General features: G+C 35.3%; 2 protein-coding genes across 3 annotated transcripts in view; one reads left to right on the top strand and one right to left on the bottom strand.

Annotated features, from left to right (window-relative positions):
• The window catches only part of LOC125498721 (uncharacterized), a 3,654-nt gene extending 1,604 nt beyond the window's left edge, over positions 1-2,050 (top strand). The window contains exons 4-6 of the mRNA XM_048646984.1: positions 601-694; positions 795-1,021; positions 1,164-2,050. Of these exons, the coding sequence (XP_048502941.1) occupies positions 601-694; positions 795-1,021; positions 1,164-2,050 (1,208 nt within the window). The remainder of the gene's footprint in view (positions 1-600; positions 695-794; positions 1,022-1,163) is intronic.
• Positions 2,051-39,308: 37,258 nt separating this feature from the next.
• On the bottom strand, positions 39,309-42,924 carry LOC104896441 (MYB-like transcription factor EOBI). 2 transcript variants are annotated; one of them, XM_048647273.2, is made up of 3 exons: positions 42,513-42,924; positions 42,271-42,385; positions 39,309-40,236 (listed from the first exon to the last, which is right to left on the bottom strand). In XM_048647273.2, exons 1-3 carry the CDS (start codon positions 42,673-42,675, stop codon positions 39,648-39,650), a joined length of 867 nt encoding a protein of 288 aa, XP_048503230.1. In that variant the 5' UTR covers positions 42,676-42,924; the 3' UTR covers positions 39,309-39,647. The 2 variants fall into 2 exon arrangements, with proteins under 2 accessions (XP_048503230.1, XP_010681493.2); XM_010683191.4 differs by having other exon boundaries at positions 42,271-42,400; positions 42,513-42,922.
• Positions 42,925-72,089: the final 29,165 nt, after the last annotated feature.

The raw sequence follows: 72,089 nt of genomic DNA, 5'->3' as shown, positions 1-72,089 counted from the left end.
GGCTTTTAATGAGGTGGAGATTGTTGCATTTACTGAGGAACGCAGTGCCTTTTTACAAAATAAGTCTCCACCAAAATTAAAAGAACCTGGTAGTTTCTCTATTCCCTGTCACATTGGTAGACTATTCATTAATAAAGCATTATGTGATTTTGGTGCTAGTGTGAGTGTATGTCATTATATGTTTCATCGAAATTAAACATGGGAAGTTTGAAAGTCACTAACATTACTCTGCAAATGGCTGACCGATCTGTTAAATACCCCCTCAATATTCTAGAAGATGTGCCTGTTAGGGTAGGAAAATTCTTTATTCCCGTTGATTTTGTTGTGCTTGATATGGAGGAAGACACACAAATTTCGATTATATTAGGTAGGCCCTTCCTCCATACCACAGGTGCAGTAATTGATGTGAAAAATGTAAACTTACACTATCGGTAGGAGATGGTGCTGTCACTTTTAACCTGAGCACCGCTTTAAAAAGTCCTATGCTAGAGGAAAAATGTTATAGTATTAATGTGGTTGATGTAATTTGTCATGATTACATGCCCTAAGCTTTCTCCGGAGATCCCTTGGAGGCGGTACTCTGTCTTGATTTTTTCTCAGGTGAAGGCAGTATTTGGAGTAATGAGATCGCTGCTATTGAGGAGGCCCTGGCAAGTGAATTAGTTGACCTTAGTGAGTGCCATAAGTTAAAGAGGTTAGTTCAATCCGCGTGCAATTTACCGAACTTAAACCTCTCCCTTCACATTTGAAGTATGCGTTTTTAGATGAACATGAGTTAAATCCTGTAACTACAGTGCTACACTTAATAACGGCCAACTCTCCCAACTTTTGACTGTTTTAAAAACTCATAAGAAGGCTATTGGGTACAGTATCGATGACTTGAAGGGTATAAGCCCCGATTTTTGTATGCACAGGATACACCTCGAGGATGATCATAAACCTTGCATTCAACCACAACGGAGATTGAATCCCAACATGCAAGAAGTGGTTAATAAAGAAGTGATGAAACTACTAGATGCAGGTATTATCTATCCTATTGTTGACTCTAAGTGGGTAAGTCCTGCACAAGTAGTATCGAAAAAGGGGTGGTATGACTGTTGTGAAAAATGAAAAAAATGAGTTAATTCCCACTCGAACCGTGACTGTATGGCGTATGTGTATAGACTATAGGAGACTCAATATGGCCACTAAAAAGGACCACTTCCCTCTACCTTTTATTGACCAAATGCTTGAACGGTTGGCATTTCACAAATATTTCTGTTACTTGGATGAGTATTCCGGTTTTTTTCGAATTCCCATTGATCCTGATGATCAAGAAAAGAGAACTTTTAACTGTCCTTATGGCACTTTTGCATATCGTAGAATGCCCTTTGGTTTGTGTAATGCCCCTGCTACCTTTCAACGTTGCATGATGAGTATCTTTTCAGAGTTCATAGAGTCTATTATGGAAGTCTTTATGGATGATTTTAGTGTGTATGGCTCCACGTTTGATACGTGCTTAGTTAATATCACTAAAGTCATGAAAAGATGTGAAGAATGTAATTTGGTTTTAAACTGGAAAAAATGGCATTTTATGGTGACTGAAGGCGTTGTTTTAGGCCATATTGTTTCTGGTAAAGGCATCCAAGTGGATCGTGCTAAAGTCCAAGTGATTGAGCAATTACCCCCACCTAATAATGTTAAAGGAGTCCGCAGTTTCCTTGGTCATGCGGGGTTTTATCGCCGTTTCAATAAGGATTTTTCAAAAATCGCTAAACCACTCACACAACTCCTTCTTATAGATGCTCCCTTTGATTTTACTGATGAGTGTCTTGAGTCATTTGACAGGATCAAGAAAGCTTTGATAACTGCACCTATTATCCGTTTTCCTGATTGGGAACTCCCTTTCGAGATAATGTGTGATGCGAGTGATTATGCAGTTGGGGCCGTACTCAGTCAACGCCAGGATAAGGTCTTACATGCTATCTATTACGCCAGCAAGACGTTGGATGAGGCACAAGTTAACTATGCTACCACAGAAAATGAACTTTTGGCTATTGTTGAACCTTAGTTTTGATGATGACAAAGGAACAAAGATGCAAACTAAGTAGTGGACTAACGAGTTATTTAAGTCCATGAATTTCAAGGTATCATTGAAAGGAACAAAGAGAATACTAAGTCAAAAAAGAAATCAAGTTTGGATTTTGAAGACTAAGTGAAGATGTTTCCCTATCTGATACTGGAGCAGCATTGGAGCAAGAAGAATAAAGCGAGGCGTTTTATTTCTAGTTCCATTGTAAAGGAACGAGTAAAGATGGTAAGGAACTGTGACAATTTTTATTTGAGAATGATAGTTTGTTCCTTGATAAGGAACAGACGAATTGGCACTAAACTAATGAGTTAAAGGAACTAACAAATAAAAAGAACTAGACTTAGGTTGAAGCATTAAAACGGTACATTGATGGCAGTTGAGAAAAGAATGCCTAGAATATAGCTAACCGTTTTATTCAAGGAAAAATATGATTTTATGGAAAATCTTTTTAAGGAAAATATTTTGTTTTTCAAAAGATAATAAAAATATTATTCGATTTTTACGGAAGTTATTTGAAGATAATATTTTTATTAAAATGATTTAATTTCAGATTTAATAATTAATATGCATTTAGATTAAATCAGATTTTCGAGTAATGCTCAAAGTGGTTACTATAATTGAGGATCAGTAACTAAAAATACTCCCGCGTCTAACGGTGATCATGGGATGTTTTGAGGAACGTGTTCCTTGGGGTAAGGAACATCATGGGATAATGATTTTTCACAAATACATGTTTTAATTCCCACGTTCTAAATTACTACCACTATAAATATTAATGTCTAATTAAGTTCCATAGTGTGTCTGACTAAGTGTTTTAGTGAGTTTAACTAATTAAAGTCAGTGCCTTCATTCTCTCATAATAGCCATTTGTTCTTTGCTTTCTTACTCTAATTCCACTAAGCTTAATTATTTCGATCAATTGTATTTTGGTTTTTGGGGTAAGGGGACTTTGAGTGAAGTTTGTAAGAGAGAAGCTTTGAGTAAAGCAAGAAAGAGTGAGAAAACTTCGAGTGAAGTTGAGAGGAACTGCTGTTAAGGGAACAGTGGCTCAGGAACTTGAGTTTAGGAACTCAAGGTGTGGCTCGTAAGTAGAATTAGGTTGTAACAAAGTTGTTTGGCCTAATTAGTGAAAGAGTTGAGTTTAAAATCCCTAGTGGTCGAGGTTGTTTCTTCTTGTTGGGCCCAAGAAATTTTTCCTCGTGAAAATACCTTGTGTTCCTTTAGCTTGTTTATTTGTTTAAGTTTGAATTTCCGCAAAAAGTTACGTTTATTTCTACACATACAATTCACCCCCCCTCCTGTAGTGTTCCTAGTGAAATAACAATTGGTATCAGAGCTAGAACTCACGAAAGATAGGAAACCCTATTGAGAAAAAGATCCAAGGAACAATGAATACCACGAGAAACTTGAGGAAGGTTACTCTACGCAAAGGCCTCCCATGTTCAATGGCAAGTTCTACTCCTACTGGAAGAACAAAATGGAGATGTTCATCAAGGCTGAAAACTACCAGGTATGGAGAGTCATTGAAGTTGGTGATTTCGAGGTCACAACTAGTAATGACAAAAATGAGGTAATTCTGACACCCTTCTCTAAATATGACAAAGCTGATTTTGAAAAAATGGAAGTAAATGCCATGGCTATTAAATTGTTGAATTGCGGACTCGGACCCTATGAACATAAAAGGATCATGGGATGCAAATCCGCAAAGCAAATATGGGACTTATGAATCAAGTTCAACATGACTCAATAGTCAAAAGATCTAAAATTGATTTACTAATGAATCAATATGAACTATTCTCCATGAAGACTAAGGAAAGTATTCAAGAGATGTTTACTCATTTCACTAACATTATTAATGAGTTAGCTTCTCTTGGAAAGTTTATTTCATTGAGGAACAGGTTCGAAAGGTTCTTAGGAGTCTTCCTAAGGACAGATGGATGGCTAAGGTCACTGCTTACAAGAAACAAAAGATTCACTAAGTTCAATTGAACAGCTGGCTGGTCACTTATGACTCATGAGCTTCACCTTGACACTGAGTATGGTGAAAGCTCCAAATCAAATCCATTGCTCTCAAAGCAGATGATGAAGATGACTCTGACTCAGAAGAAGAGGAACAACGTCTCATGGTTCGAAAATTTCGAAAGATGTACATGGAACATGAAGAACGGGAACTTCAAAGGTAAACTAAAAAGTTTTCTAACAAAGCTGCTTGTCATAAATGTGGGAGTACAGATCACTTCATCAAGGAATGTCCACTTTGGGAAAATGATAAAACCAAAGAAAGGAACAAGGAACGCTTTGCTGAAAGGAACAAGGAATCAAAGGCACCTTTCTCTAAGGCAAACGTTCGAAAGGCAATGATAGCTGCTTGGGGAGATTCAGAGACGGAAGAGGAAGAAGAACAACAAACTGAAGAAACTGCAAATCTTTGCCTCATGGCAAACATTGATGAAAAAGAAGATGAAGAAAATGTTGAGGTAAGCCAACATGGACTTGAGTCAGACTTAGATTGCAAAACTAGGCCTGAAATATATGATCTTCTTTATGATGCAATTCTTGAATGTAGAGATGAACGTGAAAAACGTGAACAAACTGAACAAGCTCTTAAAGTCTGCAAAGAACAATAGAATGGCTTAAGAAAATGAGAACAAAACTATATTCTTTGATTTGTTTGACAAAAACTTAAAAATAAAGAATATTATGAAAGTGTGAAAAATGAAAATTATCAAAATTTAGAAATTTCACACTTAAAGAATTTTGTATTTATGATCAAAGACCCCTTTGAAAGGATACAGATCTGAGATCGAAAATTTGAATAAAGAAAAAATATTTTGAAGGAACAGATCTGTAATCTTAAGAAGGAACTGGTTGTTGCAAGGAACAGAGGCAAAACAATGGCTGTTCATAAGTGAATTGAGAAACCACAGACTAAAAGAAAAGAAGGTCTTGGTTTTGAAAACTACAAGATCGAAAAGGAACAAGACTGAGATATATGTTGACCTACCTAGATAAATTCTGTATGTATTGTGGAAAGGTAGGTCATTACATAAACAATGTCAACTAAAAACTGAGATGATTGGCAAGAATGTGAAGATAAGTAACAAAAAATGGGTTGTCAAATCAAGTCCTAGTCAAGAACAGGAACCCACGAAAGAAGGGGTTCCTACAACTAACAATTAGTTGATTTTTGCAGGTTGGAGTGAGGGGGAACAACACATGGTATCTTGATAGTAGTTGTTCCAAACATATGACAGGAGACAAAAGTAAGTTTCTCTCACTCTCAACCTACGAAGGTGGAAGTGTGACATTTGGTGACAATAAGAAAGGTAACATAGTTGCCATGGGCAAGGTTGGTAAGTCACCATCACACTCCATTGAGAATGTATTTTTAGTTGAAGGTCTAAAACATAATCTATTGAGTATTTCCCAATTCTTGACAAGGGAAATGTTGTCGAATTTAATAACGAAAAATGCTTGATCATTAACATTAAAACTAAGAAAGTTATCTTGGAAGGAACAAGGAAAGGGAACACATATATTGTGGATCTTGATCTCATTCCTAAAATCAACTTAATGTATCTTAGTGTAATTGAAGATGATTCACTCCTTTGGCATAAGCGTCTAGGACATGCAAATATCTCGTCTTGGGATTACCATCTATAAAATTGCATATTGATCAAGTTTGTGATGCATGTGCTCGAGGAAAACATGTTAGATCCTCTTTCAAATCTAAAACTATAGCAAGCACCACTAAACCATTAGAGCTAATTCATATGGATTTATGTGGACCTATGAGAATTCAAAGTAGAAGTGGAAAGAGGTATGTATTAGTTATTGTCGATGATTACTCTAGGTATACATGGGTTATTTTTCTCTCTAGTAAAATGAGACTTATGATGAGTTCCTTGTCTTTGCTAAAAGAGTTCAACATTGAGTGGTCATAAAATAATGCATATTAGATCCGATCATGGTAAAGAATTTGAAAATTATAAATTTGATGACTTAAGCAGAGATAATGGCCTGGATCATAATTTTTCTGCCCCTAGGATACCACAACAAAATGGTGCTGTAGAAAGGAAAAATAAAACTTTGGAAGAAATGTCTAGAACCATGTTATTGCTAGTGAACTTCCAAGAAACTTTTGGGCTGAAGCTGTTAACACTTCTTGTCACATAATTAATCGTGCCATGATGAGACCTATCATAAACAAAACTCCTTATGAGCTTTACTTTGGAAAGAAACCCAATATCACTTATTTTAGAACATTTGGCTGCAAATGTTTTATTCATAAAAATGGGAAAGATAATCTTGGAAAATTTGATGCAAGGAGTGATGAAGCAATATTCTTAGGATACTCATCACATAGTAAAGCTTATAGAGTCTACAATAAAAGAACTATGTGTGTCGAAGAGAGTATTCACATAATCTTTGATGAATCTGACAAATACAATCCAAGCATATAGGTTGATGACTATGATATTGGGTTGGTACAACCAAGTGAGAAAAATGCAGATTCAAATGAAGAAGAAGTAAAAGAGGAAAGGAACGAAGAAAATGAAAATAATCACAACAATGATGTTTCTGTTCCTCAAGGTGAAGGAGTTGTTCCTGTTCCTCAAGATGAAGGAACTGAGTCTACTATGGCTAATATAGGAACAACAGATCATAGCTCCTCATCTACTCAAGGAACTCACAAGGAACAACCTGTTCCCATAAGAGAGTTTCAACCAAAACCTTGGAGACAACAAAAGTCACATCCAATGTAACTCATAATCAATGACATATCAAAAGGTATGCAAACTAGATCTCAGTTAAGAAATTTTTGTGCATTGCATGCGTTCCTATCAATGATGGAACCACGAAATCATGAAGAAGCCCTAACTGACTTTGATTGGATCACTGCCAGCAAGCTTAATAATAATGAGTTCGAAAGAAACAAGGTATGGCATCTAGTTCTTTTTCTAAACAACAAAAGGTAATTGGCTTAAAATGGGTGTTTAGAAATAAACTAGATGACCATTTTCAGGAACAAAGCTAGACTTGTAGTAAAAGGTTATAATCAACAAGAAGGAATAAACTATGAAGAAACTTTTGCTCTTGTAGCTAGATTAGAATCCATTAGAATTCTAATTGCATTTGCTGCTTATATGGGATTTAAATTATATCAAATGGATGTTAAGTGTGCATTTCTAAATGGTTATTTAAATGAAGATGTATATATTGAACAACCTCCTGGATTTGAAAACAATAATCTTCCAAATCATGTCTACAAGCTTGACAAGGCTCTATATGGGTTAAAGCAAGCACCTAGATCATGGTATGAGAGATTATCTAAGTTCCTTTTAGAAAACAACTTTAAAAGAGGAAAAGTGGATAAAACCTTGTTCCTAAAATCGAAAGGAACTGACATTTTACTTGTTCAAATATATGTTGATGACATCATATTCGGAGCAAGAAATGAACCATTATGCAAAGAATGCTCAAATCTCATGAGTAATGAATTTGAAATGAGTATGATGGGTGAGGTAAATTTCTTTCTTGGGTTACAAATTAAGCAAACTGAAAAGGGAATAATTGTTCACCAACAAATATACATAAAGGAACTGTTAAAGAAATATGGCCTCGAAAACTCAAAGATAAATCATACTCCTATGGGAACTTCAACTAGATTAGATGAAGACTCCATAGGAACAAGTGTTGATCAAAAAAATATAGAGGAATGATTGGTTCACTTTTGTATCTAACTGCTAGTCGTCCAGACATAGCTTTCAGTGTTGGTTTGTGTGCTAGATTTCAAGATAATCCCAAGGAATCTCATCTAACCGCCGTGAAGAGAATTCTTAGATATCTTAAAGGAACAGATGATCTTGGACTCTACTATCCAAGAAGTGACACATTTGAGTTAAAAGGATATGCTGATGCTGATTATGCTGGAGATCTTGTAAATAGGAAAAGCACCTCAGGTATGGTTCAATTTCTTAGTCATAGTTTAGTTTCTTGGAGCACCAAGAAACAAAACACAGTCGCTTTATCCAGTGCTGAAGCAGAATATGTAGCTGCTGCTGCATGTTGCTCTCAAATGCTTTGGATAAAACAACAACTATGTGACTATAGAAGAATTTATTGTGTTCCTATTTATTGTGATAATACTAGTGCCATTAGTATTTCAAAAGATCCAGTGCATCATTCAAGAGTTAAGCATATACATATCAGACATCACTTTTTAAAAGAAAATGTGGAAAAAGGATTGATTAAGCTTGAGTTTTGTCAAACTGAAAATCAAATTGCTGATATACTAACTAAGCCTCTACAAAGAGATAGATATGAAAAATTAAGGCTTGAGTTAGGTTTAATAAAACTTAAGTAGTTGTTCCTATTCCAATCCCCCATGTTTGAATTAATTTGACTTACTCTATGTGATATGAAGTGATTGTGATTGATTGCCTAAGACCATTGCAAATTAAGATGTTAAAAACATGAACATGAATTCAAAGGAATAAAATAACTCACAAATGTGACATAATACTCCCCTTATTGTTCCTAAGTTAAAGAAACATGGATAATATGAAGAATGTTGATATGTAGCATAAGTTGTTCCTATAGCACAAGTTCCTTAGCTTTTATTTTCTTTCCAAAATTAAAAATCCATAAAAATTCAAAAAGATCCGAAAATCCCAAAAATATAGAAATCATATTTAATCAAATCATGATTCTCATTTATCTGTTTTTCGCTTATTTTTTATTTTTATCTATTTTTCCGCGTGTAACTCTTCACCTACTGTTACATGCATCTCTTCTCTTTCTTTATATCGTCCCAAAACTGTGTTCCTTAGTCGCTTCATCTTCACCATTGTTTATCCTCTTCACACCTCTTCACACACCATAAAATCCCAAATTCACTTCACAAAATGGCAAAAACCTTACGCAATTCACCTTTTCCAAACACAAAATCTCCCAAAACCTCTAAAATGGAAAACCCCTCTTCTCCAACCAAAACCCTAGAAACCGAACAAATTCAAGAAACACCCATGGTAGAAGAAGAACAAAAATTAGAATCACCAAGAAGAAGTGTGAGAAGGCGAAAATTGATTGGGGAGGATGATGAAGAAGAATCCCCGGAACAATCTAAGGGGGAAGAAGAAGTTACCCCTGTTCCTTCCAAAGGAACTGCTACTTCTTCCTCCAAGAAACGAGTAGAAAGAAGTGAATCAAGGTATGTTTAAGGTTTTTTTGACGATTTAGAATGGGCAAAAGAGGTACAATTCAATGAATTAACCGATATTCTAAAGGAACAGGGTATGGAATACCTGTTTGAATATGCATTTAACAATGCCTTAGTTCCTTTAGCCACGGATGAATTTTGTGCACATTTCGCCAACACTGATGGAATTTGTACTACTAAAGTAATGGGGAAGAAATTAAAATTTTCTAAAGAAACCTTGGCAAAGATTTGGGAAGTTCCTTGCAAAGGAACTGATGTGTACTTTAAACGGAAAGGAACTATTTCCTTTCCCAATTTTCCCCAAGACAAGATTGTTGAATCTTTTTGGGGAACTGCTGGCTAAAACAAAAGCAACCATAACCTACTTTCTCTTATCCACAAAATTCTGTTTAACTTGGTTTGGAGAGCACTCTCATTTGTGGAACTGAAAAGAGGAATGAAGTGGGTCTCTTGGACATGTGTTATATGTTTTCCCTTGACCACCACATCCAAATAAACTTTCCTTCTCTCTTCGTCCAACATCTTACTCATTGCATTGAAAACAATTGTGTAGTTGGCTATGGAGCTTTAATTACTTCTCTACTTCATCACTTTAAATTAAAAATAACCGGATGACCTACATTAGGAATTAAGCAAGGAAATATTCTAAATGAGAAAACACTGCATAGTTTGGATCTCTCAGTGCAAGAGGGAGTGTTAACTCAAGGGAGAACTGCTCCCAGTTCCTCTAGCAAGAGCAAACTGCATAGTGCAGCAGAAGAGGAACTGGCTGACGTCATTTTGGAGGAACAAGTTCCTGCTCCCACAGAACAAAAGGAACAGAAACCTCAGAGGCGCAAAACAATAGCTAGAAAGCCTACCCCTCATGTTCCTAAAAGAGTTAGGCAGAGCTCTAGACTGAAAATTGCTCAAACCACCCCTATTTCTTCCAACAAGGACTCTCCATTAGTACTATCTGATGCGGAGGAACAGGAACATAACTCTCCTAAGGAACAAACTCCTCCATCCTCACCAAAAATCTCTGTTCCCCACACTAAAGTCTCTTCCATCTCTTCCTCATCCTTCTCTGTTCCTTCTAGCTTTGAACAGTTAAAGGATGAAATGACTGGTCCCAATCCCTTTTTCACCACCTCTACTGATCTTCCACCACCTCCTCTTTTTCTTCCTCCCATTTATACCACCACTTCTCCATCTGTTTCTACTCCAGGAACAATTGGTCCTTTACAAGACACCACCCTAGTTCCTTCACCAAAACCACCTACTGCCTCTGGTTCTAAGGGAGAGGAACAAATTCCTGCACAACACATGATTAAATTTTATAATCACCTTCACTGGACTTTAGATGCCAAAACTGATAAGATGCTGGGTTTGATGAAAGTTCTTAGTGATACGGTGATTGATCAACAGAAGAAGATGGAGACAATGGCCCAAGCCATTGAGAGTTTGAAGCAGCGACTTGGTGAACATCATGGAGAGGTGATGAAGAAATTGGAGAATGTGGTTGAAGAAGAAGTTGTTGAGGAACACCATTCCCCTTCCCTTCCTAGTTCTTAGTTCTTGTTTCTCTTCGAGGAACAAGACTACTTAGCTTTATTTCTTTTTCTTTTTCTTTCTTTGTCTCTTTTTGTACTTAAAGGAACAAGTGCTATATATATATGACTTTTGATATTTTTCTCTTCGTTTGTGGTTTTTCTGCATAATTTCTTACTTGGAATGGCTAGTATTCTGTGATTGATGTTTGAGCTAGTCTACCCTTTGCATATTCTACCTTAACCATTTCTATAGTGCTTGTTCATGGTCTCAAGGTCTTGATCACTATTCATGAAATCACGCAGAGTTTGATATTTTTGACGATGACAAAGGGGGAAAAGATTAAGGAACAAATTAAATAAAAAAATTTAAAAAAAAAAAAAAATAAAGGTAAATGAAAAATCAAGATTAAGATACTTAATCCTGTTTTATTTTTCATTTCCTGTTTTATTATTTTGTCTTTTTCATTCGCTTATATTATTTGTTATTTCCTTAGTTTGTACCTTTGTTGTCATCATCAAAAAGGGGGAAATTATTGAACCCTAGTTTTGATGATGACAAAGGAACAAAGATGCAAACTAAGTAGTGGACTAACGAGTTATTTAAGTGCATGAATTTCAAGTTATCATTGAAAGGAACAAAGAGAATACTAAGTCAAGGAAGAAATCAAGTTTGGATTTTGAAGACTAAGTGAAGATGTTTCCCTATTTGATACTGGAGCAGCATTGGAGCAAGAAGAATAAAGCGAGGCGTTTTATTTCTAGTTCCATTGTAAGGGAATGAGTAAAGATGGTAAGGAACTGTGGCAGTTTTTATTTGAGAATGATGGTTTGTTCCTTGATAAGGAACAGACGAATTGGCACTAAACTAATGAGTTAAAGGAACTAACAAATAAAAAGAACTAGACTTAGGTTGAAGCATTACAACAGTACATTGATAGCAGTTGAGAAAATAATGCCTAGAATATAGGTAACCGTTTTATTTAAGGAAAAATCTGATTTTATGGAAAATCTTTTTAAGGAAAAGATTTTGTTTTTCAAAAGATAATAAAAATATTATTCGGTTTTTACGGAACTTATTTGAAGATAATAATTTTATTAAAATGATTTTATATCATATTTAATAATTAATATGTTTTTAAATTAAATCAGATTTTCGAGTAATGCTCAAAGTGGTTACTATAATTGAGGAGCAGTAACTAACACTCCCATGTCTAACAGTGATCATGGGATCATGGGATCATGGGATGTTTTGTGGAACGTGTTCCTTGGGGTAAGGAACATCATGGGATAATGGTTTTTTCACAAATACATGTTTTAATTCCCACGTTCTAAATTACTACCACTATAAATATTAATGTCTAATTAAGTTCCAAAGTGTGTCTGAGTAAGTGTTTTTAGTGAGTTTAACTAATTAATGTGTCAGTGCCGCCTTCATTCTCTCATAATAGCCATTTGTTCTTTGCTTTCTTACTCTAATTCCCCTAAGCTTATTTCGATCAATTGTATTTTGGTTTTTGGGGTAAGGGGACTTTGAGTGAAGTTCTGTAAGAGAGAAGCTTTGAGTAAAGCAAGAAAGAGTGAGAAAACTTCGAGTAAAGTTGAGAGGAACTGTTGTTAAGGGAACAGTGGCTCAGGAACTTGAGTATAGGAACTCAAGGTGTGGCTCGTAAGTAGAATTAGGTTGTAACAGAGTTGTTTGGCCTAATTAGTGAAAGAGTTAAGTTTTAAATCCTTAGTGGTCGATGTTGTTTCTTCTTGTTGGGCCCAAGAAGTTTTTCCTCGTAAAAATCCCTTGTGTTCCTTTAGCATGTTTATTTGTTTAAGTTTGAATTTCCGCAAAAAGTTACGTTTATTACTACACATACAATTCACCCCCCCCCCCCTCTTGTAATGTTCCTAGTGAAATAACAGCTGTTGTCTATGCTTTAGACAAATTCAGATCTTATCTGATTGGCTCTAAAGTCATTATACATACTGATCACGCAGCCCTGAAGTACCTTCTCTCCAAGAAGGAGGCCAAGCCTAGGCTCATTCGCTAGATTCTCTTACTCCAAGAGTTCGACATTGAAATTCGTGATAAGAAAGGAGCTGAGAACGTAGTTGCAGACCATATGTCCAGGATTCGGCATGCGGATGCTATTAACTCCACTCCAATTGATGATTCTTTTCCTAGATGATCATTTGTATGTAGTCACCTCACAGATCCCTTGGTTTGCAGACTATGCCAATTACTTGGTAGGTGGTATCCTACCCCCTGATTTGTCCTACCAACAGAATAAAAGGTTCCTCCATGATGTTGAATTCTACTTTTGGGATGACCCTTCTTGTTTCGTGAATGTTCAGATGGTCTTTTTCGAAAATGTGTTCCCGAGTAGGAGGTCTCTGGAATTCTGAACCGCTGTCACAACTCGCCTTATGGAGGTCATCATGGTCCTTCACCCACTGTCGCAAAGCTCCATGAGTCGGGTTTCTTTTGGCCTAGAATGTTCAAGGACGCTCAATCTTTTATCATAGCATGTGACGCTTCGCAGAGGACCGGCAACATTTTGAGACGGCATGAGATGCCCCAAATAGGTATTCTTGATGTTGAAATTTTTGATGATTGGGTATTGACTTTATGGGACCGTTCCCCCCTTCCAATGGCAATTATTACATCTTAGTTGCGGTCGATTATGTCTCTAAGTGGGTAGAAGCTGTGGCATCCCCTACCAATGATTCTAAGGTAGTCCTAGCTTTATTCAAGAAAATCATATTCCCACGGTTTGGGGTCCCACGAGCTGTAATTAGTGATGGAGGCTCTCATTTTAATGAACGATATTTGGATACTCTTTTGAAAAAATATGGAGTTTACCATCGTACTGGATTGGCCTATCACCCTCAGACAAGTGGGCAAGTAGAGGTTTCATATCGCAAAATTAAGTCCATTCTTGAGAAGGTAGTTGCAAGGTCTAAGAAGGATTGGAGTACGAAGCTAGATGACACACTTTGGGCTTACAGAACTGCATTTAAAACACTGATTGGTGCTTCCCCCTATAGACTTGTGTATGAAAAATAAGGCTTTCTGGGCCATGAAGGAGCTTAATATGGATCAAAAGCTTGCAGGGGAAAAACGACTTTTTCAACTCAATGAGCTTGATGAATTTCGATTGTTGGCTTATGATAGCGCGCAAGTATATAAGGAGAAAAAGAAAAGATGGCATGACAAAAAGATCCTACCAAGGGAGTTCACACTGGGCGATAAGGTTTTATTGTACAATTCTAGGCTCAAACTTTTTCTAGGGAAGTTAAAGTCTAGATGGTCCGGCCCCTTCACGGTTACTAGAGTGAACAAATTTGGATATGTAGAGATTATGAATGAGAAAGGTGAAGTGTTCAAAGTTAATGGTCAACGCCTGAAGTTGTACCACGACGGAGCTCATGTGGGTCTAGTTGAGGTTCCCTACCTCTCCACACCATCACCATTGGACAGATGAGGGAGGTCAACGATCGTGCGGGACCTTTATAAACCAGCGCTGTTCAGGGGACAACCTGAATCTTCCCTTTAGTGTAGCTTTGATTTTTTATTTTTTTTTTATTTTATTCTTTTTGGAGTGAGAATTCTTCATATATTGAAACACCATTGCAGGCACATGTGCAAAGGGGTCAAACTTTGATGAATCGAAGAATAGCCCTCACTGGGAACCGCCCGGGTAAGTCGGGCGAATTCCGCCCGGGCGGAACCGTGAGTGAATTTTCGTGGCTCGCCAATAAAAAGGGAAAAAATGACAGGTGAAAGAAAAAAAAATTCCGCCCGGGTAGGTCTGGCGAAATCCTCCCGGTCGGGCCCGCAAGCACTTCAGCTGGGCAAAGATTCACAAAATTAAAAACATCTAAGGAAAAACTTCTGCCCGGGTAGGTCGGGCGAAATCCGCCCGATCGGGCTAGACGCAGCAAACACGATTTTATAACCCCGAAATTCTTTTTCCTTCTTTTCATCCTCTTTCAAACTCTCACAACACCTTCATCTTCTTTCTCTCTCTCTCCTAACCCTAACCCCGACTTCATCCATTCTCACCATCTACACTCCAAAATTTCTCCACAATTCTTAATCTTCCACTCATCTTTCACAATTTCCCCATCCCAATTATACTTTTCTTCCCCCTCACTCTCTCTCCTCTTCCTTTTTCTTCTCACTCTTCCTTCTTGGGTTTATTGAGTCAAGGTTTGAATTTTGTGATAATTCTTGTTAGTTTAACCTTGCAAATTGTGTTTTTACACTTCATGGTACCCTATGTGATGATTTTACTCAAGTTTTTGTGAAGTTCTCACTTTGTCCACCATTGCTCTCTGTTTTGCAGGTTTATCACCATCTTCAATGGCGGTCCGACATGGTGTACGTGGGACTAACACTCCTGAAATTGAGGTAGATCCTACATTCCCTCATATAATTTTGAAGGACGAAGACCAAAAGGTACATTTTCAAAAACTAAAACATCGTCTGATTGCACCCACTCGCTTTGTTAATCGGGACCTTTTGCATGCTTTTGGTATCACTCAAATCACCCGCACCTTATTCGATGGAGTTGGTATTGAGTCATTTTTTACAATGCACCATGGAACTTATGTTCATATCACCCTTGAACTCCTAAGTTCCCTCGATAACCGTAAGCATTCCCAATATGATCATGTCATGTACTTTATATTAGGTTTGCTAATGTGGATCGAAAATTGACCATTCGACAATTTGCCCAATTGTTTGGCATGACTGTTAGGGGGGATAGGAAGAAATCCACCACCATGTTGTTGGGCCTCCTTTGGCAAGGTTTAACTGGCGTTAGACCACCCAATTGCCAACACTTGCAAATTAAGTCCGTCCATATTCCAAGTATTCGCTTCCTCTTAAACTTTTTTGGCGGTACGATTTTTGGAAGGTGGGAACCCAACACCGCCCGGACTGAGGAGCTAAGCGCTCTTGGCACTTACTTATGGCCTGCTACCATGAACACGCAGTTCGACATTGCATATGCTTTTATGCATCATTTGCATAAAATCTCCACGACTTACCCCACCTTTGAGGAGGACGACAATGTTCGCTCCTTTGTGCCTATTGTTATTGGGGTATTAGTCACCCATATCGCCTGTCACTTTGGTTATGTTAAGAATCGGAACAATGTTGTTCCAGAGGCCACTTACCTTGACCTTGATTACTTTCTTTCCGCCCGGTACTTTGTCCCTAGTGGTAGGCACTATAGGTGGATGATTGCCGATCGGCAATCTATACTCCACCCTAATCCTGACCTGGTCCAAATACCCATAGGAGATGACTATTCCGAGAATGCTGAACCACCTACCTACCTTCTCCCTGTTGGAGATAAGGCACACCCCCCCTTGAGACTGGTCCAGTCCTGAGCTATACCATAGGTGTGGGCCCGCCCCTTCCATCCCCTCCTCTTCTTCACAACCCCTTCCCCCTACTGCTGATTTTGAGGGTATGATGAGTGTTTTGTAGCGTATGGAACTGAATATGGCTACTAACACTCAAGCTATTGAGCACCGGGTGGACACCATATACACTGACCAGCGTCTAGCTATGTTTCCTATGTATGATGACAATTGCAGGCTTGGTACAATAGCTCAGACTGGTCCCCACCCTAGTTGGTATACTTGGAACCCCACATATGGTGGTGCTGGGGGAAGTGACGCAGGCACTGGTACTCAGGATGTGGATGAGACTGCTAATGGTGCTACTGACTTTATGGCCGACTGAGGCCCGTGTTCCTTTCCTTCTCCTTGATGCAATGCGGACATTGCTAAGTTCAGCTTGGGGGAGGATCTCTACTTTACATATGGTATCTTCTCTCACTCTTTAGTTAGTTTAAGGCTTTTGTAGTTCAGATTAGCATAAGTTTTCTTTTTTGTGGGCCTTTCCTTTCTTTTTCTCTTTTTCTTTTGGTTGGTTTTTGTTTTCGTTGTGTGTGTGGTGTGTGAAGTTTACTGAAGATCAAAGTCAAGTTGCATAGTGGTTTCCTTGTGCCCCATACTATCACAGTGGTGTTTTGACTTTGGATTGTTGATGGCTGGCAATGAAACTATGATCACAGGCCATGGAATATTTTGTACTTAGATCTATGATAAGAATCAAGATTGTGGCACTCTATATGTCCTACAAGCATGTTTAGGCTTAACTGTGAGCTTATGTGCCTTAACATTGTGTTTTCTTGTGTGTATGCCCATTTTGATGAGGGATGCTAGAACTTGTGTTTCCTCTCCATTGATGCATTAGCTATATAATGTCTAAACAAAAATGATTATGACTCTCGTAGGAAATCGCATCACAAGACCAAATAGCCTTCATTGCATTCATTTCCCCTAGTTAACCACTCTGAGCTGAGCCTATTTCTTTTGACAACCACATTATGAGCAACTCATTTCCAAAAATACGTCCCCCTACCATTGGCAGTGAAGTATTTAGGAATTCTTGGTTTGTTAACGTTTAATAGATGAAATTGGTTGTTGGTGTGAATGAAAATTGGAAGAAAAAGAGAAAAAAAAACTTATTTCATGTACATGAACAAAAGAAAAGTGCTCTGCATGATTATTTTTGAGTCCAAATTTTAATTCTCCTCTATCCTCATTAGCTAGTAGCTACAATAGAAAACTTTTAAAAATGAGACAAGTAAGGCTTCCAAGGAAAAGAAAAAAAAATTTAAGAGAAAAAAGATCTCATTGTGAAAAATGTCACATTGGAAGTCCTTACTTGGATTATATGAAAGGAGAAAGGAGATGAAATGAAAGAGAAATTGGTTATAGTTATGTTGCAATCCAATATATCGCGTGGGGTGTTTCATGCAAAGTTGTAGTAATACTTCACTCCCTTGAGCACCACATTCCCAAATATTTGCCACACCTAGTACCCTAAGCCCCATTACAACCTTTAATGAGTCATATGATTTATTTGCATGTATAACTACCTGATGTGGAGAGATGATACAAGCCTATGGACTAACTTGGTGAAGTGGAGCAATTGAATGTTATAGATCACCCTTCAAACACATGAGTGTGAGAGATGAGACGGGTACTTGGGGGTGGATAGAAGCAGTCATTTTAACTGCTTGGAGAGTGCTTTACAAATGAGTGAAGAGTCCCCTAGTGAGATCTTTCTCATTGATTTGTAGCGCATATCTAGTGGCCTCTCTTGATTCTTATCCCTGATTGGTACTTCTTGATGGGCTTTACAGATTATGATTTGTGGTGTGTTTGGATTCAATCTATCGTCATCTAAGTATTCCCTTTTGCAAAAATTCTATGATGGCGAGAAACCACTATTACTTCCTTGAACTCTTGGTTTTCAAACAGGTTTTGCTTATAGACAAGCAAAAGTCTAGCCTGGGGAAGTTTGATATGTCCATTTTATATAGAGTTTTTACCCCCGTCCCTCATGATTTATTGGTCTTAATTGCACTCTTCAGAGCCCTTTTTAGTACTAATGTGCTCCTGCTTGTAGTGTGTTTGTTTTCTCAAATTGATTATTATAGGAATTAGCATATTTTGGCGCATTTCCTATTATTTTATACCACTACAAGAGACGGTGCATTTTTGGGAGCACGATCACTTTGCATGAGTTGGATTCTATGGTTCAAGAGCTTTCAAAGGAGTGGTCATTTGCTTAATTCCGACAATTATCGCAGAAGTTATGATATTGTGAAGATCGAATTTTGGGCGTCAAAAGCTGATGACTGCCCAACCAGGCTAAATCCGCCCGGGTTGGTCGGGCGACTTGACTTAGCCAAATTTAGAGACTTCAAAGAGCTAGAGAATTCTACTCGCGGGCCCGACCGGGCGAAATCCGCCCGGGTTGGTTGGGCGAGGCGAGAGCAAGTGATTGAAGAAGTTGGGCGCGACGAAGAAACTGAGCACCTGATGACCGCCCGGTCAGGCGAAATCCGCCCGGTCGGGCGAAATCCGCCCGGATTGGTCAAACGGGACTTTTTAAAGCAATTTTTGAGCGCGTGTTACGCCAGTTTTTGATGGATATATAAATACTTATCTTTTCAGAATTAAAAGACTAAGTTGTATTATTAGAGTTTCGACTTTTAGTTTCTAAGCACTTTTTATTTACCTAAGAATCCTAGTATTACTTTTTATCATTTTTCATTGAACTTTCAATAAAAGTGTGGTTTTCTCAAGATTATTTCTACAATTGGTATTCTTTCTCTTCCCTTATTATTCTTGTTTAGTTCTTGATTGTGTTTCATCATGTTTACTCATTCACCATGAGCATGTTTGTTTCAAATATGATTGAGTAGTTTATTTATAGGGTTTAGGGGATCCATGATCAATTATGAAGGGATGTTTATAAAGTATTGATATTTGATGATGTTTGTTAATTCCTATTGGATGTATTATCTCTATTCAATCTAATTTGACCAGATTTGATTGTTATAGTATTGCAATATTAAGTTATGCGTCGAGAGGTATAAAGTTGATATTAAGGCTAGTTTCAATAGGTAGTTTTGGTATCAATAAATTGCGAGAGCCTGTTAATATCATTCTATGGTTGATTTCGATTCGAGAGAACAAACCAACCTGTTTAACTGCATTATTAATGATAAATTGTTGTGTTTCATCCTAGAATTATTGTTCATTGGTGAACCCATACCCTAGACTTTTTAGTATTGATATTCTTGATTTAGTTATTGTCCAGTTTAGCTCAGTAACCAACAACACTTGTTCCCTATAATCTAGATTTGATTGACAATTAGGAAAAGAACACTGTTTTTCCCTGTGGATTCGACCATACTTCCCTGACTACTGCTTGTTAGAGGACTTTAGGAGTACTTTTGATTAGGTGATACGACTTTAGCCTGTCAGTTACCTTGGGCTGAACTTTCCTACAACACTTCACCACATGTTTCTACTAACATGACCCCATTTATGGCCTTATATGGCGACCCCCCACTTTTGAATAGGGAGAGGGCAAACACCGGTGGATTCTCTCGATGAACAATTACAAGAAAGAGATGCGATACGTGATGAGTTGAGGATGCATATTTTAAGGGCTCAATAGAGGCAAAAAAGGTTGCCAGATTTAAAGAGAATATAGGAAAGTTTTGTGGAGGGGGAATTGGTATGATTGAAGCTACAACCCTATCGACAACAACCATTGGCTAGAAGGGTGTTCGAGAAATTATCACCACAATTTTATGGGCCCTACAAGGTTATACAGAAGGTGGGACTTGTGGCATATAAGTTAGAACTCCCTCCATAGAAGATCCATCTGGTATTCCATGTATCATATTTGAAATGCATTAAAGGCGACATTCCTAAACCTACTCAGTTGCCCTTAGAACTCACTACTGATTTGGAATTACAGAGCACCCCGGAGGCCGTGTTGGAAGTAGGCGGGTCTGCAGTCAGGGAAGTCCTAATCCACTAACGAAGAATAGGAAAAACAAAAATCCAAGTAAAAAATCGGGATGAACATTAACAACACAACAAGTATAAGTGAGAAAAGATGCTTACTACCCAACTAATTGGGGAAAAGAGTCAAATATATTCAAAATCATGTCATAATGCTTCACGAAGGCGAATATGAACCAATATGGAGTGATGCCTAATTGAGAAAATCCTATAACAACAATGATAAAAAAAAAATAACTTAAATTTCATTGGAAAAAAGGTAATAAAAAATCAATAAGAAAGAAAAAAAAATTAGATGAATACAAACTAAAAAAAAGAAAAAGGAGAAAGAAGAACGAAAGAAAAGTTGGGGAAAGGTGCGGTTGTGGTGCGTCGGATTTGATGGTGGTGCGGAGCAGCGACAAGAAACCGCAAGGGGTGAAGCTGCTTGATGGTGGTGAAGCGCAGGTGCGGTGGACATAATGGGGGGGGGGGTAGTTCGAAGGACCAGGCGTGGGTAGAGAAGAGAAAGGCGGAGAAAGGAGGGAGAGTAGTAGACGCGAAGAGGAGGAGAAGGGGCGGTTGTACGATGGCAGTGACGCGCTGGTGGATGAGGGTGGTGCGTTGTAGGGTTGTGCGCTGATGAGGTGGCGAAAGAAGGAAAGACAAGAATGCGAAAATGAGTAGGGGCTACTAGTGGTGCGAGCACCAAGACGGGGGTCGCTAGGGGTTCGGTGTGCGGAATCAATGGTGGTCCGCTGGTGCCGAATGACTTATGAGGTAATGGTGGTGGTGCACAGGAGGTGACCGGCGTTGGTTTTTGTGGCGAGATGGAATGGGGAGCCACGGGCCAAGCGTGGCGTGGGGATGAAGCACACAACCTGGCCGTGGTGTCTATTGCTTGCTGGGCGCTGCTACAGACTATAGTGCTAATGCTCGTTCTTTTTTTTTTTTTTCTTTAATATCCTTTTCAATTCCAATTTCGACCTACAATCACAAAAACCAACAAAAACACACCAAAAATCACATAAAAAGAATGAAAAAGAGATAAAAATAAAAAGTAAAGAAAAGGAAAAAAAAAATCAAAACTTGGGTTGCATCCCGATAAGTGCAAATTCAAGGTCTTGCATGACCGTTTAAGATTAGTAGGCTACTCATAATAGTTCAATGCTCTAAGAAGCGTATCATATGTTGTTGAAAACCTCTCAAAGCATATTATATAAAAGTGGAAAGGAAAAATAAAATAAGTTAGTTCTAAAAAATTAGTAAAACTAAAAAATCAAAAATCAAAGGAAAAATTTAATTTACAAGAAGAAGAAATAGAAAAATCTTTAGTCTTTTTGCAACACTCAACAGAAGTTAACGAAACAAAATGTACATTATTTACATTATCATGTGAGTTATTCAAAGGGGGAGAAAGAAGGAACGATGGATTTTTTAAATAGGAGAAGAAGGAATAAGGTCAAGTGTTTGTGAAAAGGGAACATGAGACTCAAAAATAGTATGTGGTGCTGATAAAGACTCATAAATCACCTCACTCTCAACTTGACATTCCTTCAAAGAGGAAATTTCAACCATGATGTCTTCCTCTTACAAAATATCCATCACATTAGCGCTTCTCTCTGTGTTATCATCATACAAATAACTCTCACTAAATATGCACCCCTCTTCATCATCATAAATAAACGTTTTCAAGCTAGAATTTTGAGCAGATTGGCATTCATAATGGAAAGAGGCGTCAAAGCTATTTAATAATCTCACATCACACGAAGAAAAATCATGACAAATAGACTGACAATTAAAACAATAAGGGGGTGGTGTCATGTAAGTTTCGGGTGAAAGAGCATATGAAGACACCACTCGTAAGTATCCCTAGCAAACCACACAATTAAATACCAACAATAATCAGGTACTTGAAATAGAATTCCTCCATTACACATAGATTCAACCACGATCCTAGTTTCTTTATTTAACCCTTCATAAACCACTAGGCACATATCCCACAATTCAAGTCCATGATTAGGACCAATAAAATCATCAAGCCTATGACAGTACTTCCAAAACACTTCATTCTCATACTGAGGAAAAGAAAAAATTACTCTAGGATTACTAACATGTACTTGGGCCGGGAACTCATGCAAAAATTGGGAGGATTTTGATATGATGCATTAAATATGTAAACATGAGAATTCCAATAATTATTACCATGTTTCCTAACAAAAGAATTATCCCCATCATCAAAATAACATGATTCCATGATACAAAAAAATTAAAAAAGTTATATAAAAATATAAATATTCCTAAAAGGGGAAATATATATATATATATTTAGAATTGAGTTACAAAACATTACCGTAGATTTAAAAGTACGCGTTTACAACGTATTTAGAAATTAAATTCATAGACAACAATCGGTAATGAAGGAAGCAAACTTGTCTCGAACTTCATTGATCTCCTCAACAGTAAATGACTGCTCCCTTTGTTTGTTGTAAACCTAATAATTAAGATCAAATAAATACAATTCTATATATATACCATAGCATGAAATTTTAGGTCACATTCTATTCTATATGTTGTTTAAGAACTACTAGGACGACTACAAGTCTGATTTGATCGTTCTAGTCATGTTTCTGCAAGTAAAGGCCATTTCAAAGCCGTTTTGGGTCAAATTCATCCATTTCATACCATAGCAAGTAATTTTAGGTTACATTTGATCTAATACGTTGTTTAAGGAGTATTAGGACGATTACAACTCTAATTTGATCGTTCTAGTCAAGTTTGTGCAAGTAAACGTCGTTTCAAGGCCGTTTTAGGCCATTTTGGGTCAAATTAGTCCATTTCATACCATAGCAAGTAATTTTAGGTTACATTCTGGTCTAATACGTTGTTTAAGGAGCATTAGGACGATTACAATTCTAATTTGATTGTTCTAGTCAAGTTTGTGCAAGTAAAGGCCGTTTTGGGTTAAATTCATGCATTTCATACCACAACATGTAATTTTACGTTACATTCTGGTATAATATGTTGTTTAAGGAGAAGTAGGACGATTACAATTCCAATTTGACCGTTCTAGTCAACATTGTGCAAGTAATGGCTGTTCTAGGTTGTTTTGGGTCAGATTCATCCATTTCATACCATAGCATGTAATTTTAGGTTACATTCAGGTCTAATATGTTGTTTAAGGAGTATTAGGACTATTACAATTCTAATTTGATCGTTCTAGTCAAGTTTGTGGAAGTAAAGGCCGTTTCAAGGTCGCTTTAGGCCGTTTTGGGTCAATTTCATCCATTTCATACCATAGCAAGTAATTTTAGGTTACATTATGGTCTAGTAGGTTGTTTAAGGAGCATTAGGACGATTACAATTCTAGTTTGATCGTTCTAGTCAAGTTTGTGCAAGTAGGCCGTTCTGGGTCAAATTCAGCCATTTCATACCATAGCAAGTAATTTTAGGTTACATTCATGTCTAATATGTTGTTTGAGTATTAGGATGATTATAATTATAATTTGATCGTTCTAGTCAAGTTTGTGCAAATAAAGGCCATTTCAAGGTCGTTTTGGGTCAAATTCATCCATTTCATACCATAGCAAGTAATATTAGGTTACATTTGATCTAATACGTTGTTTTAGAGTATTAGGACAATTACAACTATAATTTGATCGTTCTAGTCAAGTTTGTGCAAGTAAAGGCCGTTTCAAGGCCGTTTTAGGCCGTTTTGGGTCTAATATGTTGTTTAAGGAGTAGTAGGACGATTATAATTCTAATTTGATCGTTCTAGTCAAGTTTGGCAGTAAACGTCGTTCTAGGTTGTTTTGGGTCAAATTCATCCATTTCATACCATAACATGTAGGTTACATTCTGGACACGAGAATGTTTCCCTAACTAATCCTCGACATGCTTGTCTTCAATCAATAAGACATAGATATTGGAGAACAAAGACACCTTCAATATAAGACTACAATAGGGCCAAACACTCAACTGAAACCATAATAGATATAACCACTATAGAAAACAAGAATCCCAATAATCTCGAATAAAGCCACATAGCATATCAAGTATCGCAATCGACTCTAAAGCCATACGACAAACCATCTAACCCCAACTCGGTTTAACCAAATCTAACATAACTCACCATGGTCATATGCACTCAAATTTGTCTGTCTTTAAGGGATAATAAATGACACTCAACCTAAATCAAACCGACTCATATGAAGCATATACTCTTTAACTATGGCCTTTTGACTCACTTTCTATTCAATAATATAACACATAAATATCAAGAGGACATTAATGGTTGTCATAGGGCTTAGGTTAAAGGTATGCAAAATAATTTGGGAATCGTGGTGTAAAAACCAAGAAGCGGGAGCATCAAGTAACTGAGAACGTGACCAAGAAAGGTCACAACAACTATATGCAACAACCAAAAATCTCCAAATATAACGAACACATTTTTCATTCAAGAAATTCAAAAAGTCCCCTTTCTCTTTCACTTTATTTAAAGCTCTTTTTTCGCATTTGTTTTTTGTTTCATTTTTTACAAACTTTATTTTAATAACTATTCGTTTATTTTTTTCAAACTTTCAGTTCAGTTTCCAAGCTAACTAAACATCTTTTCATCCAACTAAACCATAAATCGAGTTTTATCATTCAATAAAAAGGTGGGTAATGAACACAGAGTGTGCCAAACTGTATTTACACTTCCACCACAACCAAGAGCACGTCACGAAAACAGACGTTAGCAAAGTTAGTCATAAAGTAGAAATAAAGATAACAACTAAAGGTTAGAAACGGGTAGCCTCTCGAAAAGCGCAGGTTTTTAGGCTCCCTACGACCGAGATACTTTTTACATTGTGAAGAATCGAATGTATTCAACAACTTATCAAATTCCCCTGCAAACATGTTATGAAACTCGATATGGCTTAAATACAAGCATATTTATGTTCAATAATAGAGGGTTAGAAGTATCAAAAGAATAAGAATCATAAATATCCACTTGGTCAAGATTATCATGCAATAATAGCTCTTTAAGAAAACGAGGATATAAAACATGAGATGAAGGTACAAGATCAAGCTTTCGTTAAAACGGGACATGAGGGTTACACTGGTTAGGCTCATTATCAAATTTCTGTATGCTTTCAGCATATTCAAACTCTTTATCTAAAACTTCACTTTCATCAATAAGCTTGTCGATAAAGGAGTTTTCATTCATAAGTTCAATAACCAATGGTTTTTCAATCACTAATTCTACAACTAATGATTGTTCCTCCTCAAGAACATTTATTGTTTCCATCTTTTCCTTATTTACCATTAACATCCAAATGATAAGCTTCTTCTAATGAACTAGCACTCTCAACCAACACATCATCATAATGCAAATGTTTCTCAACAGGTTAGCTTAGCTACTAGATTTTTGTCTAGATGTTATTGATCTTCGACTTATTGCAATTTTTGCTAGTTATGTAATCCTCTTGAACCAGCTCATAATCCTCCTAAACCTTATTTAATTCATTCATGAAATCGTAAACAAATTCTTTGATAGCATTAAATTAAGATGGAGTATTTGACAAATTAAACTCATGGATAGGGCTATTGACATGCATATATGACTCATAATGTGGACAAAGAGAAATTCATGATCATAGGAGTGACAACAAGAAAAAAAAAATCAGACGGAGAGGTAAGAGTTTGAGAATCAATGACATATCAATTTTCTAGAGCTGAAGTAACATACCTTATCATCTACCACTCAAAGGTTTCCCTAGCTAATCGTTCAAATAAATTACAACCCACTCTAGGTGTCATATCCATGAATTTATCATCACTCATGGAATCTACAATCACACCCATATTATTATTCAAACCGTTATAGATCACTAAACTAATTTCCCATTGTTCAAATAAATGCTCGGGATCAAGAAAGTTTTCAAATCTAAGCTTGTATCTACAAAACACTTCCTGCTAAAATAGGGAAAAAAAGATAAATGTTATTAAAAAAAGAGATAAATGAAAAAATATTTACAAATAAAGTAAATACAATTAGTCTAATATTAATAGTTCAGATAGAGTAGTAATAAGTCATCTCCTCGTTAATGGCGCCAAAATTTGACAAGCTAAAGTTGTATCACCTAATCAAAAGAAACCTAAGGTCCAATAACTAATATTCAGGGAAGTCAGGATCGAATCCACATGAACATAGTTATACTATTGTATTTGAACTCTAATATTATACTAACTAAATCCTATGAAAAGGGTTGGTAAACTTAATTAAGAAAATAATACAATCACAAATATCAAATAAGGGAGAGAAGAGGAAACGATTGACCATGTATGCAATTCTGGCTATCAAGAATAATTAAAGACACTCAATGAAATAATATAGGTAGGGCACATGTAACTTCGCTAGCACATCACCTGCCTCAAAGCTCACTAAGCCACTCTCGTGTGGTCATAGATCGCTAAACCTTCTATTGAGAGCCTATACAAAATCCTATATGTCGGTCTATAACTTTGTAATGCAACAATAATCAACATAGTTTGCCAAATTTGTATAATAATTAAACAACTCAATAACATTAATCAAACAAATTAAATAATTAAATAATCATTCAATCAATCCCTCATATGAATACATAGATCCTCAATTCCTAGAAAATAAACCGCTCACATATAGTTAGGGAAAACATAATCACAGTTAAATAGGAAAGGAACATGATGGAATAGCAGATAAGAATTGAAAAGAGAATAGTAAAGGATGGTAAACAATATCAATTGAATAACGAATATTGCAAACAATTACTCTATTGAATCTTCAATAAGCGTTCAAAGTAGAGTAACCTAGGGTTCTTCAGAGAATAAAAGTACTTAGAAAACTAATGACGAAAATAATAATATTAAACCGTAGTTTTTCTACTTTAGAAGGACAAGTATTTATATTAAAATAATAATCAGCACAACACGCGCTTCAAAGAGCCTGAAATTCACCCCACTCAGGTTTCCAGGGTGGTTTTCGCCCAGCCAGGCGGTTTTCAGGTCATAATCCGTAGGAAAAGTGAAATAGTGGTCTGCCATAGTCATTTTAAAAACTTCCCAACTTTCTCGTCTCTCATTGAAATTTAGCGTGTGACTAGTCGCTCATAAGTTCTTCATGTCCAGCTTCTAACCCAGTTGGAATCGCTCCATTATCTTTTGTATATCAAAACTTATGAGTGAAAGAGTGTACAAGAGTCAATATTCACTTTACTTGTAATGATGATTCGATTCATTCAAGCCCAAATTCGTTCCAAATAGATGTTTTAAGATCCTCCAGCCATCTAACTTCTTTATTCATATTTGTTTTGATCTAGCCAACTATAGTCTATTTGCATTCAAATTACCTTAAATTCATCAAAACAAGTAAACAGCGTGCAGTAGAGCAAAATTTAAGTAAATCATGCAAATATGCACCTAAATGCTTTAATATGAACTAGAAATGCAACCTAAATGCACCTAAAATCAACGGATTTTTCACCATATACCCCTGACTAATTTTTTTTTTTGCACCGTATACCCTTGCAAGTTTCCAAATTCACCATATACCCCTCACGTTTCAAAAAATACATCAACATACCCTTATGACTAACGGTGTTAGACTTCCGTTAGTCATTATGCCCTAATCCCCCTAACCTAATTAACAAACCCTAAACCTAAGCTAAACCCTAACCCCCTTATTAACAAACCCCCTAATATAATAACCCTAACCATCCTAACCACTACCCCTCCCCAACCCCTTACCCCTAGTCACCCATTGCCCCACCACCTAGCCCCCCTCCCTTCCCCTCCCCTCCCCTTCCCTTCCCTTTTACGGCCAGTCGCGCCACCTCCCTCCCCTTCCACGGCCAGTCGTGCCGCCCCCTCTCCCCTACCCTTCCCCGTATGTCGCTTCGGCCCCCTCCCCTCCCCTTCCCCTTCCCCCGCAACCGCCGCCAACCCCACTCCCCCCTTCCCCTGCAACAGCCACGCATAGCGCATAATTGGTTCTGGCTTTTCGAATTCTAGGCATTTTTTATTTTTTTTTCATTTGAGGGGAGGGGGGTCGGAGGTTGCGGGGAAAGGGTGGGGGAGGGGTTGCGCGGCGGTTGCGGGGAAAGGGAGGGGAGGGGGGTTACCGGCGGTGGCGAAGGAAGGGGAGGGGAGGGGGTTGGGCGACTGCAGGGGAGGGGGAGGGCGGCTGTAATAGCCCTAGTTTTTAAGAGTGTTTATTTGAACGTTAAATATATTTATTAAGTTAATTACGTTTCGGATATTCTTATTATATTTGAGATATGGAATGTGAATTATATTATCATGTTTGTAATATATTTATTTATTTAATTTAATGAAGTTATTATTATTATTGGTAATTTATATTTTGGGTTTTGTGCAACTAGTTGAGTTGTATTTTGCTCTAAATAGAAACCCAATCCCAAATTACTTATGTCGGTTATTTTTCAAAGAAACATAACCAAACCCTTATCAAATTTGTTTTAGCGGTGAAGAGTATCAAACCCCCAAACCGTGAAAAAGAAACTCAAAACCCCAAACCTCACTCTCTCTCCTCTCTCGGTGAAACCCCGATACCCCCTCTCACCCTCGCTCGCTCACCCGCGCGCCTCACCGGCGTCTCATCGGAGCTTGACGAACATCGCAGCAAACCCTTCTCTTTCCTTCTCCTCGCAGTTGGATTCCTCTCTCCTGTTCGTCCCTGCTCGACGCTGCTATCGCATCACCCGCGTCGCTGGTGCTGCTGTTGTGTTGTCGTTTTTTTGTTGTTCCGGTGGCTACTGTTGATGGTGGTGTTGTGGTTGCCATTATCGTCGCCTCTTGTGCCCTGTTCTCTCTCCTCTGTTCTGGTGTTGTTGTTGCTGCCGCTGTTGTCGGTTGTCGTCGTTGCGGTTGTGGTGCTATTGGCCGCCGTGGGTCGATGCTGCCAACACCTTGCTGTTGGTGGTTGAGGCAAAGTACATAAGGTACTTTCCCTTGTGTTGAGAATTGTAGTTGGTTTTTATTGTTATGATAATCTTGTTGATATTAATAAGTTGTTGTTCTTATGTTATGCTGTTGTGAAGTTGCTATGTTATTGTTGTTGTTATGGTTAAGATTATTTTGCAAGCTTAATCAGATTTTACCTCATATTAGTTAATCTACAAATAATATCATGTGAAGAATTAGGTTGCTCTTACTATACTTATTTAGGTTGCTAATCTGCAAGTATTAATTAATAATTAGCTATCGTCTTAGCTGATGCAGGATTTTGTGAGTTCCACTCATAGTATTCAATTAGAATTCGGTTTATAATTTTCGGAAGTTTATTGAGTTTAAGAATGGATATCATTTATGTAGTTCAGTTAAGTATTATCAGAACAAGGTGAAATAGTTTCCATAGTAATGAGTCAATCAAGTTAAATTTCTTTATTTGATATTATGGTAATTTAGTATTATTGTTGTAGAGGGATTATATGGAGTTATAGTTTGAATTATAATTACTTTATACTTTATGTGAGGGTTGTTAGTGGTTATAGATAAGTTGAATATCGAATATATTAATGTACGATATTGATCAAGTTCCTATCTTTGCTTCTCAAATTCGTGGAATCTGGTTATGTGTTGTTAATGATGATTTACCTATAACTATAATGGTTTTTTACTATTGATTTCGTGAAGTTCTAAGAAGAGGTTCATTTTGGTGAAAGTGTATTTTAAGATGTATTAAAGGATTAAAAGAATTAGTTTTGGAAATAGCAGAGAGTTTCTGATTAGAAGTGTTCAATAGTGTCCGGAAGAATAACTATATGAGTAGACTTTAAAAGTAGATTGACTTAATTAGTAATATCACATGAAGTTAGAGAGAGCTTTAACTAATTACTAGTAATAGTATAAAGAGTATTGAAGTTAGCTTACCTAGTAATGTATCAAGGATGCGTTTTATAAAGAATTTCCGTTTAATGACTATAGATGGAGTAAAGTAATAAAGTTGGATTATCAGATTAGTATCTACTAGTTAATGTTAGTGCTTGAGTTCAACTACGTAGTAACTATAAGTTATGAAATACCTTAAAGAGGCCTCGAATATATGTTTGAGTAGTACACTAAGGACATGAAATGGACTTGGCACTTTGTGATTGTGAGTACACTATTGTGAGTGGATTTATCGTTGATTTTGTAATTAGTGTTTAACTAATAGTAACTATTTCATATCAATATTGTCTCAAGAACCTCAAGTTTGGATGTTTAAGTTAACTCTCCCTAGTTAATTCTAGGTGAGAGACCTATTGCTAGTATGGTTGATGCTTGATAATCATTATTGAGATGAGTCTACATAGATATCGGTGAAGTGAAAAAGAATATGAACTATTTATATGCAAAAGTATGTGATGTGTGGAATCGGGTTAGTAACTCTCGCTACTTAATTCTAGCTGAGAGACCTATTGTCACTACGGTTGGGTATTTTACAGAATATGATTGGTTACTTGTGTGGTAAGTATGTTTTGTAATTGTAATTGAGTTGAATCGAAATGCATAACTATATTGGCCTCGAAATACTTAAGCGATTATAACTCTCTAAGAAGAAGCCTTGCTTGTTGTTCAATGATTATCAAGGATTACTATAACTATGGAATAGTTCTAAGAATGGCGATTGAGTTATGAACGATAATCGAAAGGAATCTAAAAGGGGAAAGTAGCCTCGTCTGAGTCGACGGATGAGGTGACATGAACAGTGCCCCATGGACTGTGAACCTTGGGGGCCTCACAGGGAAATTTGCCCATTGCTCTGTGAGGTGATAATCGGGCGATATATCAGGTAATGTGAAACCTGTGGATGGCTGATGAATTCAGCGGAAAAATGTACTCCGGACTAGTCGCGGTTATTGGCCAAACGTAAAGTGAATGGTTGGGTGACGACCCCCATTGTCGGAGTGTAAGCTTTGTCTCCTCCGCCGCGTTCTCTTTCCCCCCTGGTTGAAAAGAATGTCATCGCAAAGTATGAAAGTTATATCGATAAGGGATTCCGGATAAGGAATCGTATTGTGGTAAATTGTTTCGATATCGGATTCCCGATAAGGAATCATATCAGGTAAGTAGTGAATGTTTATTCAGTATATGAATATGAATATCGATATTGGTTTCCTGATAAGGAGGCATATCATGGTAAGTGATACTAACGTTAGATTCCTGATAAGGAATCATATCTTGTTATGTGGATTCCTGATAAGGAATCGTATCTCGTTATTGAATTCCCGATAAGGAATCGTTATGATAGGGAAAGTTATTATGTTATTTGTTGCCTCATAAAGGTTTGTGTAGGACAGTTTAAAGGATAGATTAATAGAGTATGAAAGCATAAGTTTGGATTCTGATAAGAAATCAATTAAAGGAAGTAAAGTATATTGCTTATATCAAAGTTGGTAACCCAGATTCCTCATAAGGGATCGTGATATGTTAAAAAGGTTAACTAATCAGTTTCTATATAAGATATATCAGTTACAAGATTGTTTGAAGTTACGTTGTTGGGTTTACTTTTATGTGAATGACGATGTAGTAGAAAAGGAACAATCAGATAAAGATGTATAAGTATGTTGTCAACATGAGTTGATGTGATGCATGTTATGACAATGTGATTATGTTGACTGCTGAGTCGTTTTCAAGTAAAAGCCACCAAAGCATGTGTTACACTTGTTTATGGGTTAGTACTCAGCTTTGCTGATGTGTGTACGTTGTTTTGTCATTTCTGTGGCCTGTCACTTGGTGGGTGGCAGTATCTTATATGTTTCAGGTTGAAGTCGTGAGTTATTCTTTTGCAAGCTGAAGCGGATACGAGATGGTGCAGTATTATATTTGTTATTGAAGTGAGGACGCTCCACTTGTAATAGTTAAATCGTTTATTTTCTATAATGTATTTTCTTCATTTAAGAACCGTTAGCTAGTGCTCCTGATTCTCTGTTGGTTGTTGCTCCGCGACAGCGTTGAGGTTGTTGAGCTTTGAGATTTTGAAATATCTTATAAATTGAATTTGCAAACAGGGTTGAATCATTTTTCCCTTTAGCGTTGTCCTATTTTCAAAGGAAACTCTATCGAATTTTCTGTAGATATTTATGGGAATAAAGTCCGAGAATCAGAGTGTAGTTGCAATAGTTAATTAATTTGAATAGTTGGGAATTGAGTTCCACACTCTCCGATGTAGTTCGGTGAGTGTGATGGTAATAGTTCGGGTTATCTCGACTAGAGTCTCTTTCGCTGTGCTTAATCCTTTGTAAGCTGGTCGGGAAAATTCGGGCTGTTACAGCGGCTGTAGGGGAGGGGGTTGCGGGGGGTGGCGGAAGTGGGAGGGGGGAGGGATAGTGGGTGGGTGGTGGGGGAAAGGGTGGGGTGGGGAGGGGTAAATGGGTGGGGGAGGGGTGGGAGGAGGAGGGGTGGGTAGGTGGCTAGAGTTAGGGTTAGGGTATTAGATTAGAGTTAGGGTTAGAGTTAGGTTTATTTTAGGTTAGTTAATTAGGCTTAAAGTTAGGTTTAGCTTAGGTTAGTTAATTAGGGTTAGAGGGGGATTAGAGCTTAATGACTAACGGTGTTAGACTTTCGTTAGTCATAAGAACATGTTGATGTATTTTTTTAAACGTGGGGGTATGTGGTGAATTTGGAAACTTGCGAGGGTATACGGTGCAAAAAAAAATTTGTCAGGGGTATATGGTGAAAAGATCGTAAAATCTATGTATAAATGTGGCACATCAAGTATTATAAATGTTATTATTGTGAATATCCATTATACCCTTGTCCTATAATCTGTGTGTGTGTTGGGGGTGGGGGGGGGGTTGTTATATATACCATATGTTGTTGTAAAAAGAAACTGACTTTTAATAATATATAATATCTCTAAGAATCATGTGCGAGCTTATTGGTTGGAGTTCCCAGCTCCCAATCTCATGGTCTTGAGTTCGACTGTTATCAACCCCGTATTTAGGGTGTTTGTGTTTATATTTGTTTTTGGGTATAAATCTTCAATTTTCAGTCTTTAAAAGTTTACTTATGGGTTAGAATCCCCTTCTTACTCTAACTCATAAAAGTTGAGCATGCTTGGAATAATTTAAAAAAATATACAATTTCTCATTTCTTCTTCCTTTTCCTCTCTCTTCAGAATAAAGTCATATTTTTGTTTTTTTTTGGAGGGCATAAAACGGTCATCTCAAAACAACTATTGAAAGTTGAAACCACTAGCCAGTATTGTGGGAGGCCGTGATATACGGAAGTCCTTTCTTTGACAATTAACAAGGACATTTGCTATGTTGAAATTTCTAATGCAAATTCCTAAGATAATTTAGTTAAGCTTAGATAATCATAATATCAAAAACTATTTCTATAAAGAAAAACTACCTTATATGTGGAAACCTGCCTTATATGATATTTCAATAAGATTTTGTGCATCACATGCAATAAATTGATTGTGAGACAAGTTCAATTTTAGCATAATGGGCCACTCTAAAGTAAAAATGGATTGATTTAAGGAGTTCCCTTTTGAAATAAAGGGTAGTTTTTAACCCTAAATGTATTGTTTTTTTATATACATAAAAGTGACTTATTTAAGGTATGAAGTTATTCATGTATGATAGGTAACTTTATATCCTAACGGAGTCACTTCTATATAAGTAATACATTTAAGGTAAAAAGCTACTTCTGCCCCGTCTCACATTTATTTATTGTACACTCGCTCATTCAATAATTTGTAATGACATTTTTAGTGCACAAGCTGAGGCTACCACTCAAAATATTATAGTGGGTTGAGCAACTTTTTCGATAGTGACCAACACGTGCCAAGTAATGATATTCTTTCCCGATTTTGTTCCTTTTTCCTGTGACTTTTTAATGTATTGGTGATTTTCATATGAGATTTATTAACTTTATTGATGTATCGAGAGTGTATTCTCCTCAATTTAATTTTTCTTTTCTGATCGAATTTATTTTTATCTTTTCATAAGCTTTCCGAATTTTTTCGTAACATTTTAAACCTTGTTCTTTTGAACTTTTTTTATTATTTTTTACGAACTTTTCAAACTACTCCATACTACAGATGATAATGAATCTTGGACCCATACCATATCCATGAATCTAGATCCATTTTATCGGATATGGATCTTTGAAAGTTTTGGATCTAGAGGACCTAGGTCAATTAGGGTATAATGGGTCAAATTTGGATCTAAGTATCATTTTTTAAATCAATATTGGATGAAGTTCAGATCCGTGATTCAATTTCCTATTGTGAATTATATCAACATGTTTATAGTTAAGTGATGATATTATTTTATGCTGATTAAAATAACCTCGTTAATGTTGTGTTGTGAAATGTTAAATTAACTAAATGACTGACATTCTTTGCGAAAACATGGGGCCCAATAGCTTGACCCGAATTCATGTGACATTCAAGTATCTCCCTATTAGTCTCATACCGCTCAATTCGGGCCGAAATTTTAAACACGGCCCGCAGGTCTTGCATGATCGTATAAGCATCCTTGGTTTTGAACCTCTTTTGGAGGTTCGGCTCCATGGCTGCTATCATCCAGCAAGTGATTGGTATAGACTTATCATTAGCCTCTTTAGCACGACGTTTGCCTGCATCAGATGACATCAGTCACAACAGAAAGTGGGGTATCTAGGACGTCCTCTCGACCCTCAAACCTCAGAACAAGTCTTGAGGTCCTTTCTCAAATAAGGAAATTTTCATCATTCAGTCTGTCCTTTTCCATAAAAGGACGAATGTTGAAAACAGAGTTGTTGTTGTTATTAGACATGGTATCTACAGATAGAAAAATAAAGCAAAGTTCAATTTTATGTTTATAAAGCAACCTAAAACATGTAACAGATTTCTAGGTTGACCATTTATTCAAAATTAAAAGTCGCCTATGAAAAAGTGATTTACAAGATCCTATCAGCATGCAACACTAAGCAGACGGAGGCCTTATCTTAACATTACATTATCAAGCTAAGTAAACTCTTTTACTAATTATAACAATTTATAACTCTTATTTAGATGGATAAACATCGCATGCTTAACTATCTCTTGCTTCAAAATTCAAAACGCTTTTGATAATTTTGTTAAGGACAACCAAACTAAGTTGTAAATTTTGATAATTTTACCTTATATCCCAGAATTAATGATAACACCCTACGGAGGCATGACCTATTACTATTAATTAAGGGTTTGATAAGTACTTTATGTTTGGAAAAGCAAACCTTAATATTTACGGACCTAAGTTTATTATGTTATTATAGAAAAACAATCAACACACAATAAACTTATAAGCATTTTAAAGAATAATACAATGTGAAAATTAAAATGATCTAGTATGGCCCCTAATCCTAAGAACTAAGCATCATTGGCACCTTCTTGGACTCTTCATGGATCTCCATCCACCTTAGCCATGGGCCTTCTCTTGATGTGCTCGTCTTTGGATTACATAAGTATCAAAATTATTTAAATAATAATTAAATTAAATAAATTACAAAAATACTTAACGATACGCAGATCGTATTTAAAATTACAAGAATACATCACGGTACGCATATCGTATTCTCTAACTTAATTTGGGCTGTATATCAAACTATAAAAGCCACATAAAAATATCACATATTATACTTGCCAAAGATTAAAATATCAAATATTCTTAATTAAAGAAAGAGGATAAAAACTTTTTTTTAATAAAATTGCTGCTGGGCAGCAGCAAAACGTGGCTAGCAAGCCATGCTGCTGCTGCTGTAGCTACCTGCAGCAGCAGGTCTGCTGCCACGCATCCCAAATCCGCCGACCAGATCACCGAGCAGTCACCATGGCCCACCAGCAGGTGGTGGCGCCTCCCAGCCTTGACTGTTCCTCTTCCACTATATATATATATATTGTTTTTCTGTGGAATTAAATTAAATTACAACCTTTTGTAAAATAATTTAGTGATCAAAATAAATTAAACATAAACTCCTGTATGCCTTATTCTTAAAATTATTTAAAAAGTTCGTTTTAATTAATTTTAGGTTTATTAATGTCAATTAACCTAAAAACATATAAAACTCTTTTTATATGATTAATTTGTCATAAATAAACGATTTAAATATGAAAAATTCACATTAATTACATGATTTAAATTCTCAAAATTTTAACAAAATCTCTATTTTATGTAATTTTATTATCATTCACATAAATTTAATCTCTTATTCACATAAAACATTTTTCAAATGAATTAATTTTCATACATAAACAATTTAAAACATGAAAATTAGATTAATAATGAATAAAAACTCCAATTTTCGGAAAAAAGTGAGATATAAAATTACACAATTTCGAAAATCAAACTTTTTAAAATTTTAGAAAATTCGGCCACCTTAATGAATTTTCAGAAAATTAATTTAGGTTGAATTTGTGAAATTTTCGGCTCTTGGTAAAAAAAAAATTAAGCAAATTAAATCTCTATTTAATTAATCCAATTAAATAAAACAATCCATAATTTCAATTCCTCCCCTTGATCTAATTAAAATAGTCATACAAAACTAAACTTTATGACGAAAAATCTATATGCAAGAGGCTAAAACTGATACCACTATAGGATTCTATAAGTATTATAAGCGGAATTTCATGAATCTAATTCATAAGCACTTAAAATAGGATCACATGCATATACAATCAAGGATCACATAAAAGTTTAGAATTAACCTTTGTAACTTAAATTCCACTAAGCTTGATATAACCCGGAGCAAGAACCGCAACTGTGATTCCTCTACTTGGTCCACCAACCCGGATCAACTCTCCACCAATGCTAGTTGGAAGGAAGAAATTCTTCTTCTACTTTAATGGAGTTTTTGTGACTTTAGGAAAGAATATGAGAGAGAAGAATAATAAGAGATATCTTGTATTTTCTTTTTATATGTATGTATAATCTAACTCTAAATTCAAGGCAATTGCATTATTTAAGATTTTTTCATTGAAGAAATTATAGTTATGAATAATAGTAATGTTTAGATATTTCTACTACATATGCTTTTCATATGATTATTAAAAGAATAGTAATTATTATATTATAGAAGATTTTTCTATTAAAAAAATGAGTCGAAAAGAAAGTCGGGTCGGATGGGAGTCGGATTTCAGATGTTAGGATTTTAAGTCGTATCGGACTCGGAATATTCGGAGTCGGAGTCGAAGTTGGAAATCATACTTAAAATCCAACTTTTTGTACGGACGAAATCGAATTATTCATAATTCGGACCAAGTTCGACCCATTGTCATCCCTGCAAAGGGGTATTAAGATCCTATTCATTTCTTTTAATCAATATTTTATTTGTCCACAAAAACATTTCTTGACTACTGATTTAGGAGACGAACATCCATTTCCTCTAGAAAATGGAGAAGAATACGACTCGAGTTTGGGGACTCTATGATGGTTTCATTTTTTTCCGTTCTCTCTATTTAAGTCATTCTCTATTATTTTTCTTTTTCCCTCATTTTATAATTCGTTAATTTGATTTTCTTTCCTTTTTATTACTCTTTTAATTTTATGTTGTATATATACCCTTACTCTCATTATTTAGAAAATAGTTATTACTCAAAATTTCATTTTTACAACAGCTTTTAGGATTTTAAAGAGGGTTAACCTCAATAATTTAATTTAGAGAGAAAGGTGAAGAAATAGATAAAAAATGGATGATTAATCAATTGCACTTTTTTTTTGGTGCAATTGCACTTATTTATGTTTTAGTATTTTATTGCTCAGCTTGGATGAATTGGACTTATTTTTTGGTGCAATGAAAAAGTTAGGATTTTCTTCTCTCAAGGCAAATATCCAAAGAATTAAAAAAGATAAACTGATATAGTGTAGGCACAACACCAACACCAACACCAACACCAACACCAACACCAACCTCTAATAAAGTTGTAGAAATAGATTGACCTTTGTTTGAGAGATAATTAACTACTCTATTAGCCTAACGAAAGATATAAATAATGGAATAACAATCCGTCTTGTGTGGACCCGGTTCACATTAAAAATAGTGTGGACCAGGCCTAAACACGTGGCCTACTACAAACTAGTCACTCCCGCTTTCCAAAATCCGCGTGATTTTCTCTCTCTTCAATAAGATTCTCTCGCCCTAAAATTTTAACAAAAACAGTTGTTCACAACAAAGATACACTATATCATTTTAAAATACACTATATCATGTCAAAATAACTATCATGTCAAAATACACTATGACACTATAACTATCGATTATGATAATTTGTGTAATATACAAATAAATTACACTATAACATTTTAAAATACACTATATTATGTCAAAACACACTATATCATGCAACACTATCATGTCAAAAAACAGAGCAAAACACTATCATGTCAAAATACACTATTTTGCCAAAAAAAACTCAGCAAAACACTATGAGTTTAAAATACACTATATCATTTAAAAATACACTATAACATGCAACACTGAACGCGGCAAAAACGAAAAGTTGTAATCATTAAAACTCACGTGAGATGGATAAGGTGTACACTAAGTTAGTATGCACCGGGTTCATATTAGTTTTAATGGAATAAATATTGAGGCGCCAAAGGACAAAAATAAATATCATCAATAAGGGTTTCAACCGATCATAGAGAAAAATAAAGCCGCTGAAAAACACGAATAACCACTCGACTGTTACCTTTTAATAATTGGACTTGTGAGATATCTTCGAGCATGTACAAGTTCAACAATAATAGATTGAGCCATGTAAGACAAACAAATACAAAGGCGGCTGCATAGAAATTTTTCGATTACTAATTTGCTAGTTTGTTAAACACCTTCTTGCCAGTTGCCATGCGTCCAGTACTAAACGATCCACTTGTATAGCTAACTTACAATAGAAATTAACGGCCCCCCTCTCTCTTATGTGATCTATTTAGTACAATGTCATTTTCCTATAAATCAATAATTTCATCATTGACCATACCTTTTATCATCAAGCATGTCATTATCTAGTCATTTCTTCTATCAACTGACTACTCCTTCGATCTTATACTTACAATGTGGTCCATTTGCAAATCATTTCATTATGCTGTAGATAATGCTCCCAAGTCCATCATGAACAGCATAATAGAAAGTATATATACCATATAAAATTAAATTAAATCAAATAAGATTAAAACAGCACCTATTTACTTCACTTAAATTGTGTTTCTGCACCCAGAAAACCAAAATTCTAGCATTACATGGTACAGTACTATGCAACTTCATACATATACTTTTTCTGTACTACTTACATTCATACTATATACATAACCTGGATTACTACTATACTAGTAACATAGTAATATAGGTACACTTTAGATTCTTATCAAAAGCCTGTCAAAAAAAATGGGCTGCGATCATCTTAGAAGTGGGATCCACTCTCTCATAACCTAGATGCTCATACATCATTGTCCTACTTCCTAAACTGCCACAATTCATCCATATCCCACATGGCATCTCCTGCCATGTCGTTCCCAAACCAATCATTTTCCTCCACATGGCATTCGGCGAATGGATTCTTAGATGCCGTCATAGAAATCAGGTCCATGTCATAGTTGTTACAGCTGCTATTAATTGTACAGTGAGTATTATTATTTAGTAAAACGGAGTTTTCTTTACTTTTTACAGCTTTATCATAGGCAAGGGAAGTACTACTAGTGGGCAGATCTTGAAACTCTGGGATACTGGAATAGCTGGTGTTTGAGCTTGAAGTATTTTTGGTACTTTCAGAGTTGATGTGCTCCAATTTGGTTGATGAGGATGCCATGTAAGAATGCGAAACGGGAGCAATCTGATCAGTGTTCAGCGATGTAAGATCAGCCGAATTCTGCTCAATTTTTTGAACCAATCTAGGCATGTAATAACACCTAATTGCCTCTATGAAACTTTGGCTATTGCACTCCATATTAAGTTGTTTCGCTTGCTTTTGCACTCTTGTTCGCCAATAGTTTTTTATCTCATTGTCTGTTCTTCCTGGTAGGTGTGCTGCTATTTTTGACCATCTGTGAAATTATAGGTGTATACACAAAATAAATTTTTAGTATCCACAAAAGGCCATTATTCAAACTCGAGTGGCTTTTATTAAAAATAAAAAAAGGTCTAACTCTAGGCTACACCAAGCTATACTACAGCTACAGAAGATAAGGCAGAAACAAGGGTCACAAGAGCACCATGAAGCGTTTTGATATTATGATTTGCGGACATTATTGGGAGGTTGTGTACTTGTGTATATCTAGAATTCTAGATAGTCGAAAATCAACGATTTGGACCCTGGCGCGTCACTTCATGCTTTTGATTGGAGATTGTTTGGCATGAAAAGCAAACTCGATCAAAAGTTATTGAGTTCCAAAAATGTTAATTACTCCATTTTTATTTAATGGCTATATTATTGTATGCACAACAGCATCATCACTTTCAAGAATTTGGAAACATACTTTTTAACCTAATTAGTGGGAAAAGTGAAAAGTAGTACTTTTGGGTGGAAAAACAGAAAAACAAATAGTTTTTGAGATAATACTTTTTGATCCATTTAATGTAAAATAATAGTGAAAAATGAAAAATAGTACTTTGGGTAGAAAAAAAGAAAAATAATAGTAATACTTTGTGGTGGGCCAAGTACTTCAAATAAGGAAAAATTGAACAATGTAGCAACTAAAAAGAAACACCATATATGAAAAATGTAGCAATTAAATAAAAACGAAGAGTCTTGATTGTTAGTAATCATGGAAATTAAAGTAAAAAAGACTGAATAAAGAAACTATATTATTATTAGGAAAAATTGACTATAGAGGTTTGAACTTTGGACTATAATTTTTAAAAGGTTTGAACTATTGATGATTAACCTGTGTAGGTTCCAACTTTATGGGGTCTTAACTTTTAGCGAGTCTCGGTGACTTAAAACTGACGATTTTTTTTTAAAATCTCACCTAGTTTATTATTATTATCATTGTTATTAAGAGCTTGTTTGGTTAACTTTCAAATGCATGTGAAATTAGAATTCATAGGAAGTAAATATATGTGTTGTTGTTTGGTTGCCAAAAACATGGGAAGTAGAACTTCCTAGGAAGTTCTATTTCCAACAAAATAGAGGAAATAACTTACCTAGGACCCCTAGGTAAGTGGAAATTCCCGTGGAAATAGAATTTCCCTTGTTCAACTAGATAAAAAAATGCTCTTATTAAGAAATAACATTTCATCGGCAAAAAAATGCACTTACCAACTTCAACTAAACGAGTCCTAATATTACTTCATCCATTCTGTTCCAAATGAAACATTTGCTTTTTCATGCAACTCAATGCGCTTCTTCAATCGTTAATATTTTTAGTTTTTCACACGTAAAAAATATAGAAGTTATAATTTGATAGTATGCATCTAGACGAATCAAACAAGATCCCACTTGACTATGTTTTTCTTTGAATAATGGTAATAAATTGAAGTCAAAATTGATCAATGAATAGTGTCGTTCCAACCAATGTTCCATTTGAAACAAAAGGAAGGAAGTATAATTTTTGACGGGACTATATTATCGTCATGTTAGGGATGTTATTAACACGTTTTTTTTGTCCGTCTTAAATATTCGAATAATCTTTCCATCAAGATGGTACCTTATTCTCTTAAGAAACATTGAATATGAGAAATATATATAATCATTATAATTTTTTTCCCCAGAGTTTTAGAGTGTAAGCCACATCCTTATTCCTCCATTCTTCTAAGATTTGGATTTGTGTCATACATCATTTGGAATGAAGTAAGTGCAGAAAAGACCTTAAACATTCTCTGTGGCAAATAAAAGGAGGAATAATTATAATGTATATGTTATCCATATAAATTGGTAAATTAAATTAAATTAGTATTTTTCACACAGCAAAGTGACAGATGATCGGACATTTTTATCAATTTCAATTAGAAGCAAATCATTCCTCCTATTGGGAAGTATTTCCATATGTGCAAAAAATCAGATGCATGTCGTGATATATGAGAGATTCATACGGATTGCAATACGAAACATTGATTTAAATTGCAAAAGTTGAATTTACCTGTTACCCCACTTAGAGTGAAGCTCAAGGATCATTAACTGTTCTTGTGGACTAAGGTTACCGCGCTTAATATCTGGTTTTAAGTAGTTAAGCCATCTTAGTCTGCAACTTTTTCCTGTTCTTTTCAATCCTTAAAACAACATTTTAAACAATTGTAAGTACCTAATTAATAGTAGATAATAGAGTTAAGCATAATCTATAGCATAAAAACCAGAAACGATAATAATAATAATGTAATTTACCTGCAGATTTAGCCAATAAATTCCAACGACCTTCACCATGACAATGAATATAATGGATAAGTGAGGTGTCTTCTTCAAGTGTCCATGGTCCTCTCCTCAGCTCTTCCGTTTCTTGTTGGTTTTGATCAGATTCATTTTTAGAAATTGGATTCTCTGTTTTCATGGGGTGGAATTTATTTACTGTTTGGTTATGTCTTTTTGTATTTATTTCATGTGATTGAAGGTGGGAAAGAGAGGATGGCTGAGTTCAGTTAGAGAAGTGGTAGCTTTATGAGACTTTATGAGACAGACAAACCATTTATAATAGAGAGGGAAGAGAAGAAAAATATTCTAATGAGGCTGTAGCTTGGAAAAAACAGAATTTGTACAAGTTTGTGTCATTTGCTTTTTGCCTTGTTCCTTGTTTTGAAATTACCTTATTCAAAAGACGAGAGCATAGTATTTTTTACGAATTGTACGTGATATCTTTGGTTTTTTAACCGGTTATCCGAGGATCATAGAGGTTTTTTATTGATGTGCTAGAAATTAACGAATTGTGTATGGTACAACGTCTTTTAAAAAAAAAATGTAGGGATATTCCATTTGGTACCATTGTATTTTTGGCTTTTTTATTTGGTACCACTATTTTTTAGATATTCTACATGGTATCACTATAATTTGATTTTATTCTCTATTGTAGCATGCTACTAAGTAAAATGTTAATTTAAGTTAGAATAGGCTAGAGTTCTACTTCGATTTACATGTTTTAATTTGCGTTAAGGTTTTAGTAATCGTTTTAGTCGTTAAGGTCAAAGTTGAGGTCATATTTGACAATAAAAAGACATAGAATATTATGATCATTTTTATGAAAATTTTGACTGAAAATTAGAGCTTTAAGGGTTAAAACGACACCCTAAAATCTTAATTTATTAAATATTTGCAATTACAAATAGAAACATGCAAACCCAAACAAAATCGTATTCTTGTTCAACCATTAACTAACATTTTGCTTAAAAAATGGTATGATAAAGATTAATATTAAATTAGAGTGATATCTTGTGGAATTTTAAAATAACAGTGGTACCCAATGGAAAAACCAAAAATTCAATGGTACCAAATGGAATATCCCAAAAATGTGTAAGTCACATTTAAATTAATTTTTGCTTCTTTATTAATTTGAAACTCTTCTTTTTAGTACATTTTTCTTATTTAGATAATTTCAAATGATAATGAGAAAAAAAAAACAAAGAATTTTGGGTATACCATATTCATGGTACACTCTGGTATTTGATAAAATTTGTACTAAAAGTTTTTATCTATAGTTAACTTTGGGTGTACCATACTCTTGAGTCCCACTTTTTTGTAACATAATATATCACTCAATATTATTGGTTGACATGCTTAGATTCAATTAAACTTCTTATTTCAACAAAGAAATTGGGTAAAGAATAATGAACATTCATTGAGTGGCAAATGTATGGTAGAAATAAGTCTGATAGAATTTCTTTTCTCAAACTCTCATACCCGTCCGACCACACTTAGAATTTCACGTGTGGCCGACACATATGTGAGGCTCAGGCGGATATAATACTTCAAAACCTCCTCCTTCCTTTTCTCCCACTTATTCCCACATCCCCGTACAACAATTTGTACGCTTCAAACCTGTTAACAACAATGGCATTCTCATGCCACACTTTCTCTCTCCTCCATTTTTACCATTACCTTGAGACCATAACTTTAATGGAAGTCTTTTAAATTTGTCAATAAGAATAAACCCCACTCGAAATCTCCTCATATTTTCAACAATAAATTTATGGTATTAGGTTTCGCCATTGATAAAAGTTACAAACTTAAACAATCACCAACAGGCTAAAGGGAGAATTCAGCCACTCTAAATGTGTTCATACATGAATTTTGATCATCTATTTTGATGGAATTTGAAATTTAAGAAATTTATTTTGTTTAATCTTATGAGTAACCTTGTTAACCACATTTATTTATACGAATCACCTCATTTAATCATGAGTAACCTTAATTATTCACATAAGTAACGCCCTATTTATTAATACGAGTAACCTCATTCGTTTATAAAGAGTAATCCTATTTATTGATACTAGTAACCCTATTTAATCATATGAGTAACCTCAATTTGTTCACATAAATAACCCCATTTTATTCGCATCAGTAACCTCAATTGTTCATACAAGAACCTCCACTTATTAATACGAGTTACCTCATTCGTTCATAAGGAGTAACCCATTTCTTCATACTAATAACCCCATTTAATCATATGAGTAACCTCATTTTGTTCACATAAGTAACCCCATTTTATTCGTATCAGTAACCCCAATTGTTCATACAAGTAACTACCACTTATTAATACGAGTAACCCCATTCGTTCATGAGGAGTAACCCAATTTATTCAGTAAACTCATTTAATCATATGAGTAACCCTATTTGATCACATAGGTAAACCCATTTTGCTTATAAAAGTAACCACATTTCTTTATATGAGTGAAACCTTTTTATTGTTAAAAGTAACCACATACTCATACAAGTAACTCCATTTGATAATAAGATTAACTCCATCTGTTCATAAAAGTAACTTCATTCGTTCATAAGGGTTTGTGCACAAGGCTCAACTTCAAAAGGTCATATCTTTTTTTTTCTTTTTTGCTAAGCAAGTAAGATATTAGATGTATGACGCAACAATTTACAACCAAAACCCATCAAAGGGGAGGCAAACCAACTAGGTTGGACTCCCTCACCCTAAGACAAGTATAAACCAGCCAGGAAACACACTTCCAAGCACACCAGTCAATTATAGACTATGAAACCAGTTGCTATCTTATCTCGAATTTTTTTGAGATAAAACAACCTTAACTCTTGCTTTAACTATTTGTTCTACTTGCTTGCAACTGATAGGAATAGTAGGAACACATTGTTCCCAATACACCTCATTTCTACTATGCCATATCACATAGACCATGGCTGCTGCTCCTGCTAGTAATACTTGTTTCTGGAATTTTGTTCTCTTGTTGTGCTGGTTCCATCTAATCAGTTGATGTAAATCCTCAAAATATGTTGAACATGTCATCCATGTTTTCAGATGCTTCAAACACTCTGAACTGAACTTACATCTAAAGAATAAATGATGATGCTCTTCTCTTGCTTGTCCACACAGTAGACATAAATCACTACTGCTTATTCCAATTGTTGTTAATCTTGTTGAGGTCTGTAACCTCTCTTGCACAGCTAATCATAGAATAAATCTATGTTTAGGTAGATTCAATCTATTCCACACTATGTCATCCCAGGCAACTCTTTCTTGTTCTCCTATCAACTTATCATACACAACCTTCACACAAAAATGAGCCATGTTGTTGAATTCAGCCTGAGTGTAGACTTGTTTCAGTTGTTCCTTAACATGACATAATTTCCTCCAATACCAGCTAGAACTTGCTGTGGGGACATAATCCCACCATTCGGCATCCTTAATGTACACCAAGTGTACCCATTTCATCCAAACACTATCTTGTTTGGTAGCAATTGCCCAGACATATTTGGCAAGACAAGCTGTATTCCATGTGAATACATCTCTAAATCCCAATCAACGTGCTTTCTTAGGCCGGCACATTCTTTCCCATGCTACATTCCCTGATTTCATAGTGAAATACTTGTCACTCCATAAGAAAGATCTACAAATCTGAGTGAGTCTCTTCAACACTTGTTGTGGGATTACAAACACTTGGGCCCAATATTGATGTAGACTCCTGGCTGTGTATGATAGATTTCTAGTGCTCCAGATTCTTATCTTGGCTATCATTCTCTCAACCAGTACCTCACATTGAGTACCAGTGATTCTTTTTGCACAAATGGGCACACCCAGATACTTGAATGGTAAGGTTTGCAATTTGAAACCAGACACATCAACCAATATCTCCTATTCTCCACTATTCATACCACAAGTATATATAGCAGACTTCTCAACATTTGCTTGTAGTCCAGTAGTTTCAAAGAAGAGCTTGAATGCTCTTAGCAATAAGTAAGTTGATGCAAATTCACCTGTGCAGCACATAATCTTATCATCAGCAAAACACATATGAGTAAGCTTCACTTCCTTACACCTTGGGTGATACTGAAACCGCTCAAATTCCCCCACCTTCTTCAGTATCCTAGCAAGATACTCCATACAAAGAACAAATAGCAAGGGGGAAATAGGATCCCCTTGCCTTAGCCCTCTAGTGGATTTGAAAAATCCTTCCATAGTTCCATTTATCATAAAGGAAAATTTAGGTGTTGTAACACATTCCATCACCAACATCCTAAATTGTAAAGGAAAGCATCAAGCATTTCCTTAAGAAATTCCCAGTTAACTGTGTCACATGCTTTTTGTAAATCAATTTTAGCAAACAACTAGGTTGAACTTGTTTCCTACCATAGTGTTTAACTAAATCCTGAATTACCATGATATTATGGATAATATACCTCCCATGTACAAATCCCCCTGATTCTCCATAATCAAGTCAGGTAATAAATGCCTTAATCTATTACATAAGACATTAGTGACACATTTGTATAATGTATTACAATAGGAAATAGGTCTAAATTCTGTAACATTTTTAGGGAATTTAATCTCGGGGATTAATGTTATGACAGTAGTTATTACCTATTTCAGAATTCTCCCACTCTAAAGTACATCTAGCACAGCAGCCACCACTTCATCTAACTGGCCATGCATCCCTGTAGAAGTAGGAATCAAAACCATCTGCCTGGTGCTTTACAGCCTGGAATAGAAAATAGAGCTTCTTTAATCTCCTCCACAGTGTATGGAGCAGTTAAAATAGCCCTATGCTCATCTGTGATAATAGGCCCCTCCTGAACTATCTCATGTAGAACTTGCTTCCTACCTGTAATATTACCTCCAAGGAGTTCCTGGTAGTATTTTGAGAATGTTTGGCAAACTGCATTTGGATCATCACACCATGTTCCATTAGCATCATATATACTATGAATCTGATTTTGCAATCTTCTAGCTCTTATGCTCTGATGAAGCAAGGAGGTATTCTCATCACCATCCTTGATCCAATTTGCTTTGGCTTTCTAGGGCAAGAATTCCAGATAAGCCTGATGTGTCTCTTTATATCTCTTTGTAGCTTTCAACTCCTCCTCAGCACTCTGTATATCTCTTGGATTCATATGCAACTGTTGCTGTTAATCATCATACTGTTGTAAGCTACAATGTCAGCTACTTGAATATCAGAGAAGCCTTCTTTATTCAGAATTTTCAGTTCAGCTTTACTATTCCTTAATCTCTTCATCACTTGATACATCTTTGTACCCTGTGTTGCTCTACTCCATGCCCTCCTAATGATATCCATGAACTTAGGAGAGTTCCTCCACATGGTGAAATATTTAAATGGCTTCTTACCTGTTGTATCAACTGGATACACAACAAGTAATGCAGGTGTATGATCAAACTCTCCTTCATTCTGAAAGGAGACTTCAGCTGACGGAAAACCATCTATCCAGGCTTGATTTGCAATCATCCTATCAAGCTTGGAAAAAACCCTGTTAACACCCTCCTGTTTGTTATTCCATGTGAAGAAGTTACCTCAGCTTTTGATATCTTGTATTCCACAAACCAGCATGCACTCTCTCATATCAGCCATTTCTGCTTCCCTTACAGGAGCTCCTATCTTCAGTGCTGATTATACAATTGAAGTCTCCACATAACAACCATGGTTCAATTGTATTAACAGCCTTCAAATCTTCCATATTTCTCTCATTAAAGCCATATATGAATGTAATAAAAAAAAACCCATACTTCCATTCACAGGCTTAAAATAGCAATGAATGAATTGCTCAAAGCATTTACATATAGTCAAATGAAAGTTATTAGGCTTCCATGCTACCAAAATTCTACCTCTATCATTCCAGCTTGAATTAGAGGTAAAACACCAACCATTAAACACCCGTTGATAAATTCTACCAAGGTTATGTGCTTTTACCTGGTCTCTAAAAGGCCAACAACACCTGCTGCAGTCTTATGACCATAGTTTCTCACTTCCAACTGCTTCCTGATGCTGTTGAGACCTCTTACATTCTAGCACAGGACTCTATCCATTCAAGGTGGGAGGTTCTCCCCCTCCCTGTTGTAATTCATTCACCTCAGCTTTATGGTTATCAACAACATCTGCTAGTAATGCTTGGAATGTATTCTGTGTTTTAGTGGGAGGAGATAGGGAACTCCTAACTCTTATAGGCCTTAAGGCTCTTTGAAATCCCTCTGGATCTATATCCCACTGAACATCCTTCTTTGCTCCAGTTGGTGTTGCAACAATCACATTAGCCTCAACTGGAACTGCCTCTTTGACTTTAGGCCTCCACACCTGTTTAATCTTCTTGACTTTGTACTTCTCAGATGCATGTCCAAAACTCTTACAATGAACACATTGCATATGTTTCCATTCACACATTACAGACAATTTTGTTAACTCCCCTTTTTCATTCCAGAATTGCACAAATTCAAGGAGTTGTTGATCAATCTTAACCTCAATTAATATTCGTGCATATTGCAACTTGTCTCGATTTCTAGTAGCTTCATCCCTCTTAATTGGATCTCCAATCTAAGATGCAATTTTATGCAATGATTTCTAACCCCATTACTTCAAGCTCAGCTTCAATTGTACCCATAATGGGACTATTTTGATGTCTTCCTTCTTAAAATCTATTTCAGAAGTCCATGGTTTCATTATCAAAGGCTTCTTGTCAAAGAAAAAATGGCCTGCTAATACCTGATCTCTAGCATCCATTGTCTGAAATCTCACCCAAAACATCCCTCTCACTAGTAGAATAAATGCTATTTGCTGCGGTTAAAAAGTGCCCTATTGTTGCGGTTTTGGGCGCGCAGCAATTAAGGGCACAACAATAGGTAATAATTATATTGCTGCGGTTTTTAGGCCAAACCGCAGCAATATTATTATGTATCATCTAATTAACACAGAATATTGCTGCGGTTTTGGGCCAGAAACCGCAGCAATATGCTATAATTAACAATAAAATATAGGGATATTGCTGCGGTTCCTATTGAAAACCGCAGCAATATGTACTGCTACAGACAAAAAAAAACTTTTTTTTTTTTTGCATATTTTCATCAAATTTGATAAATAAAAATGTTGAAAAAAATAAAACACAACAAATTCAAAGTAATGGTAAACAAAACTTTCTCAAATAATTGAGATACCAATTTTAACTAAAGCAACACAACATATGCATACACAAAAACTGACTTCAAACATTTACATTGTTCTTTACAAATCTGATAAATAACCCTTTTCATTCTTCATTTGTTTTTGGTCGACTCTGTCTGTCATATTGCTCAAATAAGTTGTATTTTTCGCAGTCTTTTCTTTCACCTGAAATTCTCTTGAACCTTCCAACAAACACAGAAGACATACAGAGAGAATTACGGGTGAAAAAAAAAATACACAAAAAAGAAACAGAACTGGATCTATATATGCAAGTATTGTCTATCTGAATCTGAGGACTCTGGTATCTCATAATATGTACGCACAAGCAACATAAGTCAGCACGGAGGTAAGAAGTATTGATATCAACTCCTGAGATACGTCTCAAGTGGGTCCGTGCTGACTTCTGTTGATGAATAGTAATATGTACGCACAAGCAACAGTTCCAGGTTTCCCAACAACCTTCAATTGGAAATTGTCGACGGCGAATGGGCGACGGCGAACACGGACGACGGAGAACAACCGACGACGACGAACTAGAACTGAAGCTTGTGACGGCGACGACAAAAGGGCGAGACCACGAGGGGAAATCTGAAAAAATCAAAAAAATGAAAAAAACCGATCTAAAATAATAAAAAGGGAAAAAACAGATCTGAAATATAAAAAAAACGAAAAAATACACAAATATGAAAAAATCGAAATGAAAACAAAACGAGAAAAGATTAAAAAAAAGGCAAGGAGTTTCGATCTGAAAACGAGGAAATCTTCGAGTCTTCATGAAATCTTCGAGCCTTCATGAAATCTTCGAGCCTGATAATGACAGAACGGCCGACGAAGAGGAGAGAGGAGAGAGGTCGCGTGAGGGAGCAACGATTGAGACGAAGAGGAGAGATATCAACGACTGAGGAGAGAGGAGAGAGAGGAGAGAGATGAGAGAGAGGACAGAGAAACGCATGAGTTGGAGAGAGAGGCGCATGAATTAGCGAAAAGGTTTAGGGTTTGGATTTTATCAGTGGGGAGGCGCGAGAATGAGGAGCGTGTCTTAAGTGATTGGTTTATATTGCTGCGGTCCTACGTGGAAACCGCAGCAATATTAGCTCGTCTGGCCCCGCATTTTGTTAAAAATTAATCCGTTGGATAATATTGTTGCGGTTTTGGGTGGGAACCGCAGCAATATTGTCAATTTCTATTTTTTCATTTTTTTGCGTGTTATATTGTTGCGTATAGGTAAAACCGCAGCAATATCACCGCAGCAAATAGCATTTATTCTACTAGTGTCTCTTGATCATTGCTACTTTATCCACCTTGTGATTCCTCCAAATTCTTCTCACATAACCTTCCATGACATGACATGGAGGGTTGGCTCCTAGAACATAGCAGATTAGAGAAGAACTCCAGAAATCTATTTCTTCTTGTATATCATCAAGTTCAATAGTAACAAGTTCCAATTGAGTGTTGGGGGGGGGGAGGGGGGTTAATGTCCTCCTTTTCAATCTCATCAGCTATCAACTCAGCATTATCCCTCTCCTTATCCATATTTACAATATCATCAACTTGCTGAAAAATAGGAGCAGAAACATTACCTCTCTCAGCAGCATTTCCTCGAACATATTGAGTTCTAACATGTTCTGCACTCCTATAAATGGACCGAAATAACTCATTAAAGGTATGCTTAATCTCAGACTGAACTTTGATCTCATTCAATGATGATTGAGGTGTCATGGGTTGACCAATTCCCAAGCCAAAATCTAGAGCCTCAATGCCTAAGATGTCCTCCATTGATCTGGTTCTCAAAGCTTGTGAACCAGAAGTAGGACCTCTAGTCCTCTCTTTATCCCTTCCATTCTTACTCCCTTGATTATTTCCACTCGATTTCCTTGCCATGGCACCAATACACTGTATTAAGGAAAAATTTGTAGAAACACAAAAAGGTTATTGTTCCGTTGAATCCTAGAGAGAAGGTAGAGTTTCTCTCTCTAGGTTTTCAAAAGGTAATATCTAACAACACATTTAATATTTTGGGAAGATTCAAGTTGGATAAGAATTTTGGCGCGATAGCTTTCCAACGCCTGGTCAAAAACTCAATCCCATGAGAAACAAGTGAGATATGACCATTTGAAAATGAGTTGACGGGCTGACAGGGTGTCGCGCGCTATTTTTTTCATATATCAAACCAATTATTAGATACATGTAGTTTAGAGAGTAGACATCTCACTTAGGGGTTTTTTAATAAATTTGAAAAAAAAACTCATGATGTTTATTAGTATGGAAGGTGTGAATACTGTAATAGATTCCTTATTAAGCGTAGTTAGTAAGACAGGTAAAAAATAGTTGATGGAAATTTATTAAAGATGAAGAGAAAAATAGGAAAGATGTTTTAGAATAGGAAAAATGTTATGCAATAATAGGTATAGTTTAAATGATTGTGAATGTGTTTTGTTTTATGTCAGCTGAATATGTCGTCTGATTTTATAATAAGAAAACATTATTCTAATGATATATTGAAAAAATTGTTTGAAACTACCTATACTATTAAGAGTATAGGTAGATTATTAAAGTCTAATCGATGTGAGCGCAAATTTGACTACTTCAATGAAATTTGATTTATATTAAGAATGTTTTACAAAAGTCGCCAAGAGTCTTTAAGAGAATGCTCATAAACCTAATTGGATATTTTAGAAAATCAAAGGATATCAAACGAGATATATCAAATTTAGTTTTCCCGTCATAATTTCTAATTTGGTTAATGAGCCAAAGCTTGAGCTCATGACTGAGAGTACAAGAATGATCATAATATAAATCAAACTTGCCCATTGCTAACCTTTACTAAATGCAATTCATGTCGAATTTTGTGCTAATAAATAACCACCAAGTCGATTTATTAGATATGAAAAGACTAACTTTGGGATTTGTTCATTAAATAATCAAATTAGTGGGATCTTAAACAATTTGTCCAAATTAATTTATTTAACCGTTAGAACATTATCTATGTTTTAATTAACATGACATATTCAAGAAAGAGGGAAGAAAAGGGAATAAAGAGGATCAAACCAAACCAAAAGGAGATCATAAAGTACGTTAGAAACGCACTTATCAATACCTCTTCTTCTAATTCTATATTCAAGAAAGTGCGTTACGAACAATAGCAAGAGCTATTAATATCCTTATAGGCAGATTGCAGCAAGTAGCAAATGGGGCATATGTATCAAATTATCAAAACCCGATTTTTATGTAAAACCTTGATCCACTACACACACTTTTAACTTGTCAACAATTCCATCAACTTAATTCCATCTTATTTTTAAAACCTATTTACACCCAACTGTTTTATAGTTATGAGGTAAATAAGCTTAAATCCAAGTGTTATTTTCCATGATTGAATCCATTTCAGCAGCTATTGCATCTTTAAAAAAGGCGGCGTCTTGAAACCTCATGGTCTCATTAAAGGATCCTCTTCACTATTCTTCTTTATCATGATCTTCTTTTCGAATGGTGCAATCTTTGTTGAAGTGATTGGACTTGCCACACTCCCAACTATCTTATTGTTGAATACCTCCATCATAGTTAAGCTTATTGCCATAGTTTCTTTTCGTAAAATTGCTAGTCCTATTTTTGAGATTAGAAGACTCATTTGATTTTCCATCCTCCATCACTGAAAGAACTACGATTAGAATCTATTTGTCCATCTTGGACTTGAATGTCTTTTCAATCCGAAGATGAGCACCTAATTGTTCAAAATTTATATTATCTTTCTTATTTTTAGAGAAGAAACACCTAGGAGGAAATTTGTAAATAATAGAAGTAAGAACAAAGGTCTCATCCACACTTATGTTTTGTTGCTTAAAACTCCCTAATATTATTTAAATTTAATGGAATTTTCCCTTAAAGGCCTTGAAATAACTATTTTAAAGTTATTAAAATTACTAACAAGAAACTTCTTGTTAGATGCATCTTTGGCCATATATATACTTACTTTCTAGTTCATCCCAAAGAATTTTAGCAGGCTCAACAATGCAAATTGATAAATACCAAAGAAAGCATCGAATATACCGTTAAGGATGTGACGACAAATGTAATCATCTTTCTCCCATTTCTTATTATGCCTAGTTGTTTCGCCGGTTTCATTTTTCAGTTCCTTGAGCTTTGGAGTACACTCAACATACGCCACCCGAATAAATGTGAGAAGAAGTGAGAAGAAAATGCATTTTTTTGCCATCGTCTAAAATGAAAGCGTTCAAACTTGTCATGTTTGTGATATTGTAGACATTCGGGAATTGTAGTAGCCATCATTGAAAATATTACATTAGGATTATTATTTGGGAAATTACAATTACAGGTGTCTCAAAGATGAAAACAAAGAAGAACAGATCTTCTAAGTGTGATATCACTCTTCCAATAGTAATAGTTAGACCCTATTCTTGGTAATGGATTTCACATAATTTACCTTTGAGATACAAAGAAGAAGAATAATTATATTCATGCTCATTATGAACAATGTCAAATACAAACAAATATATTTTGGAATTTGTGATGTTGGAAAGTGATTTTTGTGATCTCTCAATCTTGTTGTGCATGAAGAATATTAAGCTTTCTCTGAAACATTCATAATAAGAGTTATGACATACATATAGAGCGAGTTACTTAAACATGTTCATAAATAAGCAGTTATACTAACAAAATACGATAACGTAAACATTGTACATAACCCTTCTTAAAATGAAATTTCCTGCCCAATTCGATCACACGCTCCAACAAGGACCGGAAACTCTAAGCTAGAGCGTAATGTCACGTACCGACTCTTCCCTAGTCCCTATACGTGGCCTACTTGCTTAACAATTCCATCAGAAGGCAAGTCAAGGCACTCGATTGGTTTGCTAGGCTAGCTTGGCTAAGCTAAGTGTTCTTCAAAATTGGTAAGTATGGAAAAGGTGGCTAGAGAAAAGATTTCTAAGGAAGAATCTTAGATTGCTTGAGAGAGAATAAAAGTTTTGGATGATATGTACAAATGAATGTAGATGCCTATTTATAGGCCTCCTCCTTCCTTACACTAAATTTTAGAAAGTTCCCCACCTCCTCAATTGGAGGGTTCTACACAATGTACTCCCTAGTACATTTTAGATTCTCTATAACATATATGTACATCAAGGAACACTCTAGATATATTCTAGAAGTACCCTAGCCTAGAAGCTCACCTCCAAGACCTTGCTAGGCTCTTCTAGAACCTTCCGATGCACCACCGAGAATGTTGTGCACCATCACCTATTTCTGGGCATCAAATTAAAAATCTGGCTCGACCATTATCTCCATTGGCCCAAAATATGATGGCGGACACCCAAATTTGAGCTTTTTTGGAGCTCGTTTGGCCCACCAGATGCCTTGTGGCGTTCGGCCAGTGCACGACGCCCAACCCATGGCTGCTGCCCATCGATGTTGTGGGGCGTGGAACGCCATCTGTGACTTTAAGTTCCATATTGGCAACCAAACTTCGCAACTTCGTTTGTCGATGTTTCAACCAGAGCGAGCGCTCCAAAAGCGAAGTAGCAAGGCTCCACATCGAACAAACTATATACACTACGTTATTTATGTCACTACACCTTAACCATACATGCTACTTACAGGGGCGGATTATTGTTGGGGTGTGTGGGGGCTAGGCCCCCCATAACTGTATAAGATAAATTAAGTCACTTGTAATTTATGTTACAAAACAAGTTGTGGCACAGTGGCCTTGAAGTAAGGTCTAAAAGCAAGTTTGAGCCTTAGAGGTTGCAAGTTCAAACCTTGCATCAACACATTTGGACTTTTTTGTTTTTCTTGATTTCAAAATTTAATTAAATGCTTCTCTTTGTTCTGTTTTTCTTTTCTTTCTTTCTTTCTTACTTCTTTCTTTCTTCTTCACATTTATCTTTGGCTTATATCAATTTGCCTAATTTAGAAAACAAAATCCATTGATTGTACTATCTTTTATTATTCTTCTCTAAAAAACATTCTTTTTTTTATTTAACTATAATAGTACTTCTTATTTCCTCAAACTCATTCCCAACAATCATAAAATATAAGTTTATCTCTTTTTTTTGTGACGTAAGAAAGCAAATAGGTAATTTATTTAGTTTTTTTTTACTGGAGTAATTTATTTAGTTGCTAATGAACTATACCTTCAATTACTTAAAATATTACTCAATTTCTTGAACATTTCATAATGGTCAAACAAATAAATTGAAACAATTTCTTAAAAATTGCACCTTTGAGATTTCGTTTTGTTACATTAACTACAAGCTCTTTGTAGCTATTAATAATAGTATATTAATATTTTGGTGTGTATTATTGTTTTTATTCATCATTTAAAATTTTACACTAAATATTTTATTTTATCAACTCGACCCCCTGTTAAATAGTTCGTTAAGATCCGCCACTGGCTACTTAAACTAACGTGACATGGATCTAATTATTGAAATGCTCGAAATCTCCAACAGGAACTTGACTAGTTGTCCATAGATTTCTCAAAGTTGAGTGCTTTGAAATTTGCAAATGGATTTTCTTCGAGAAATGGATCGTAGACAATGAGTAGTTGGATGTATAATAATCTTGCTGTCAAATTAGAATTCTTTGAGAATTTTCTTAGTATTACTATTTGCCGTTGTTTTTTAAGACTAAAATATTATCTGATTTATACCTGTTTTTCCAATTAAATGTATAAATCCCGCCAGCACAAGAAACTTTTCCATGTCGATTTTTCTACTTTAATAACTTCATGTAATGAGATAAGACAATATTGATGAGTGATGACTACAACAAATGACATGGCCAATCCCGTACAAGGAAACAAGCTTTATATATATATATATATATATATATATATATATATATATATATATATATATATATATATATATATATATATATATATATATATATATATATATATATATATATTTTTTTTGACAAAGGGTAAAAAAAAAAAAAACACAAAAGCAAAGGAAGATTAGCTTTTCCCTGCCAAGGTGGCAAGATTATGGGCTAATTTGACCTCCTCTCTACTTACCTTAATACAAGAAATAAATAGAAAGCTATTGGCTTTCCTCTTGATATCCCTAATGATATTGTCTATGTTTTGATTTGAGCTCTTAGAATTTTTTAGGGCCGCGATAATTTCACTGCAATCCGATTTTATGATGAGGCCCGCACTGCGCCATTCCATATCCGTTATTGCTTTTAGAACAGCATATGCTTCTGTTTGAACAGCTGAATTGGCAAAAATCCTTGTCGCTGACTCTTCCCGGGGATCATTGTTTATATTTTTCCATGCTATGGCCGCTTGGCACTGGTTAGAGCTTGTGTTCTTCTTCCAAGCACCATCCACCACGATGGTTTGGACGCTAGAAGCGTCCTTCTTCCCTATGGACCATTCCAGATTACTCGAAACTTCTATCTCCCTGTACTCCTCCTCACGTCTCGTTCTTCTTTCCTTGCTAGTCCTTTCTTTCCCGGCACGAGCAGAATGGTCAGATATTATGTTCATTATCCTTCCCGGGTTAGGAGAGATTCCTTTGAAGATGACTTCATTTCGGTGTATCCAAATTCCCCACAGAGTAGCAACAAAGTCTATTTCCATGAGTATCCCTTCCTCGGTTTTCTTCTTTTTGAACCAATTCAAAATTTTTTTGATCCATTCCTGAAGAGGAAGGATAGCGCCATTTGAAGCCACAATTCCTAAGGAGCAGCTCCAAATTCGCTGAGCAATATGACAATCCCGAAACAAGTGTTCCAATGTTTCGGTTTCCTTGTTGCACAAGCAACAAGTTGCGTTAATCCCCTTGATTTTCCTTCTAGCTAAATTGTCAGCTGTTGGCAAGGCTTTGTTTAAAATTTTCCATAAGAAGTGCTTCCACTTCGGAAAAATGGTAGATTTCCAGAACTGATTCCAGAAAGATGAATTAGAGGTATGAAGAGTGTCATCTCTATTTAGAAACCAATAGCCAGTCTTTACTGAGAAGATGCCGGATTTTGAATGGCTCCATCCAATCTCATCCTCAGTCTCTTATTGTGGAATATGAGTGGCAAGGATCTCTCTTGCGTCCGAAGCTGAGAACATGTTCCAGACTATGGAAGGCTTCCACTTCCTGCTGTGGTCGATCATGTCTGAAACCCTCGAAATCTGAGCTCTCGAAACGTGATCGTTCGGATGAATAGGCTTGAGCTGCATGGTAGGATGCCATCGATCAGAATCAATGCAGATGGAGCGACCGTTGCCAATTCTTTTGAACAACCCCTTCTTAAAGGTTTTACATGCACTAAATAGACTGCGAAAAGCGAAGGAGCTGTTTTTCGGGTTCTCATTATCCATAGCCAATTGTAGAGGATCTTTTTTGTATCTAGCCACGTAAAGCTTATGAATGAGGGAGTCCTGATTCTTGTGAATCCTCCAGGCCTGATTGAATAGCATAGACTTATTGGTGTGGGATATATTTCTAAAGCTAAGACCCCCTTCAGCTTTGTGTTTTTCTAACAGCTCTCTTTTTCGCCAGTAGATTGGAGTTTTGTCCATTGACGAGGACCACCAAAATTTTAGCAGAATAGAGGTGATCGACTTCGAGATTTTCTTTGGAAGCATGTAAACCGAGATGATATTTGAAGCCAAGGAACAAAGGATAGTGTTGATGAGTATAAGTTTCCCTGTTTGCGAAAGATTTGAGAACTTCCATGATAGGATCTTGTTAGCTGTTTTTGAGACTATACTCTTAAACACTTCCGAGGAACGACCATCAACTTCCATAGGGCAGCCTAGATAGGTACCTATTTTATCCTTATCCAAAACCCCCAGTGGTTTCCTCATGATTTTCCTGAACTTTTGGGGAGTGTTAGGGCTGAAAACGACATGCGATTTATCAAAATTGATCATTTCCCCTGATTTCTCGCAAAAGATAGCAAGAACAATTTTGATAGCCCAGCAATTTTTGGGATTGGCTTTGAAGAAAAAGAGAGCGTCATCCGCAAAGAAAAGATGAGAGATTTTTGGGGCACTTCGAGCTATTTTTAGGCCATCGAGATCTTTTGTCAACTATAATTTCGACAAATTCTTCGAAAGGACCTCCATGCAGAGAATGAAGATGTAGGAGGAAAGGGGGTCTCCTTGGCGAAGTCCCACTGAGGGAGAGAAGACTTTGGAAGGCTCCCCATTGACTAGGACTGAGTAGGAGACAGTTGAAATGCACTGCATGATCCAGTTCACCCATTGATCCGGAAACTTCATCCTCCTGAGCATAGTTTCCACAAAGTCCCATCTGATCCTATCATACGCTTTACTTAAATCCACCTTAAGGATTCCTGCAAAGCTGTTTCCTTTCTTCCTTTTTTTAACCCAATTGATGATTTCATGAGAGATGAAGCAGTTGTCAGACATTTGTCTTCCCGGTACAAAGGCGTTTTGATACTTGTCGACTATATCTCCCATCACTAACTTAAGCCTGTTTGTTAGCGTTTTCGCTATAATTTTGTAAGAGGTATTACAAAGGCTAATCGGTCTGAAATCCTTTGTCTCTTGAGGGCGGTCTTTTTTAGGGATTAGAGGGATGAAGATCCTATTTTGTTCTTTAAGCAGAAACCCGGAAGAGAGGAAAGAGTTGACACTGTTTATTACGTCCGGCCCTACAAGACTCCAGTTTTGCTGGAAGAAAGCTGGAGGGGTACCATCGGGCCCTGGGGCCTTAAGAGGCTTTGAGCTAAAGCACGCCTTTTTGATTTCTTCCCCAGAAAAAGGCGTGCTCAGAGCAGCAATATGATGTTGCGAAAGAGTTGCAACGGGGTCAAAGAACGAATCCTCATTGCTGATTCTATCCTCACTAACTGTGCCACTTTGGTAAATGCCCTGGAAGCTTTCCAGGAATAATTGTTTGATCAGTGGTTGGTCAGTTATCCAGTTTCCTTCCTCATTTTTGATTGCTTTGATCTCATTTCTAGAAGATCTTCCCTTTACGCACTTGTAGAAGAAGGCTGTCGATCTATCCCCCAATTCATCCCACTTCGATTTTGCCCTCTGGCGCCAATATTCAGATTTGATATCTATGGAGATTAAAGCATGCTTGCGCATCTCTTGGTCCTTGTTAGCTTGAAGATGAGAAGAGATATCTTTTTGGTGAGCTGACAAGTTATCATTGATCTCCAACCAATCAATCTTATATTTACTTCAAAGATATGGCACCATTTAATAGTGGTGTCAATTCAGTTGATCAGTTTAATTCTGGTCCAAATCAAATACTTCATTGACTTCAGTTCAATTAATTCAATTCGTTCTTCCAAGTTCAATTAATTCAGTTTAAACTTTTTCGGTTTCGATTTTGAATCCATACAGTCAAAGTTCAGTTTATAATTGTCTTTTGGTTTGACCCATACAGCTTTGGTTTAAACAGTTGACTTTTTACCGATTACTATCAGTTAAACATTTATTTTCACTTCGGATTTAGTTAATTTCAGTTCTTAAAAAAACTACATCAACTTGGATGGAAATTGATATCGGTTATGTCATATGCATCTTTTTATCTCTTCATGTTTCGGGTCAAAGGCTTACCCATTACATAAAATTTGAACTCGGTTGGACTTTTTCATATCGATTAAATTTGTCGGAACCAGCGATACAATCAAGATTTAAGACATGTGTCTATATTTGTCTGGAAAAGCGCATTTGAAAGTTGCTAAGTTTACTATAAAATTGTTTTAGGTTCGACAGTACATTTGGCTGATATTCAAAATTTCAAAATTCAAATTCGTCATTTATATAATGTATAGTCATTGTTCATTTGTATGTTTATTTTAATTACGTTAGTGATACTAGATATAATTACGTATGATAACTTTGTAATGTTACTAACTTACTATGTGACGTTATGTTTTCTATATATAGTTTTTCAATGTGTACATTGACTTGTAACTATTACTGATGAATTGATGGTTGATGGTGATCAAGGTGATGGTGATTTATAATGGTGAATGCTCGTAATTTAGCGATGACGATGATGACTAAAGTCGATAAACACAAGCTAATGTAATATGAGTATAATGTGAAAAAAATCAGTGTAGTTTGACAATAATTAGGCTAAACTAAATCAGTATATTGTGCAGATAGATGTATTACATCTCGAGTATATATTAATATATAGAATAGTGTATACGTCAAAGTATTGAATTTCGAATATAGATTAGTATAACACAAGCTAATACGAAGTGATTAGTGTATAAAATAGTTAATGTGAGTGGGTAATCATTAAGCTAATCATCTTTAAGTGTAATGCAGTTTGAAACTAGAAACATCTACTTAAATGATTCAGAGTACTTATTTAACTAAATGAATGTGTTAATGGTAGTTGATAAGCAAATTTAAGATAACAATACAGCAATTGAGTTAATAATTTTTACTTGAAATGCATTTAGAAGCTAAAAAAATCTAATTGAACAGAAAAAAGGTGTGGTTATTGATTAGATAAATGTCTTGGTGTTAGTCGATAAGCTAACTCAAGAAAACTATACTCTATTTAAGTTAAGCATCCAATCTTAGTCGCGCTATGAGCTATCGAGACTCCAGTCGAGTATCACTATGCTTAGTAATAAATATAAAGCATTTGTGATAATAATATTATAACCAACGACTAAAATAACTAGTAGACGATCAATTTCAAGGTTTATATAAATGATTTATTATTAATTATAAGCATTATGATTGATATATAAGTTTGTAAATAGCTATGATGATAAGGATAATTTGTCATTGTAAGTCGTAAGCTAATTCAATGTAATGCTACACATAAGTCCACTTAAATAAATATAATTAAAACTATTACTTAATTAAGTTATAGATTGATAATATAGGTAATGCTATAAGGAGTGTAATTAAAATTAAGAAACTCAATTCACAAATTTAATAATAATAATAATAATAACAATAATGATGATGATGATGATAATAATAATAATAATAATAATAATAATAATAATAATAATAATAACAATAATAATAATAATAATAATAATAATAATAATAATAATAATAATAATAATAATAATAATAATAATAATAATAATAGTTGTACTATGCTAATTAATAAACGATGGTTATACTTAAATAATACTAATAGTAATCTCAATAAAGATAGTTAAAATTTTAAATTATAATAAAATAATAATAATTGACTAATTACTAAAGATTGTACTCCTTTTTTTTTTTTTTTATCTTTCTCACTTTCCCGTACGCATCTCCCAATGCATATCTTTGAACGTAAATATCTTTCATTATATATTAGTAAAAATTATAACGATTGAATATTAATAATGTACTAATTGAGATGAATCAAACAAGACCCCGCATGACTATATTTTTTTCTTATAAATTGATAAAAATTGAGAAGATTCTCTATAAGTATGAATAGTATCAAGATTCTAAGTGAGAACGATAAAAAAACAGAGGGAGTAAGTTGCTAAACCAAGACAACAACTACTAAGATTATAAAACCGTTATTCTATTTTTTTATTCTCATGGATCATGAATTAGAACCATTGATCTAAGAAGGATTAAAATCTAACCATTAATTGCGTATTGTAACATAAAAGAAGAAAAAAAGAAGTATCTGATCTCATCCGTTGACGATTTTCATCCAACGGACGAGATTAAAGTTAAAAACCCTACATTGTTAGATATAAAAGAAGTGTGTGTTCCCCCACATCTCTCTTCTGCGGTTTTTCGCCTTCCTCAACCATTATCTCAGCTCTTTGTCATATTTCTCCAGTGCTTGAAAACTTTCCGGCGAGATTGTTTCTGACCTTTCCTCTCTTTGTGTCGTTGTTTCGCCTCCCCCTCATTTATGAAACCTTAAAATTACTCAGTTTCGTTTATGTTTGTTCTTTCTTTTTTGATTTCATTTTTTTTCTTCTGTTTTTTCAATTGTTTGGGTTCGTTTATGTTTGTTCTTGCATTTTTCATTTTCGGTTATGGGTCTGTTTTTCAATTTCTCATATCTATTTAGTTTTATGGTTTGTTTCTGATTTTCGCTTACAATTTTATGAAATTTCTGATTTATATGTGAACATGTGTGGATATATAATTTATGTTAGAATTTACAATTTTGGGTTCGTTTTACGAGAATGAAAATTAGATTTTTCAATTTTTGGGTTTGTTTATGTTTCCTCTTTTTTTTTTTTTTTGTTTCCATTCTTCATTTTTCCGGTTCTTTTTAGTTTTTTCTTTAACAGTGTTCTTTACTTTCAGTTTTTAATGTTTGTTTTTTTTATTTTCATTTTGGTTTTGCCTTAATTATTATTTTGGGGTGAACTCCCATGGTTTCTATGAAGATCTGTTTGAGGAGCTCTGCAAATATGGAGAAAATATATGTGACAATACGGCTGACAACATGGTAAGTATTTCCTTTCAAATTAACATTTAATAAGGATGAATTCCATGAATTATATTAGCAGAATAATAACATCTCTTGTGATTGTCTTGTGATAAATGATATTTTTGATTTGTTGAAATAATAAGATTAATTTATGAATAATCATAACTCCATAGTCCATAAATCAAGTATTTTTCTTTAAAAAAATACACAAAGAACTTGTTTATTAAATTTTAAGTATTGAGAATTCAACTTTTTAAATACAAAGAGTAGTTGAAAATTGAAGTCTTATGTTTTTTTTCTTTGTCTAGTTAAAGGTGTCATGTAATTATACGCCTATAATTTAAGTAAATTAAAAAAATTAGTAAATTAGTGTTATATTTTAAAGCAGTTCAGTTTGAGACAGTTTTATTCTGTATTATAGTCTAATACTGTTTGATTCAGTTAAATTTATAACAGTTTTATTTGGTTTTATTTAGTTTTATACAGTTTAGTTAAAAACAGTTTGATTCAGTTCGGTAAAAAACAATTTTATTTGGTTTGATTCAGTTCAGTTAAAAATAATTTTCAGTTAAATTCCGTTCATTTTCAGTTTAGTTAAGTTAAGTTCAATTTAAATTGGTTTTCCGTGCAATTAATTTCAGTTTTGTTTTTTTTTGGTTGAGTTTCAGTTCAGTTTCAGTTCAGTTAATTGCAATTTACTTTAATCTGATTAACTTATCGGTTTTTAACTTTTTAATTATGGGTCAATTCAATTCGATTTATTCAGTTCAGTTGATCATCAATTTACAATTTAACCATCGATTTTCAACCAAACTGACAGCGCTGACAGCGCTACCATTTAATATGACTACAACAAGGCGGTTAATATAATTGGATATCAATTTGAACTTGATCATATCTTTTTGTCAAATTTCGTTGCTCTAAGTGGACTGTTCTTAACTTCTTATCCTAAGTATACTACGACTAAAATAATAGCTCCAAAGTCTTTGACTAACAAATGTAGTTGTGAAAAGTTAAGGAGTTGCGGAGAATGATTCCCCTTTTCCCCTCACCATTTTCTTGTGCTAGCTTCCTGATAACCACATGTATTGAGACGTGCTTGACTGCACAAACTACCAAATCATTGAAAATTAAGAACGTGTTCTAGTTCCGTTAGTTTATCAGGGCGGCAAACAAAAGCATGTTCAAGAATTCTATAAAAATGTACGCCCAAAAATATGTACTTTAGAAAATTTTTTTTTTTTTTTTTGTGTTAACAGAAATGTTGTTATTTCATTTATTATTGCTTGTGGTGAAAAGACAAGAATATGTCTGCTCCTAGGGAAAAATAATACAAGGAGCAGCAGTGACTTTTCCTAGGTTGTCCCTGTTCCATTAAACTCACAAATGTTGGAGAGACTGAGAGCGTTGATCGGAGGTGGTCTCACCGGTCACAATTCTCATTTCTTAGCCCATAATATTTGCCATTGCAGATGTCAAAAATAAAATAAAATATATTTGCCATTGCAATTCCATTTTTGCTCGTGTTATATTACATAAATTAAGCAACAATCATGCTCGCTTATTAATTGCTTGAAGGGTGGTTGTGAGTTTCATTTTATTCATGTGCTTAGTTTATGAATCTAATTCAATTTGCTTTATTAGTTCGCTTCATGGTTGGTGTTTGCTAAAGGTGTCAAACTGCATCACTCAGTAGATTTGGCTAAATTGAAACTAGTACAAATGCAATGCGTGGATAGTGCACCCAGGTGCACAGTGAGCTGTGTGCACCTGGATCAAAACGACGTGATGCAAAGAGCAAAACACAAAAAAAAATTAAGTCTAACATGAATTAATATCCAATACAACACTCGAATGTTGGAAGGTTGCACTTAACTACTTTCCCACTAAAATAGAAGATAGGTTTCCTTTTATTTATTTTTTCCAAAACACAAGTTTACCCCTACTTTGACTTTATTTGATTGTTTTTTTTTTATCCATATGAGCCACGAAGGTGGTACAAAGTACAAAAAAGGGGAGGGGGATTCGAACCTGTGACCTATCGTTCACAACACCTCAATCTTAACCACCAGACCAAGATATCCTCGGTACTTTATTTGATTGTTACATTTGGTATATATTTATTTTCTCTTTCCAAAATATCTCAAAACATGAAGCAAAAAACCTAATTTTTTTACCCTCCATAAATATAGATTCCACTTGTAAAATAAGCGAATGATGAAAAAAATAGAAAAAAAAGAACGATAATTAAATTAAAAGAACATATTATATAGGTGAAAAAATACACAGCTTAAAATTATTTCATTCCATAAAAAAAGAACAAGATGATAATGGACAAAAAATGTGAAAGAACATACTCAATTTGATTAAAAGAACATATTATATAGGCAAAAAGAACATATACTTTAGAATTAGCTCATTTAAAAAGAACATAGCTCATAATACAAAAAAAATAGTAAAAGAACATACCTAATTACATAGAAAGCACATATATTTTCTAGGTAAAGAACATATTGTTTAAAATAATATCATTTCTCTCGTAAAAAAATCTCATTTCATAAAAATAACAGGTCATAAAAGACAAAAAAAAATGTAAAAGAACATATCTAATTACATCAAAAGAACATATTGTTTAGGTAAAAAGAACACGTAATTCAGATATCTCATTTAAAAAGAACATAACCCATAATCAAAATTAAAATATGTGTAAAAGAACATATCTAATTACATTAAAAGGACATATTTTCTAGACAAAAAGAACACGTGGTTAAAAATTATCTCATTTTATAAAAAAAAGAACATATATCATAATAGAAAAAAAGAACAAATAAACATACCAGTTTTTAAAAGGGAAAAAAACTAATTGATTAAAAAAAATCATATTCTAATATTTTTGACTTAATATAAGGAATCTTTTTTTCTTCCATAAAAAAACCCCTTTTTAAATATAAAAAAAAACCCCTTTTTAAATATAAAAAAAGGAAATTAGCAATAAAAAAAGAAACTTGCATATAACTGCAAGATATGCAACTAGCGAGAATTGTGGGGGATTTGTGGGATACACTTTTTTCTTTTAAAATAAAACAAAAGAAGTAGTATTTCAAAGCCTACAAACACCAAAACGACGTAGTTTAATTTCAGGTGTATGAAGAGCTACATGGACATGTGTGCACCTACATATTTGCGGATCAAATGTGTTTGGGTCATGTCTTGTCATGTTCAACATAAAGATCAGTCACATTGGGACGAGTCTAAGTCGGGTCAATGCGTGTGTCAAGTATTGGTCAGGTCATATTTGGGTGGATCATTTTTGATCGGGTCTAATCAGTTTGAAGTAAATTGGATTCCTCGTAGACTTTGATCAGGTGAAGATGGCTTACCGAAAAACATGGGTCATGTAAAGTTGAGTTCGAGTGAACTTGGATCTAGTCATCATTGTAGTTTGATCGATTCAGTTCAAGTAATTATCATAATACTAAAGATTTGAGTTGGGTCGATTCACTTCGAGTCATATCGATATTAGTTAAAGTACCAGTCTGGTCTAGTCAACTCAAATTATTATTAGTATTGACTTAAATTTGGATAGGGTCAGTAATGGATCATATCATTTTCGTATTATATATCCATTCCATGTCATTGGGGTGATTATCGGTATTCATTTAAATTTTTGTCAACTCAATTCATTTCGAGTCATTTCGATATTGATTAAATACGACACTCGAATACATACATATATACATACATACATACATATTATATATATATAATATATTTATATTAATATATTATATATATATATATATATTATATATATATTATATATATATTTATATATATATATATATATAGGGGCAAGATCATGTGAGAAAGGAATTTAGGTGAGAAGCGAGAATGAAATACTGCTTTTAGATTATAGATCCTATCAACGACCAAGATCTGAAAAATAATATTAACTTTAAACTACCTTTTTCATCCTTTCCGTGCAAAAACCTAAATTTTCTCTCCTTTCTTCTCTTTCTTCCCACGGTACCAATTTTATCCTGTCATCTTCTTTTGTCCAAGAATTCATGGAATCCATTCCCACATCGTAGGAAGGTTAGTTTATTTTCAGAAATTTGCATGCTTCTTCGTTTCGAAATTTAGTTGGTTATATTTTTTTTTTTTTTTAGAAAATTATTTGCTTCTTTATAAGTTGTTGTCGTACTTTTTTGCTTAACAGGTAGATTATCTGATTTTTTTTTTGGTAAGTAAGTAATTGTATGTCACCATAAAAATCAATGTACAAACTAGGTCCCTAGAACAAGGACAACACTCACAGGCCACATATGGCCACAAAAAGACCCAAATTACAATTCACCCACGCATCTGACATCTACACTACTCCACTTTGTAGATTTACACGCAATAATTTTGTGCTTCACTATACATTTTGTATCTTTGAGTATGTAATCTATACTATACACTTTCGTATACCAGTAAGCAGTGTTCCCATTCTTCCATATCTGATAAATTGCAGCAGCAATCACAGCACACAAGATACTCTTTCTCATTTTGGACCCAGTATAGCTGCTTCTAATCCACCTAAACCACTGCTGGATTGACCTGTTGGCATAGTTAACTCCCATACAGGTGAGAAGTTGCTTTAGCAAACCCTTGCTATAGACACAGTTGAAGAATAAAGGATCATGACTTTACGTTTCAACTCCAATAAGCAACACCTATCATCAGGGCTGATATTGAACTTGTACAAATTGTCTTTTGTTCTCAATCTTGCTTGGGTGCCAATCCAAGCAATGAATTTATGCTTTGGTAAATTCAATGTGTTTCAGACTGCTTTTGCCCACTGAACATTAGGTTTTTCTTCCATGAGCATCGAGTAAACTTTCTTGATAGAATAATGTTGTTGGTTATTCCAATGAGACATTCCTATCTGGACCAAATCATTCTTGGTCTTGCACAAGTGCTTTATGATCCAGCTAGCTCCTGGTGGTGCTTGCCACTCCCACCAATTGTTATTCTTTACATAAATTGTATGAACCCATTTCACTAGAGGTTATCTTTTTTACTTCCTATATGCCACACCAATTTTCCAACAGCAGCCTTATTCCACTTCTTGATACTTCTGAAACCTAAACCTCCTACCTTCTTATGATCACAAACATCAGCCCATTTAATATCCCTGCCTTCTCCCCTACCGCTTTCCCACTCCATAGAAAGTGCCTACAGATTGAGTTGACATTATCCATGACTGAGCTAGGGAGGATGAAGATTTGAGCCCACTAGTTATGGAGGCTTAATAACACAGAATTAATCAACTGAGCTCTACCAGCAAGTGAGAGGTTTCTAGTACTCCAACATCTGATCCTACTAGCCATCTTCTCCACTAAAGCATCACACTCACTAGATTTCAATCTCTTAGAGTTTATAGGAACCCCAAGATATCTGAATGGCAAGTGTTCATGTTTGAAACATGAGAATTGTTCAATCCTTGCAATTTCTTCATTATCCATGGCAGTGCTGTAAAATGCTGACTTGCTGCTATTAGCTTGAAGTCTAGATGTATCTGTAAACAGCCTAAGCCATTGTAATAATAAGTAAGCAGAAATAGCCTCTCCTTTATAGAAGAGTAGCAGATCATCTGCAAAACACAGATGGTTGATTCTCATACTTTTGAAACCTGTGAAGAACTTGAATTCATGCAAATCACCAATATAGCTTAGGATTCTTGTTAAGTAATCCATGCATAGAACCAAGATCAGAGGAGACATACGGTTCCCCTGTCTAAGACCTCTCTTTGCTGCAAAAAAACCTTCTGTTGAGCCATTTATAAGCAGAGTGAACTTTGAAGTGGTAATACATTCCATCACATATTTGATGAACTGTGTAGGAAACTTCAAAGCTTGTAACAGATCTCCCACAAAATTCCACTCTACAGAATCATAGGCTTTTTTTAGATCTACCTTCATGAGCAGACCCTTTACTTAATTCCTAGGCTTCCCAAATCTCTTCATAAGATCTTGACATAGCAGAATATTACTTATAATATTCCTACCTGCAATGAAAGCACCCTGATTATGAGCCACCACTTCTGGGAGCACCCGACTAAGCCTTGAATAGATCAATTTAGTGAGGACCTTATATATTACTGAACAGCAAGCTATGGGTCTGAAGTCCCCTACAGATGCAGGACATTTAACTTTAGGAATCAATGTAATGGCAGTCACATTGATTTCCTTCAGTAGTTTACCACTCATGAAAAACTCTTTGATAGCTGTTGTCGAATCCATACCCAGAATATTCCAACTCTTCTTGAAAAAGCAACTACAATAACCATCTATACCTGGTGACTTGTCATCAGGGATAGAAAATAGGGCCTTTTTTACTTCATCATCATTGAACACCAAATTGAGTCTTGCTTATTGAGCATCAGATAAAGTACACCCTTTATCAATAATGGCACTTTCAACTTGCCTGACATTGCCATCACTACCAAGTAACTCATGATAAAAATCTAAGAAAGTTGTAGTAAGCTCATGAGAGTTATGAGCGCAGGACCCATCTGCTTTTTTTATGGTATTTATTCTGTTTAGCAATCTTGTAGTTCTGATGCTCTGGTGGAATGTTTTAATGTTGTCATCCCCCTCCTGGATTCATCTTATTTTAGCTTTTTTTCCTAGGAACTGAGAGTAGTTCCTATGTGCTACATGATACTCCTCTCTAGCCTTCTTTTCAGCATTTCTTAGAGCAAGATCATCAGGCCTCCTGTGCAGATTCTGCTGAGCTAAAATCATGCTATTATACTTGAGAGAGTGTTGCTAGGAAACATCACCAAACTGACTGTTGTTAAGCTTTTTAAACTCTTCCTTCAAGAGTTTTAACTTGCTAACAATCTGGAACATCTTAGTCCCTGCAATAGACTTTTTTCGACCTTGATTCACTATACTGGAGAATTCCTCAGCCTGACACCACATGTTAAAAAACTTAAAAGGTTTTTTCTTCACTTCATTAACAAAAGATTTGAGGATCAAAGGGCAGTGATCATATTCTCTCTCAAGGTGAATAATTACCTCAGTATAACACCACTCATTCATCCAACCATCATTACCTAGTACTCTGTCTAATTTACAAAATACTCTATCTACCCCTTCTTGTTTATTATTCCAAGTGTAGAACTGCTCACTTGCTTTCACTTCATTCATGTGGCAACTCTCCATACACCTCTGCATATCCATAATTTCTCTTTCTCTAATAGGTTGACCTATTCTGTCTTTAATGTTCATAAGAGCATTGAAATCTCCTAAAATGATCCAAGGAGAATCATTATTAGCACCCCTGACTAGGTCACTCCATAGATTCCTCTTGCCTTGTCTATCATTCAATCCATAGACAAATGTACATTGAAATTTTTACCCCCATTAACCACTTCAACTTCAGTGTGAATCAACTGACTAGTACACTTGAGGATATTCACATTAAAAGCACTAGGATGCCACCCTAGTATTATTCAACCATTACCATGCCACTGATTATTTTTGGTTAAGTACCACCCTGGACATACAACCTGATCTTGTGAGAAAGCAGAAAGTTACTTACTTCCCCTTGATTCTTCCTATTGTTTAGCCCCCTAACATTCCAACTTAGAATACTATCCATTCATGGTAGGGGGATCTCTCTCCCCCTCACCATAATGGAACTTATCTAGGCTTTCCCCAGTTTCATCAACACCTTCTTGTTCATTCTCTTCTTCTACCGACACAGCAAAAGAGTTGCCTGTTATGACAAGCTCTGGTATCTTCTTGATCACCTGAGTTTGTTTCTTTGCCATTTTAAAACCATTTGCATCACCTTGCACTCTTGTCTATTTGGGTACCCATTTCCTTTGCAACTGAATCTTTGGCCTTTGGTTACAATTCACCTGAATATGACCTATTCCTTCACATAACTCACAGGATATAGGCTTCCATTCATACTTTATAGCTTGAACCATAACTACTCCTTTTTCATTCTCAAAATTGATACTATCAGGGAATTCCTGATTCATTCTAGCTTCTATCAAGATTCTTGCATACAACAACCTATCTTTATAGAGTGTAGCCTGATCAAGCTTCAACGGTTTACCAGTTCTTGCAACTAATTTGAATAGACCATAACATAACAAACCACAGAAGAATTCCAATATTCTATTTCATCTTTGACATCATCAAGCTCAATTATAATGGCAGATTCCATAGTAGGTTTCATCGTAACCACATCATCATAATCAGGTAATAATTGACGAGAATGAGTACTACCTTCAGTAATGGACTCCAATCTATCTTGCAATTGTTTCATTATGGATAGCCATTAGAGATAGTCGCCTTTCATTTTGATTGATTTTGCAATTCAATCAAAGAACTCCGAGGTGTTAATGGTTCATCAGTTTAAGAGGGTTTAATCGCCATTGATGTAGATTATCTGATATTATATTGTAAGTATTTGATGCGAATTTGATTTCCGCTTAGTCGAACAATTTGATGCGAGTTAATGGCAGGGATCGCAGAGTATTTCGTATAATAAGAAATAGGGTTGCGATTTTGATTTTCGCTTAATCGAACAACTTGATGATAGTATTTGATGCGAGTTGATGGTAGGGAATTAGGGATTGTAGAGTATCTCGAATAATAAGAAATACTCTTGCATACATATTAGAAGAAATAACAAATAGCCTATTTGAGATACTAGCTACTGTGAACATCGTATGATAGAAATAGTCCTGCATACATGAAGACTTTTTTTGGCAGTATATTTTTAGAGTTGTAGCTAGTATTAATTAGAGTTATAGGTAGTATTAGTTAGAGTTATACCAACATGTTTTAAAGTTGTAGGTAGTATTCATTAGAGTTATAATATGTTTTTAGAGTTATAGGTATTATGAGTTACAGTTATAACATTGCTTTTATTCCACATGGAGAATTTCTTTGCCAATATGTTTT

This window comes from Beta vulgaris, chromosome 6 (genome assembly GCF_026745355.1).
Source record: "Beta vulgaris subsp. vulgaris cultivar EL10 chromosome 6, EL10.2, whole genome shotgun sequence".
NCBI classification, from domain to species: domain Eukaryota; kingdom Viridiplantae; phylum Streptophyta; class Magnoliopsida; order Caryophyllales; family Amaranthaceae; genus Beta; species Beta vulgaris.
The sequence above is the reverse complement of the archived record's forward strand: the minus strand, read 5'-3'. Positions and strand labels throughout refer to the sequence as shown.

Excerpts from the sequence above, each read along its gene's own strand:
- LOC104896441 (XM_010683191.4), bottom strand. The coding sequence starts at position 42,675 with ATGAAAACAGAGAATCCAATTTCTAAAAATGAATCTGATCAAAACCAA. Across the intron at positions 42,401-42,512 it reads TTTATTGGCTAAATCTGCAG|GATTGAAAAGAACAGGAAAA; the intron begins GTAAATTACATT and ends TGTTGTTTTAAG. Across the intron at positions 40,237-42,270 it reads CACTCTAAGTGGGGTAACAG|ATGGTCAAAAATAGCAGCAC; the intron begins GTAAATTCAACT and ends ATAATTTCACAG.